Here is a 59,814-nt window from a genome sequence, read left to right on the forward strand (position 1 = left end):
TTGAATTAAAAAATTTGCACCAGCTCGAATAATAACGAGCTTGCGATACCAAGTCCTGCGAGGAAAAGCCAAACCGATCCTTCCATCCGTCCAATTGTATATGTACCGAAGAAAGAGGAAAAAAACAACAACAACAACAACAACAACAACAACATGCGTGTATGGATATACAGTGCGGAGTCAGCGAAAAGCCGGCATCAAAGGATCCGAGCTTGCAGCAGGCACACCTATACCTACACCAACCCATAGGCAATATATATATGTATGTATAAAGAGAGAAAGCTCCTCGTCGAGCCGGCACTGCTGCTCGTAGCAGCGCATTAAAAAAGTGCCAGGCGCACGCGGATCTCGCGAAACGCACCGGCTATATATACATAACGCGGGAGCATAAAGCTGTCGGTGCTGCTTTTTATTCTATCGTGTGCTTGCACACACATAAAGAGAGAGAGAGAGAGAGAGGCAAAGAGCCGCGGGACCATCTGCGAGCGAGCGAGTTGTCGGAAGTGACGTTCGGCCCCTGGAGGCTTGTGTATGTACAACTACACGTACACACTCAAATATCCACCCCCAAACTCGTACGTATGGACACGTACACACGTGTACGTAGCATGACTAGTAGGTACGGAAGAGCTTTGGAGGCGGAGAGCGTGTCGATACCAAAAGCGAAGGAGTGGATATGTCAATTGCACGGCTGTCGGGTGATGGTGTGCGCGCGAGATTTCCCTCTCTCTCTCTCTCTCTCTCTCGCGCGCGCTTTCGCGTATACCTTGGGTGCGCGTGTATACACATCGTCCGCAATTCGTAATGAGTACGCGCTTGTGTTTGCGTATACATACTGTACACGCGAGGGCTTCATCCACATATATCATACATATATATATACGCGGACGCGAGGGATTTTGCATTTAGAAAGGGGAGAGCTTTGGTTTTCGACGACCGCGTTTGATGAGCTTTGGTCTGTTGTGTCTCTCTCTCTCTGCGCTTGTAATTGGAAATCCACTGTGGATTCTCCACTGGAGCTTTATTGTGATGGGTTTGATTATTGTGACGCGAGAGCACGAACCGCGGGATTTCCGGAGCTTTCGTTGGAAAACAAAAGGAGCTTTTTTCCGAGTCAACAGCGTACATATGGGTTGTGTGCTGATTGGAAACGAGAGCTTTTTCTTTTCTAGAAATAACCTACTTATATATTTACCGTAGTTTGTCCATAAAAAACAACAGTAAACGGTATGTTTGACCCTTATACCCTCAAAAAGTGATGTTGTATAGTCTTACCGATCGCTCCTCCATGAGCAACAAACAAATTTCAGAACCAATTGAAGGTAGTTTAGCTCTTGCAGGGAAAAAAGGGGAGGAAAAAAAAGGGCAGCGTACCTTTTCGGTAGCAAGGCTTAGGCGCGCTTTCCAAATGTATATACATCATATGATACACGGAGGAGGTATCGGATGGACGAACAGGTGCAGAGGAGCTGCATCGGGACACATAGCTCCCGAGAACAGCTGTTTCCGCGTTCTGTCGGCCGAAGCTTCCTTTTCTCCCTCCCTCTCTCTGGCGCGCACCGTGTGTGTGTGTGTTCTTCCTCCTCCTCCTCCTCCTCCTCCTCCTCTGCGATTATCCGCAATAAAAGCCCGGCACATATACAAGGGCCTTTTATATACGGGAGAGCTCGGTCTGCACGTGTATATGTACCGGGGCGCCACGTGTGCCGCACGTGTGCCACCACTACTGCAGGGCACAGCTTGCCGATGTGTATTGCGCACATGTGCACGTTGGACAGAGAGGCTGCGCGGATTTTCTCGCACCGCGAGCCCAAGAAACCGCGACATCGCGCTATACGTATGTATATTATATTATATATTATACCTACGTATTTAATGACATATAAACTATACTGTGTGTTTACCCATTTGTTAAATACGCTTGACGCGATTCTTTACATCCAGCCTAGGTGTCTTTATTGCCCAGAGAAATCGGTCCAAGGGTGTTTTTGAGCGAAATTTCATTTTTTTTTTTTCTTGCTTTCGTGGTATAACTATACTTTTTTTTAATTATTGTACGTATTTTGTTGCAGTCGGACTCGGTGGAGTGGATAATCCGGGTCAAGATCCTCGTGACACTCGATCATTGGATACTATGAGTGAAGCCTTGAATAAAAGGTCGGTGCAAACGAGCAAACGAAAACTTTACTTCATTTGATTGTTAGATATTACTGGAACAATTGTGTCACCCAACATTAAATGTTACATGTTACGATGTTGGTTCAATTGACAAAGGGTGAGAGCACAAAAAGTAAGCACATTTTTAAATTCATCATGAGAATTATCAGTGGTAGTTTGTGAGGAATTAACAATTTCATTTTTTAATAAAACATTTTTTTTTTTTTTTCTCGATAACACAAGTATTAAATAAATATTACAAATGAATAAAAAGGTTAAACAATAGCGGTAAACAAAAGCAAGAAGAAGCTTTCGGTTGATTAATTGGCAGAGATTTTTTTACAATAAAAAAAATGCGTTAAAGTAGTAACAATATTTATTTTTGTATATTTTGTTTGAAAAAAAAAATAAAAAATTTCTTTCGTTTACGTATCGCTTCGTTTTCTTAAATTCCTACGTCGTCTTGTGAATTTTCGTCCTAAGACAAAAAGTTCAAATATTTGTATTAAATGCAACGTATGAAAAAAAAAAAAAAAACTTATTCATAAAATTACGGTGTACACTTATTCTATATTTTTTAACCGCGTAAATTAACTATTTTGGCCTTCTAAACCGGCAAGAAGGCAGCCTTTTTTTTTGTTCCGATGCAGCTCAGTTGTGCTCTTGAAGAGCTCTTTTTCAATATCTCTCGATGTTCGGCGGCTCTTTAACTGGTGATTTTTTAAGTAAAAAGAAAGTCACCACGTAACAAACTGAAAAATAAAATTAAACTGAAAATTCAATCGTCAGCAATAACTTTTGCTGGTGAAAAATTATAGTATTACACAACGTCAAGCATCCGATTCCGGTGAATATTGTAGGACAGTTGAGCCCGAGGACAATGGAAAACGCTATGGACCCCACAGCCGCGCCAATGTTGCCGACGAAATTTAAACTATTGGTGGAAGCCGATCTGCATGCAAAGTTTGTCTATTACTCGATATGTTACACGTACTCGTGCAGCTATTCGTGTCTTTATCTCTTTTGTTTTTTCTTTTTTTAATTTTGTTATCAGCATCTTATCGTTTTATATTTCAGGATGAAAGAAAAATAGGATGAATCTCTTTACCTCAATATTTGAGGCGTCACTTCGTCGTTGTACTTTTGAATGACGTTGCCCGCCGTTCTCGTCGATACTATAATTATGGTGCACAACAGGAGCATGTAAGGCGTGTTCATCGACGCGTGGAGTCCCAAGCTTCCAACTGTTGCGATGAGAAACGCCAGGACTACAAAGTATTCGTTGATCGAGTAAAATTGAGTAAACAAATAATTGTTGTTTTTTTTTTGCGGTGGTTTTGAAAATAAATCGATCGTAAATCTTACTTATCGCCACGACTTTTTTTAACTCTGTATCCGAGATTGCGGTGAAAATGAAACTTAAAAAAACTGCCAATGACGAAATGACTATTGAATTAACGTACACGGCAGACTCGACTTCGGGCTGTAAATCAAAAGTGCGTTATCTTTAAATCACCGTATAGTGCGATTTCTTTTTTCTTCTCTCTCTCTCTTTTTTTTTTTTTTTTTTTTCATACCATCGTACAATCCTTGAAATCATTTTAAGAGTTGGTAAGTATTCCGAATTGCATGTGATTATTGCACGATTGTATTTAATTGTACATAGGATATTATGCGTATAATAAAATTTGTAAAACTTCACATTTACCAATACGTAATCGCAACTCGAGTCAACGTTTTTGATACGTGTGAGAAGTTCGCACATCGTCGTCGTTTTTTCGGGATAAAATGGCTTGATGAAGGCTCGAAAGTTATTGAGAGCTATAAAAATTTGTGGCACCCACAGTCTGAATGTGTTGAATCTGAAAAGTGTACGTTTTTTTTCTTTTTTTTTTTTTTCTTTTTTTAACAACTATCTTATACTAATAATAAATAAAATTATACGTTGTAAGAGTAGATGAAAAGCTATGTCTCTATTTTTATAAACTAATCAGGTATCGAATAATTTTTTGTTTCGTTCAATGACGATGGTAAAGAGTTTAATATTCTTTTTTTTTTTTTTTTACACTCGAGCATCACAGTTTTAGTTTCTCTTCGACCACCGACGGACTCGAGTCGTAAAAACAAAAGCCCCTCCTTTGACGCAATCACCCCCAAGATATAAACTTACCCCAACATGCTGATAAATTGCAACGAGAGAATAATGGAAAACGTCTTGATGTGGGCCTTTGAGAACAGAGCCTTTAGCTTTAACACGCTGTCGCGTATCTTGTCCTTGCAAAGGCTCTTTATGTTGCGCTTCATGTTTTTTTGCGAGGTCAGCGTTGTAATCTGCGACGATCCAGCGATTGAGAATGTTTTTTATTTTTTCTCAATAGCATTGAAATAGCAATTTCGAAATTAAATTACCTTAAATTGACTGGATGGCTCAAAGTAATTCATACTGTACATGGTTTTGAAGACCCGCAGAGCCTCGTGCGGCTGGCCCTGCGTCAGGAGGAACTTGGGACTCTTGGGCATGAGGCACACGGTAAACACCCCCAAAGCCGGTGGTATCGTGCAGATCAGCATGTAAACTCGCCACGTTTCGTAAAAACGATTGAAAACCGTAAAGTTGAACCAGGAAGTGTTTAAAATGAGTACGGATGCCAGCGCTGAAAATCAACCATTCACTCGACACTTTTTTTTATTTTTTTTATTTTTTTTTTTTTTTTATTTACTTATAAAGAACGGAAATAAATGTGCGTGTATCGTTATAGGGAAAACGATGATGTTCAGTCAATTAATTTTCGATTCGGCGTGTAAATTAACGCGTTTTGTTGTTGGCAACCTTCACATTGACGTTTGCAGGTTCTGCAAGGTACATGTGCCCGAGCGAGCGCTAAATTACCGCTGATTTTCCAAAACGTCAATCCGACATTAGCGAAATTACACATCACTTGCACGTTCGCGTATACTAAACTAACAAAACAGTAAAATTGACGGGCGAATATTAACTTTTGAAAACAAATGCGTACTTTTTAAATAAAATTAAACTTTGGATAAAAAGTTATGCAACACGACGTGTGTTATTATACATTTCATTGAATAATCGCCAGATTCGGTAATCGATTGCTTTTATCATACCTTGAAACGGCGAATACATACTTAAGCACAATTACTTAATGAATTTTTAAATACTTTGAATAAAAACTTTGATCAATGTTAACGATACAATGGTAATGGTGTTTAATCATACAATAGAGTTTGAACATTAAAGTTTATTGTAAAGCATTTAAAATCAAATACGAACTTTTTGTTTCCTCTTTAAAATAGTAATGCTGGATTGTTTCAGCTGGATCCAACATTGTTAAGCAGTGCATCATTGGTGATGAAAAAAAATTAATGTACCGAAAAAACACCCGCGCCGAAGACTGATCATTCGCAGGTTTTGGCACTGTAAATTGTATTTATTTTGTATAAACTCTATAGCAAGAAAAACTCACCCGGGGGAAAAATACTGGATACAACGAAGAGCAAACTCGTCCATTTGGCGAAGGTCGGCTGGTACGTGGGTGCGTGGAATTCCGAGAGATAGGGCACGAGCACCGACAGCGGACCGGCAATTCTACATATCGGGACGTGCATGAATTATTTCTCGGGGGTGGGGGGTTGCCAAATAATCGTACTTTACTCACAAAATGCCATTGAGAAACTTGAAAAGTACAAAAGTGTAAAACGAGGTCGCGTGGGCCCAAAGGACGTTGCAGAGGCAGTCGAGGATCAGGCCGATGATGATGACGTTGCGCTTGCCCAGCCGACTGATCACGCAGTCCTGGAAAACAAAGTCCCAGAGCGGACCGGCCACTACCATGCCTGCGATCATTGGATATTTACATTTTCTTTGAATGCACTTCAAGGAAAGTAATATTTTACGGAACCTATGTAAACAATGCCCACGGCGATGCCTTTGCGGAACAGAGTGAGCTCAAAGTCGCATTCCGTCGACTGTATGAAGAAGGTCGTCACGGTCGTGTCCAAGACGCAGGTCCAGCCTACCGGCAGAGCAGCTACCAGCATGAGTATGTTGAACAGTCCGTACCCTCGTCAGAAATTGAAAAGTGCTATGCTCAGTATTTTTTTCTTTCTTTTTTTTTTTTTTTTTTTATCTATTAGTTTAGAGAAACTACGAGTTGGCCTGTCTGGGGTTTTTGACGCGACGACTGCACGCTAATTACGTTTTTGTATCTATACGTTCCATTTGTTGGAAAAAAAAAAGAAATGGAATTTTATATTAATATACATTATCTTTCCTTTGTGTTTGATTCCCGTATTTTATTTTTTAATTTAATATACTTTTTATACGTCCACCTGACAATTGATAGAACTGGTTCATTGTACTTCATACAATTAATTCAACAGTTGACGAAAAAGGTATTAAGAGTGTACGAAATTAACAATGAAAAAATATTATGATTGCAATTTTATCGGTATACATCGAGTCAATTGTTGTTGTAACAAATTATTTTCAAGTACGGACAACGTGTCTGTCCAACGAGGAATTATTAAAGAAAACTGACGATGATGAGAAAAAAAATAAAAAATAAAATCACACAAAGTGCACAACTTTTTAAAGGCATGATTCAACCTTTTTGTTTATTTAGAGATGAGCACGATAAACAGCAAAAATTTTTGTTACAAGCGCCTCATTTACGCAAAGAAGAAAATCTCTGCATATAAGACACGACAGCTATTTATTTATTTATCGTCAGAGTTAAAAATACAATTACATCACGCTTAAAGCAGTTCGTTTTCTTTAATTAATCAAAGAATTTTCGTATTTAAAAAGAAAAATATTTTTTCCACTAGTTAGCAAAATGCTGCGTCGTATACGTTGTATCGCGTAAAAATTTGCACAGAGCTTTCAATCTTTGTATTTGCAGTGAACTAATTATTCTCAATGGTAAAAAAATATCGCCTCTATAAGTCGGTTGGAGTTGGTCCGGTTATACGCGTGCAAGTGCGGCTTCAAACTGCCACGACCGATTGTAAAGCACGAGGTTATCATGCATGGGAAAATGAAGCAGAGGGCAACTTTGTAATGTAACCGTATACACGTGAATAATAAAATTTCAACGTTCAATGAGTAAATGCCATTTCCAATTATTTTTTCCGCATCTTTGAAAGCGTGTGAAAAAGTGTTGAGATCTTTCAAAAATTAATGATCTTCAATCAAGTTCTCAGACACGCGTGCTTTCTCCCATCCTGAAAGTTGCAGTTATAGAGCGCATTTTGAAAAATGGCACTTTGAAAAGGATCTCGACCTTTTTCACGTATACCTCAACGTTTTCAACCCTTGAGTAAATAAAATGCACGGCTTCGTATACGCATTGTTTTGCCGTATAGCGAACAATAGTATACACCCGAGGGAGGAGTAAGAACAACTTCCGAGGAAGACAATCACTGCAAACCAATTAACTTACCTGTCGTAGCTATCGCCTTCTCGTAATCCGCCGAGTCGGTGTTCTTGGTCCTCTCTTCTGTCGGACGAATAAAAAAACAAAAAAACAAAAATTAGCCGGCCTCCCTTTTTGTTCCACCATCACAGGTGTACACGTAATATTCCCCACAGCCCCGATATCTCACCGATGATCCATGGGCCATGTTGACTAGCGAAGCCTCGAAATTCCGTGAGCATGTCTCGAATATAAACGAGAACGGCGATCCTGAGGGGGACGCCCCCACGCTTCGGAAGATGATCCTGCACCCGCACCCCCGAACACGAAGCACAACTCTCAATTGCGACAGCACCGGTGCCGACAACATAGGCGCGTCGAGATGCCCCACATCTGATGCAGAACGAGAGTACGGCAAGCGATGTGACGAGGTATACTTCATGAAAACAAAAAAAAATGAGATGAAGAAGAAGAGGAGCGGAAATGGGATGGAGGAGATACTCAACAGTGGCGAGGTCGGTGTCGCACTGCCGGTGTCTTTCGGCTCGCTCTCGAACCGCGAGGTGTTACTCTCCCTCCCTCTCACTTGCGATACAAAACGTGCATTACTTATCACATGACTTTTGCCAAAGATATACATTGCGTCTTGTCTCCTTCTATTTCCGGCTGTTTGTGAGTATGTATATATTTTGGGGGAGGGGGGTGCGAACAAAATTAAATTTGGAGGGATGGCTGCAGGTAGATCGAGAGTCTTGAGGCCGAGTATGCGGAGGAGGTCGAGATTTCCTTCCCCTGACTGCATTGTGTCCAACGGAAGCATGAATTACTTTTTTTTTTTTTTTTTTACCTCTTCGTTTTTGCACCTTTTCTTCACCTATTACCTGCAAAAAGTGCGTTTGGCCAACCGTTACGAAACGAAATTTGAAAATCAGGGTGTAATTTCCGTCCGGTTGTACACAATTACGATGATAAGGCGAGCTTTGGGAGTCGAAAGAGCGAGCGCGAAATACCTTGTCGTTTGCACAGGTGTCTGACCAAACTCGGCTTTTTTTACTTTGACGATATACGCACACGCGCATGACAAAAAAAAAAAAAAAAAAAAAAAAAATGTGTGTATATAAATGCCTTCGACGCGTTTTATCTATTATGTAGGTATCTTGGTTAATTGGATTTTCACAGCTGCGCTGCGTTTGAGCTGCGCTATCTTTTGCACTGCTCCGTGCACTCGAAGTTATTGAAAGTTCATTATTGAATGTATAAAGAGAGCTCTTTTGTGTACGTACGGGTTGGGCGATTGGAAATTTCGTGGGGGAAAAAAAAAATTTTTTAATTTAGTTATCGACTATTGATCAACACCCCTCTGCATTGCATGCAGGTAGCTTATGTTTCTCTACAGTCCTTCTGTATTTATATGTTTTTTTACATTTTTTTTTTTTTACTCTCATCTTAATTTCATTTTGTTTTTTCATATGTAACTGATAAAAATACTTTTCTTACGCGCCCTTTCAATCAATTTTTTTTTACCATCGTACAAAATGATACGAAACGATACGGTTGGTCTACAATTGTGTACTGCTTGTTGCTAAGAGGTCGACTTGTTACGGCGTTTTTCTTCGTTAATTTTTTATCATTAAAAAACTTTTAATTACATTTACTTATTTTAATTAAACTCACTTAATTATACTTGCTTTGGGAACACAAGTTTTTACTTAAATAATGTTGCACGTACCACCTTCGGTAATTAATTTCACGACTATCAAGAAATATGACGTACCCCAATCACATGTGATACCCTGAGTGACGTTAATCGTTATATTTGACACTTGACAGTTATGAAAATTTCTAACTTTTAACAGCTGCTATGGATTTTCAGGAATATCATGCAGGTAACAGAAAATAATACATACACAAATGACGCTAGGGCGCACACCTAGGTGGTTTCAATTTCCCACGTGCGGTGTGACGCGCGTCCCTTCATTGCCTCCCTCCATGTGGCTCGTTTGAAACTCTAACTATTTTTAATCATTTGTTTCAATTGAAAAATAAATAAATCAATTGTCAAAACAATTGCACATACTCACAAATGTTTCATACAGAGACTTATATAAAGTATTGGTAAAACTTTGTCAATGGAAGCTAATGCGTTACTAATCCTTTTATTTTTTTCAATCACTTTGCTATGTCTTCATTTACAAATGAAACACACAATTTTTAATCCCTAGGAGTATTGAATGAAATAAATTATTATAAGTTAAGATTTTTTAATTTTGTTTGTAATTTTTCGGTCAGCCACACGATCACACTTCCAGATAAGAATCCGCTCATGTAGAAGGACAAATACAGTTTACCTATGTATGTACTCTTTCGCGAATCCCCAAAATCGATACCCGGAAAAGATTATTTAAACTCGCGTTTTGACCACCTTGACGATCAAACTGCGCGAGTCATTATCACGCCGACACAAATTGTACGACTAACTCAAGTTCCACGGATATCCGGAGCGTTTGCTCTTCGTACAATTATCTTGCATCGAAATAAATTACCTCGATTTTTCCACATTCACGTCTTACTCATCGTGACTCATAGATACAAGTTCAGCAAACATCACCAAAAAAGCACTTTAAACCGGAACGAGTCTATTAGAGACAAAAAAAAAAAAAAAAAAAGAAAACTATACGTAAAGCCATAAACTCAGTTTAAATCCAAGTGCGAGCTAAAACGTCACACGTGCGCGCAAATAGAGTAAAAAAAAAAAAAAAAAAAAAACCGAAGCATGTGACAGCCGTTCTTCCTTTCCTTCAGCCCCCTCTATATATAGGAAAACCCATCGAGCATAATAGGGGGATGACATCGGGCTAGCGAGCAGCGCAAGAAAACAGCTGAGACGCAGCTGGGCTCCCGGTACGTGTATGTAGGGTATATACACCACATTGTACTTATAATACACGCGTATTATATCGCGCGCGCGTGCGACGTCTGTCGTACCGTCCTATTATTTATATATACATATATATATATATATATACGTGTGCACGCCACACGTGTGCAGCTCCTGACGTGCCTGCTGGCGAACTCTAAAAGCGCATATTGCCCACCCCCCCCTTTTTTTTACCTACCCCTCTTTCTTTTCCGCTTCCTCGTTGGGTATATGTGACGATGTCCTGTATCTACGCTTTCTCGCTCTCGCGGACCTTTTTACGAGCGGCAATCTAACGACCTCCGCGTGTGCGCTGTCTTCCTCGTTGCTTTCTATTTTCTTACGCTTTCCTGATGCGGGACCTTCTATTATTTTTCCTTTTTCTCCCCCACCCACCCCTTTTCCGTTTTAATTCGGAAGAGGAAATTTTAGAGGTGTAAGGACTTTTTCCGCCACCCCCTCCCTCTTTGCGGATGAAACTTTTCAGTTAGGCTTGAATACGCCCCCCCTGGACATGTTTTTTTTTTTTTATAATCGATATTACTCCCCTGTAAATGTTACTAGGGGTCGTTTTTAGATACCGTCTCAGTTGTTTCGATGTTAAATAAGTGCAAAGAATAGGAGGAAATGGTACCTATGTTGTAAGGTCAGAAGCAGGACCGCCTTTAAACGTGTATCGAGGTGAGGAGAAAAATTAATTTCGCTTCTGAATATATTACTGCTTTTTTCGGCCGACTACCACGATTTTTGGAATAAAAGTCGGTATAATCGGTCATGGTGTCGAACGACATTCTTATTTGCGACCGATTTTTTACTATTACATTTTTTTTTTTTTTTTTTTGCCCGACCTAAGTTTGAGAATCATTGTACATACATGGTTTTTCTTATCAACATTTACATAATTTTATAAAGCAAATGAAAAATGAAAAACTTTTTAGACAAGAATTTGAAATTTTTCTGCAGAACTCAAAGTATTTAGTTTGAATGAAAAAAGATTTTTTTTCCGTAATCAGTAAAGAAAAAGTATGAAAACAATTTTTCAGACAAAGTATTATTAATTTTATTATTTGAAAAAATACCTAACGAGGTCACATATCGAACTAGAAACAGCTAGCACGGCTTATTACATTTTTTCCATAGACTAATCGACTTCAATTTGTCTGTGAGGTGTCCGTTGAACTCATTGATTTTAACACCAAGAAAAGGACTCACCATCATTTTCTCCAGTACAGCTCAACTAAGTATTTACCCAAGTAATGAAATAATGGGCTCGCTACTGTCGACATCCGGTACTTGGAACCGACTTTGGCTAGGCTCACTCTATCAAGGATTAATGGTAGCTCTGACATGCAACAATGATACACTCGTGTGATAACAAAAAATTACTTTGATAAATTAATCACTTAAATCGATCAAATAATTTATACGCGATTTTGCAAAATTATATGTAAAATTGTGAAAATCTGAAAAAATTAATACTTTATTTCGTGAATGTTAATTTTTATAAATCCACGACAAAAGTGTTAACATGACAACAATTGTAAAGTAAATAATAATAAATGTCAATGGTAAAAATATAAATAATTTTATTAAATCGATCATTATTTTCAATTACATAACATATAATACACGTATACACGCCAGTTTTTAAATATACCTTAACTTTAACGGTAGATCTGTTTTCTCGATAAAAATTCGATGTACATGGACTAGCTAATGTCAGAAGAACCTGACGATGTACCTGGTTTCGTTAGATCAATTTCTGTTTCAGTTGATGAACTATCTTTTCTCATAATCAGACGCTCGTTGATGACAGCGAATTGAGCCTCTTTGTTTGCATCTGTATAATAATTGAATGCCAACAGAGTATGATTTGATTAAATGAAAGAAAATAATAATTTTTAATTTTGACAATGAAAGTTGGCTGCCAAAACATTAAATAAGATCAATCCAACAATTTAAATGTCATTGTTTTGCCACAATGATATTAATGTGTTTTATCAATCTCATATAGCACCTGCTTTCTATTAAGTTTTACCATCAAATTCAGGCATCACATCTGTTTTATCTTCAGCTGCAACTGAACTGCTACTTTGTGGCTGGGGGGGAACTTCTGATTCTGCAGATTTAGGTCTTTGCTCAACCTCATCAACGATAACTTCTTCTGCTAGGCTACTTCTGACAGCTTCTAAAATGTATGATGAAAAATAAAATCGGCCATGATCAATGAATAGGTAAAGATATTGTAAACAAAAGCATCTCATTACCATTGTAAGCTTGTGGATGCTGTTGACTCAATTTAGTTTTAAGGACTCTGATTTTTTTAAAGATGAAATCCAAATCTTTTTTCATATCGGTCAAAAGTGCTGTGTGCTTCTTGATTTCTGCACCAGAAGTTTTTAATCGATTAATAGACAGCTGATTGCAGTTTGTCAACATTTCATTGGTTTTTTCAAATCTCTGCAACCTGCAAGCATAAAATATACATATATTTGTATGAAATACACAACAAGAACTGAGATACACACTCGTTCGAACAATAAATTCACATTGAAACGTCAAAAAGACAATTTAACACAAAAAACAAACATAAGCTAATTCCTGTTCTCAAAAGTCTGCAGGTCATTGGCAACTTATTGTCTCAATCACTTAACTAACCATTCAATGTCCAAACGAACTGTAAACTCCACGAACAAACATAAACTACCAAAAACAAAATTAAACAGAGAGATAAGTAGGTATATAAGAGAATGGAAAGAAAACTCACATTTCTTTCTGGGCACGTATCATAGACTCAACGTCTTGTTGGTCGACAATCCCCGCCAGACCTTGTACAAAGACCTCGGGTGCAGTGTAATTCTGAAAACACTCGAAACTCCCAGCCTCAGACTCTGGAGTCACTTGATTTCCTGCAGCCATACTCTCGTTCTTTTTTTCCTGGTTCTCTTTACCTATCAGATGTTTGCAATATTCTACGCTAGTGTCATATGGCTCCTTTGTCAGGACATGCGATGTCCACGAAAAATTGCTCCAAAAATCTGATCCCTGACTTATCGCCAAGACGTTCGATTTTCACATTTAGACGCCGGTAGCTAGCTCCTGTTTTCCTGGTTTCGTAGGGACGCCCCTTTATTGATATCCGATGGGCTCAATTTCAACGACTCCGGTTTGCTTATGATATATGTATGCAAACATGGCTATGAATGCGCGCAACGTTTTTTCTTCTCTTCACTTTTTCATCCTCACACAGGCTCCAATTTATCTGGCGGTGCACTTGCGTTGTTTCACGAGGACGTACATGCATATATATTTTTTTTAAAGTTCCGTCAATGACCTCATAGGAGGTATATGAATAAATAAGTGTTAAGGGTTATTATTTCTTCAAGGAATGTATGCATATGTCTACGTATTCGTATTTTTCGTATTCATGTTATTAGGTTGGGTTGGTATTGGGTTGTCGAGTATCTACACTATCTATAGCTATCTACTTCAAAACGCAGAAGGGAGCGCAATAACAATTATGAGTGCATGAAAACACGTACGAGGTACGAGTGCACAAAATTACGTGGTGTGGTAACGCCACATGGTAAAAGATAAATTGTAAACTTGCCGCAAATAGCACAAATAATGTCAACTTTTTATTTTATGGGTACTAAATTAGTTGCGGCTGGTTTATAAATTATTAAATGGCTCTACTGTAAATAGTAATAATTATTTGGATCAGCGCCATCTAGCGTTGGGGATTTCTGAACTAAAAAGTGGCCCTAAACTTTTGACCCACAGCATTAGCGCTAAGAGCCATTTAGCCAATTATAAACCAGCCGCAACTTATCTTAAAGCTATAAAATCAAAAAATAACGATACATGTGTTTTTGGCGGCAGGTTAACAATTTATCTTTTACTCGAAAATTTATCTTCAAAAGTATAAATACATAGAAGGTCAATTTTTTGTAAAAAATAGATTGTTAACCTGCCGCCAAAAAAACATATACTGTTATTTTTTCATTTTATAGCTATAAGATAAGTTGCGGCTAGTTTATAACTGACTAAATGGCTCCAAACGCTTATGCTCGGTTTCAGAATTTTAGAGGCCACTTTTGGCCAAAAAAAAAATACCGCTAGATGGCGCTGATCGAAATGATTATTACTATAACTTATAGTAAAGCCATTTAGTCAATTATAAACCAGCCGCAACTAATTAAATAGATAGAAAATAAAAAGTTAACGTGATAAATGCTGTTTGCGGCAAGTTTACAATCTAATTTTTACCTGCGAATCTTCCTCCAAAACCATAAATGTTCTACTTATCTTATTCGGCTTATAAAATCAACTACTTAGTAGTGATTACTACAAGTACTACTATTTTACTATTACTACTATTAATGATTTTTGTTTATACAAGGGTGTCTTATGTAGGGGGGGGGGAGCAAGGATCAAGATGACAATTGGATTGCACACACGTTTAATTGATTGACAAGAGATATCTTACGTTGTATTTAACCTGTTGTTATTATCTATAAGTAACGTGTTTGAATAAAGCAAATATAATATATAATGGTTTTGCGTAGCTCTGAGAAAAATTATTTTGATGGGTATGTTTGGATACCATAGCAAACGTTTACTTCAAACTAAACATACTTATTCAAGCACTACTGTTGTGATGATATTTTGGAAACGAAAAATATCACGAGGCACCACACGAATTAATGTACTTTAAAAGAATGCAATGAAATTATATTTATAAAATTCAAGAATGTTTTTTTTCCGAAAAGTTCATGATTTCAAGTAGTATATCTTAAGGAAGTTACTAAGTTTTAGTCGTATAAATGTGTGTCGAGGGCAATTACTGCTACTTAAGAAGCTATATATTTACTATAAATATAAAAATTATCTTCCGATATTAGTAAGAATTACATTTATGACATGTACGTGTGTACACTTGTTACCAAAAAAAAAAAACTGCAAGAAACTTATACGAGTTTTGGATCATCATCCCTCAATATGTTTTCTTTGATTTTTTTCTAGAATATGAAAAATCGTGCGTGTTATCATCGGGTATATTTAACTTTAGTGAGTTGAACTTTTTTCCTTGTATTAATTCATGCTAATATACCAACGATTACATGGCTCTACTGTAATTATTACAATTGACAGTAGAGCCATGTAATCGATTATAAACAAGCCGCAACTAATTGTATAAGTATTAAATAAAAAATTAACATTGTCTGTGCTGTTTGCGTTAAGTTTACAATTTGTCTTTCACCTAAAATGTACTTCCAAAAGTATAAATATATAGGTCAATTTTTGGGTAAAAGATATATTGTAAACTTGCCGCAAACAGCATTAATCATGTCAACTTTTTATTTTTCATCTATTACATTAGTTGCGGCTGGTTTATAAGTAATGATATGGCTCCATTTACTTTAAGTAGTAATAATTATTTTGATCAGCGCCATCTAGCGGTATTTTTTTTTTCGCCAAAAGTGGCCTCTAAAATTCTGAAACCGAGCATAAGCGTTTGGAGCCATTTAGCCAATTGTAAACCAGCCGCAACTTATTTTATATCTATAAAATGAAAAAATAACAGTATATGTGTTTTTGGCGGCAGGTTAACAATCTATTTTTTACCAAAAATTGACCTTCTATGTATTTATACTTTTGAAGATGAATTTTCGAGTATAAGATAAATTGTTAATTTGCCGCCAAAAACACATGTATCGTTATTTTTTTATTTTATAACTACCGTATGAGTTGCGGCTGGTTTATAACTGGCTAAATGGCTCTAAGCGCTAATGCTCGGTTTCAGAATTTTAGAGGCCACTTTTGGCGAAAAAAAAATACCGCTAGATGGCGCTGATCGAAATAATTATTACTATAACTTATAGTAGAGCCATTTAGTCAATTATAAACCAGCCGCAACTGATCGCATAGTCATAAAATTTAAAACAAACGTTGTTTGTGCTATTTGCGGCAAGTTTTTAATATATATTTTACACAAAAATTGACCTATATATTTATACTTTTGGAAGTACATTTTAGGTGAAAGACAAATTGTAAACTTAACGCAAACAGCACAGACAATGTTAATTTTTTATTTAATACTTATACAATTAGTTGCGGCTTGTTTATAATCGATTACATGGCTCTACTGTCAATTGTAATAATTACAGTAGAGCCATGTAATCGTTGGTATATTAGCATGAATTAATACAAGGAAAAAAGTTCAACTCACTAAAGTTAAATATACCCGATGATAACACGCACGATTTTTCATATTCTAGAAAAAAATCAAAGAAAACATATTGAGGGATGATGATCCAAAACTCGTATAAGTTTCTTGCAGTTTTTTTTTTTTGGTAACAAGTGTACACACGTACATGTCATAAATGTAATTCTTACTAATATCGGAAGATAATTTTTATATTTATAGTAAATATATAGCTTCTTAAGTAGCAGTAATTGCCCTCGACACACATTTATACGACTAAAACTTAGTAACTTCCTTAAGATATACTACTTGAAATCATGAACTTTTCGGAAAAAAAACATTCTTGAATTTTATAAATATAATTTCATTGCATTCTTTTAAAGTACATTAATTCGTGTGGTGCCTCGTGATATTTTTCGTTTCCAAAATATCATCACAACAGTAGTGCTTGAATAAGTATGTTTAGTTTGAAGTAAACGTTTGCTATGGTATCCAAACATACCCATCAAAATAATTTTTCTCAGAGCTACGCAAAACCATTATATATTATATTTGCTTTATTCAAACACGTTACTTATAGATAATAACAACAGGTTAAATACAACGTAAGATATCTCTTGTCAATCAATTAAACGTGTGTGCAATCCAATTGTCATCTTGATCCTTGCTCCCCCCCCCCTACATAAGACACCCTTGTATAAACAAAAATCATTAATAGTAGTAATAGTAAAATAGTAGTACTTGTAGTAATCACTACTAAGTAGTTGATTTTATAAGCCGAATAAGATAAGTAGAACATTTATGGTTTTGGAGGAAGATTCGCAGGTAAAAATTAGATTGTAAACTTGCCGCAAACAGCATTTATCACGTTAACTTTTTATTTTCTATCTATTTAATTAGTTGCGGCTGGTTTATAATTGACTAAATGGCTTTACTATAAGTTATAGTAATAATCATTTCGATCAGCGCCATCTAGCGGTATTTTTTTTTTGGCCAAAAGTGGCCTCTAAAATTCTGAAACCGAGCATAAGCGTTTGGAGCCATTTAGTCAGTTATAAACTAGCCGCAACTTATCTTATAGCTATAAAATGAAAAAATAACAGTATATGTTTTTTTGGCGGCAGGTTAACAATCTATTTTTTACAAAAAATTGACCTTCTATGTATTTATACTTTTGAAGATAAATTTTCGAGTAAAAGATAAATTGTTAACCTGCCGCCAAAAACACATGTATCGTTATTTTTTGATTTTATAGCTTTAAGATAAGTTGCGGCTGGTTTATAATTGGCTAAATGGCTCTTAGCGCTAATGCTGTGGGTCAAAAGTTTAGGGCCACTTTTTAGTTCAGAAATCCCCAACGCTAGATGGCGCTGATCCAAATAATTATTACTATTTACAGTAGAGCCATTTAATAATTTATAAACCAGCCGCAACTAATTTAGTACCCATAAAATAAAAAGTTGACATTATTTGTGCTATTTGCGGCAAGTTTACAATGTATCTCTAATCGAAGATTGACCTCTAAAGTGTAGACATTCTACTTATCTCATATGGATTATGAAATCAACCATATTTACAAAATGACTGTACTTTAGACCTTTTATCATACTCATGCAAGCACAGCCCTTTAATTTTATAGTTCCCATACACAGTTAACTTATATAATATGTACATGGCAAAATTTGTGTTACAGAAATCTTGAATAACGATCAAACGTGTACGAATGATCATGGTTTTGGAGGTCGATTTTTAGGTGAAAATTCGATTGTAAACTTGTCGCAAACAGCTCAGAAAATGTCAACCTATTAGATCATTTATAACTGATTTCAGGATTACTTTTTAACTCAAAAGCAGCAACGTGAGATGGCGCTGATTGTAAGTTGAAAGATTATTAATTATTTTGCATGATTATGTTTTACAACTTGTATAGTATATTATTTGTTATGCATGTGCAATTATGCATGCATTGCGTATATGTGTAAGTATGCTGAGTGGTGGCACTGGTGGCTGAAAATAATAATGCTGTTTAATTATGTATTATATTGTTTTTTAGTCCAGTCCTGCACACATGACTGACATGACATATCTGCAGCCTCCAATCTGAACCCTAAACTCCTCTATTCCCCGACAGCGTTAATTATCTCACCCGTTCAGGACAACAAATAAAAACACGTAGATGACCGCAAACTCATATTACGTTTTTATAAGATAAATTCACATTTCACAGTCACACCGTATGACCGCACTAAGACCACAGAGTAGACAAACAGTAAACAGTGCGCTGGCGCGTGACGCGCGTTTTCTTGTCTCGTTGACGATGTCCATGTTTCGTGGTGCGTAAATAAGATGCACTACCGTTCTACGAGGTTTTTTCCCTCGATGACGATGTCGACTGCTCATAGTAAAAGAGTATTTCAATAGATAGTGCTGTACACCTGCAAGGCTGCTGTTGTGTTTTGTCCAAAGGGTGCGAGGGACAGCAGGATGCTGTCCCGTAAGAACAAAGACTTGAGGACCATCAAGGAGGGCGTCGTTGGAAAGTATGTCAAAAAGGACACACCACCCGAGATGCCCAGTGAGTAGCGCCTAGCTCGTCATTGATTGGTTTTTAGATTTTTTTTTTGTTACAAAATTTTTTGGTAGATCTTTTGCCACCACAGCAGGCTTTAGATTCCCTCTTTGTCAATTTGTCATATTTTTCGTTGAAATTAGACTGTCAAAACTGAACAATTTCATTTTCTTTATACTCTAGTTATCAATGTTTGGACAACAGAGCCAAACAGAAGAGGTCGTAGATTGAATCAACCTACAATGCCTCCGTCCATGCATATGAATTCACAGCAGCCAATGATGGTACAAAAATTTGGCAATACTAAGTCCACTCTGAGTGCTGTTGGCTTGGGAAGCCACGAAGGGAAGTACACACCTAATAGTTCAGTTCCTGACTTAGCTCAGAGGTAAGAACTACCATAGTATGTAAGAAAACATCTAATCTTACCTACCATCTCAAGAAATAAAAATTTTAGATTTGCCAGTCTTTCGTTGAACTCTGCCTCGAGTGATGGAATGCCGTCACGTACAGCCACACCACTGTATCAGCCTAGTCTGTCACCCGCCATGTCTCATACTTATGTCAATCAGTATGCAGGTTCAGAGTATCATTTAGATAGAGATCAACACACACCGCAAATGCCTTATACCTACGAAGTGGATGGTTATGAAGATTACAATCCTCAAACACAGTACAGGCAAAATACTGGGTATAGTCACACAGTATCTGAAAGACCCAGCTCGAGAAATGAGCAGTCCGAAGAGCTGCCCTTACCACTAGGTTGGTCTGTTTATTTTACTCTCAGAGGAAGAAAATATTATGTTGATCACAACACCAGAACCACTCATTGGTCTCATCCTCTGGAAAAAGAAGGGTTGCCCACTGGGTGGGAAAGAATAGATTCGCAAGAATACGGGATATATTATGTCAAGTGAGTAGTATATGCTCAGACTGCATGTAAACTTGAACAAATACATTTTTTGTTTTGTCAAACATATTTAAATATTACACGAATTTTTCAGTCACATTACAAGGCAGGCTCAATATCAACATCCATGCTATCCAACAGAAATGCAAACTGTCAGAGTTGTGCCTCCACCACAGCACACAAATTTTCATCCACATAGTGTCTTAGTACCTGCTAATCCATACATTAATGAGGAGATTCCTCACTGGCTGTATGTTTATAGTCGCGCTTCCGTAGATTTTGATCGCAAATTGAAATGGGAACTATTTCGTTTGCCTGAACTTGATTGTTTCAATGCAATGTTAATAAGACTGTTTACCCAAGAAGTAAGAGAAATCGTTATGAGATATGAAAAATATAGGTGAGGTTTTTACCTTGACAGTAAAATTTACTCGTTATTTAGCAACGGAATTAAAACATTTATTTTTTCAGGAATGCTTTAAGGTATGAAATTGAACGAAGGTCAAAGGAAGAAGATGACGAATCTTCTAATTCAAATCCTCGAGCAGTTATCACAGATTTGTTTTGAGCTTGTATGACTGGCATACTGTTTTAGATGTGTGCATAAATTATAATAAATAGCAAAATGATATTTTTTGTATAAACTATTGTTAATATATTTACAATGACATTTTTATCTTGTAATATTATACATGATTTTAAATTGACTAAATTGATTTTTCGTATTTATTCTTTTTCCACAACTCCATAAGTCTCTTCAAAAATGTTCAAAATGCGATGATCTTCTGGTGCGATTTCGACCTCGTAATCTTCCACTTTGGAGAAGTCTTTGTATTTTATAATATTGGCTTGTGTGACGCCCAAAAATTTTGCGTACTCAGCAGCTAAAAGAGGTTGAAGGTAAATTAATGGCAACAAAACTAAATTTAATGAATGTCAACGAAATTATACTAACCACTATTTTCTTTGGGAAAGGATTCTTTTGCCAAATAATATACAAGGTACCCAAACAAATTCCAAGAAGCTAAAGCATAAACAAGCGACAAATTTAATTTATGTTTTCTAGCGTCGTCTTCAGGAAATGGTTTGTAGTTTCGGCGAATGTACCTCCTCAGTCTCCATAACATTTTGTATCTGTATTGACAAGTCACATAAAAATGAAGTCATTATATTCACATAATGGTTCACTAGCACAAAAACTTGTATAAAGAAGTATCAGTGTATAGCTGCGTATAAAATCAGAAGGTTTCCGTCCCTGATTGCTTTTGTACATACAAAAACTTGTGAATAAAACGTACTTACTCTTAAATTTAAAGTCAATGTTGGAAAAGTCCACATACAATATAAAATATCATAATTCGTTCATATAAATTCTAGTTTAACGTCTGTTGTCGCAGATTCAACACCAACTCCAAACGTTGACAACAATCCTTCTTAAAACAATACAGTATTCAGTAATACTGATTATCCATCAATCAATTAGTATAGAAAAACGTTATGACAACAAAAATATATACCAATTTGCGTAGTCTGCTATAGTGGTCGTATATACATGATTTCTGTTGGTAGCAATGGTGACCTTTACACTAGCCAAATGTTACCAACTACCATGAAATTGGCGGCCATTTGAAATTCTTACGTCTACAAGTTCAAATTATCGCGGATAGAATCTATAATAACGAAAGCACTTGAATTTAAAGGGGAGAAATTCGAATAACATGATATATTTAATGTAATTTAAAAAAACGTCTTTAAGGACTTAATATAGCGATCGACATACATTACACGATGTATTGATCGTTCGATTTTTCAAAACACCGAAATCGAGGAATTGTCTATCTTCCAAATGAATAAATGCATGTTTTTAACACTTATTTTTCAAAAAGTACGTAAAATCATATGAAAATTATTGCATCGTCGATGCACATTACACCTTTCACCCCCAAATGCTTATCAATTCTGTTCCCTACCCCACTACCAAATGGTGGGAGGCTGAGAGCAACACACGATAGGTATTATATGGATTTCAATCCTTGTCCCGTGCATATGCGTGGATTTACCCCATCTTCCTTCCCTTTCTCGCGCACATCAATACACACACACACACACACACACACACTGCACTTACGCGAGCGTGCAAGAATAGAGAGTCGAATAAGCCAGGGGGTAGAGGCAAGTGTGGAGCAGAGAGAGAGATAGGGAGGCGCGTATACAACATACGCTCCGGCACCGGCCTTCTATAATTTGTACCACCTTTTTTTTTTTTACATTTCTCTTTAAGTGAAACCGACTGCGATTAAAAATAAAAAAATTCACGAACGCGCATACGTTAACATAGTGTAGGAGAAGGTGGAGGCCTTTTGGAGCCGGGCGGTGGCGGCAGATCGTGCGTGCACTTCTTCGGAGCAGCCTCGTCTCTCTCTCTCGTGCTGTCCGGGCGTTTACATAGAGCGCCGTGCGGGAGCCCTGCGAAAAATGTCCGTCATGGGGAAGGTAAGGACAGATACATCCTTGTTCTGTTGTTTCTTAATTTTGCTTTATTATTATTATTATTTTATTTTGTTTTTTTCATCGCAAATCTCGATTTTTTGTGCGTCGACAATCCACCGATTCTCGGTGGCTTCGGTCTTATGCGAGTACGGTTTGCTTAGCTACTTTACGTGGATGTGCGAATTTTTCGCGAAAGTGTGTGTATGTGTGTTTACACTCGACGCGAATGTGGGCTTGCGTACATACTCACAACGCGACTCGGTGATATTTTTGCGGGTACACGTTTGTGGTGAGATTTTTTATTTTCCTTCAAAGAGACGCTGGAATATTTTCTGTAGTTTTATCGAAGAGGTGCAGCATCGGATTATCTCGGGCCGGCATTCCGGTTTTTCCTGTCGGCCTCGAGAGACTCTCACCTCTACGGGGAACACGCCGTTAACTTTTTTTTTTTTTTTTTCCGTTTCATCATCACCAACAGCCGGGATACTGACGGATATTCGTTCATTAGAATTTCAAATTTTTTCTGTGATCGTATCATAGTGCGCAGGTTTGAAAAAAATTGTTTGATTCTCCTTCGTTTTATCAATTTCTACGAACAATTGCGATAAAATTCTCGATAGAACACGTGCATCCACACCTCACCTTATTTTACAACTAATAGTACGATTAGAACTTTTAAGTACGATCTTTCTTATTCTGTTTTGATATTTTCTTTGCAAAATTATTAATTGTAAAGCCGGTAACGAAAGATTATTTATTATTCGCTTTACAATTGCTAATAGCAATGATTTTCTTTTGCAGCCAGTGCTTTACTCTTATTGGAGGAGTTCCTGCTCGTGGAGAGTGAGAATAGGTATGTAGAGGATATGTGTATGAAAATAAAAATCTTGTAAGAATTTATTGCAAAATATATATTTTTACTTTTCTCTTTTGGAGTAAACTTTTTTTTTTTTTTTTTTTTTTATCATCATAAAATATATGCATTATCTTTGAAACTTGTACAGCTTTGAACCTCAAGGAGATCCCGTACGACATAAAACCTATAAGTTTGGTAAAGAGCGGTGGTGAACAGCACAGCAATGAGTTTCGGGAGATTAATCCCATGGAACAGGTGCCGGCACTCCATATTGATAATCATACATTAATTGAATCTGTAAGAAAAACCATTTATTATTATTGAATAACGTTTTATTTCAATCGCTTTTTGTGGTTGCTTTACATATGCGTGAATGCTTTTGCAAAAATTAAAAAAAAAAATTAATAGAAATCAATAGAGAAATAAATAAGAATGAACATTGAGCATGAAATGTAATGAGTCGTGATGGTAACGTGAATAATGTATATCTTGTTTTGAATAATTATATGTGACATTCCATTTTTATAAAAAAATGCGAAATCATAAATAATGTCTACTTAATGATAAATGGGAACAAATTAATCAAATGCTTAGTGAGGATGCTCATTAGTTTCGAGACACAAATGCTTTTTAAATGTGCTTGTAATTAGAAAAAAAAAAAAAAAAAGCAACATAAATAAATACAAAAATACAGTACGTAAAAAAAATTAAATGAGCAAAAACTATTTTTCAGCTAAATATATTACTTTACTTGGAGGAAACGAGACCGCATCGTCCATTAATGCCAGCAGATCCAGTAAAAAGAGCCAGAGTCAGGGAAATTTGTGAAGTTATCGCATCTGGTATCCAACCTTTACAAAATCTTATTGTACTTATTTATGTTGGAGAGGATCGTAAGAAAGAGTGGGCGCAACACTGGATAACTCGAGGCTTTACGGGTTAGTACCATTTTTTCTAATTTTTTTTTTATTTTCAACGAAAATGCAGATCATTTCAAGCAGTACCAACCATAAGGCTGATTTCTACTGAATTTTAATTTTTTTCCAAGTTTCTCTTTTGACTTATGAATAAAAATTACTGAGTAACTTGACTGATTTGCATGTAAACGCATTTACGACAGTTACGACATATCTATACGAATGAAAAACAAATCACTAATGCTAATGAGTTAATGTTCATACTGAATACACTATAAAAAAACTATAAATTTTGTTAAAGTCAATACAATTATTAAAACAATTTTCATGTACCTAAAATTTGGAAAAAAATGTATATTAATTTAATTGCATTTATAAGTTGTCAATCGATTAGAATATACTATAATTCTAGCTAATTTTTCATGAGTAAAAAGGGAACAGAGATAATTGTATGAAATACGATGAAAAGAAAAAATGCATGTAATTTCAGCCGTGGAAAAACTATTGTCCTCGAGCGCCGGCAAATACTGCGTTGGCGACGAGATCACACTAGCCGATTGCTGTCTGGTGCCGCAGATATTCAACGCGCGAAGGTTTCACGTCGACCTGAGACCATTTCCCACGATCTTAAGGGTCGACCGCCATCTGGAAAATCATCCCGCCTTCCAGGCCGCTCACCCCAATAATCAGCCCGACTGCCCCCCCGAGGCGACAAAATAGCAAGCGAGACAGACCACCTGGTTTCTCTTTTAAATTTTATATTTTAAGGAAATAACCTGGTGGTCTGTTCTTCGCTGTGATCGTGGTTTCATAATTTTAATAACAAAAAAAAAAAAAACAAAAAAAAAAATTAAATTAAATTAGAAACTTGCACTTTTTTTTACCATTTCGTCGATCATCTAATTTATATCTAGGTGCTTTCATAAAAAGTAAAATTTTATGTTATTTTTTTACTCGGGACCACGATCACGCCTCGAAATTAGATTTTGACCAGCTAACCCACTACTCTGATACATTCCTCCATTTTTTCTCAACTAACATTGCTGGTCAAGTCATTTCGAAGTTCACTTCCAAATAAAAAATGCTTTATTTTAGGTTATTGTTTTTCATAAAAATCAACGTTTTGAAATAAAAGAGAATTGTGCAAAATTTATCGACCTATTGGAGATAGGTTCTGTTATTTGAAAATTAAAAGTTTAATTTCTTTACACTTGCTTTATTTTTTTTTTTGTCAAAAAAACACAACAAAATGAAAACATCCGAATGCTATGATTATCGTCACAGGATATTAACTTTAACAATAAATAAGTAATAAGTCGCCTGAGAAGGCAATCGAGTGTAAGGATAAAAATGTGCAGTACGAAAATCATGCCATGATATCCAGTAAATAATCAAGAGTACAAAAAACTTTTTTCCATAATTTGTTCTAAGTAATTTGGTTTCTCTATACCTAATAGTTACACAAAAACTCCGAATAAACAATGCAAAATATTTTTATGATAAATTCAAAGTGTATATGTTTTAATTAAAGTACGAGCTTTTCATGAAGTAAACGCGCAACTTGCGCATTTAAAAATATTTTTTTCATGACGATTATTAAAAAAATTTTTTGTAATTATTAATAATATACAATAATAAATCAGCAATATAAAACTACTGTATAGTCGTACTGTCAGCTTTGATAGTATAAAGTTCAGATATCGTATGAAGTCGTCGTCTTCATCATAAAAATTAAAGTCAATGTAAACACTAATGCTATTATTTTAAGCCAAGAATCTGCAAGATTTCTCAAATCTTGTGTAATTAAGCCGACAACGTTGTGAGTTACGCAATAGTCTTGTGCGATAGTTGTTAAGCTAATTACGAATGCACATTTTCCTATACTATTAATAAGTTTACGTGCTGCTTGTGAACGCAGTGTTTCGATCACAGCAGCTTATTATTTTTGCAAGAGTTATTATTCCAAGTGTAATTGAAGGATGATAAATTTTTCGTACTGATATTTTGTAATATTAGAGTAAGGTGAAGAATCTGCCATAACGATTTCGAGTACTTCCACGGGATTGCAAGGCTCAACTTGACGTATTTTTGAAAAAAAAAAAACAAAAAAATATGAAGAAAATAAGCTCGCGTAGAAAAACATTATTTTTTGCAGCTTTTTTGTACGAGTAAAAAATGTATAAGAGACGCATCGGTGCGTCTTGTAACTCTTAGAAGTCAACTATGGACTCTGACGATGAAAAAAAAAAGACAATTGTTGAGTGACGATATGTATAAAACACAAGAAAACAAAGCCACGTTTTTAGATAATCGAAGCGATGCCCATAGCATAAGTAGATTTTATATTTAGAAATTAAACTGTACGATAAATATGTAAGGGTGCGTGAGATAATACTTTTGAAGAAGACGAAAAAAGTGAGCCTGTACGATAGAAAAAAAAAAAAAAAAAAAAAAAAACTATGTATAATTGTATATTGTTCAGCTACACATACTTATGAAAACTCAAATACAGTACTTTTAAGCGTAAACAGGCGTAAATTATATATATATATTTTTTTGTTAGTGAAAGTGATTGTGTATATTTAATGCTTACAGGAAATAAATTTTGTGTCATACTACAGTGCCAATTCATTAAAATTGTCTTTTTAATTATAACATTCTATTTTCATTGATATTTATACATATTACTCTCCAAAATAATAAGTTTTTATATCATTATTATTTAGGTTTTTTCCTTATTATACATAGTATTCTTACAAGATTACTAGTTTAGTTCAATTAGTTAGTATCTACTTAACATACATTTTAAAAAAAAGGTTTTTTTCTACAAGTGTATTGACGTCACTTTATTACAAAAAATATACTCACCGAACGATATTTTCTTCGATTATTTCATCAAAGAATTTTTTTTTTTTTTTCGTTTATTCAAAAAAAATATGGTCACTGATAAAAATCACTTGAAACATTGAAAAATGATACAGAAATCATTTTCAAATCTCTTATTTGGACACTATCAGTCATTTATTTTTAATCACATCTCTTTGTTTATTAAATAATAAGTCTTTATTTTTTTAAAGCTTTTTTATGACTTTTCTTTATAAAAAATACATTCACTTAACTATATTGACTAGTCGTAAGACAGCACCTTTTGTGAAACATTTGTCAATTTGAATACCGACAGAACGCAAGCTCGAACCTCACGAACTTTCTATAATTGTTTCTTATTAATTATTATTAATTTTTTTTTCTAATATCACTTTTTTCAACTCTGCATACTCGGATGTCAATAACAACAACGTATAAACAATTCACGAAACTACTAAGTGATAATCGAAGATTCACCTGATTAAAATTTTTTATTTTCCTTACAACGCAATAATTTTCAAGAATATCATCACTATAGCGATAAATTGAAGAAAAAAAGAAAAAAATTGTAGTCGAGCTACGCCATCGCCATCCTTTTAAAATTAAGTTTAATGATTATCTTTGAAGATATCTTATGAGATTTCTAAAGTCACCGAAGTGCAACGTGTAGCGGGAAGAAAAAACGATCTATAAATAATCAGTACAACAGTATTTTCTTTGTATATGTAGTTACATGCAATATGTTCAATCCACGCGATTTCTTCCTCTTTTTTATGTTTTGCTTACATGAATAGCACAAAACAGAGTATACTTATACTTTTTAATCGTCGAACTTAACTTTTTTTTGTTTTATTTTGTACTCGCAGTTTTATTTGATTTTTTTTTTTTTTTTTTTCATTTAGTCGGTATTTAGCCTTGTCTCGTCGAAATAGGAAATGATTAAATAACAATCAACTTTTGGCTTTTTTTGTCGCACGCGAGATGGAATTTAATGGAAGATTTTATAATATAGGCCGTTTGTTTTCTTCGTTTTTTTCCCAATTTTGACGAAAATTGACGCTTATACATGACTACAAAGAAAAAAAATACCTTCATTCGTGCAAGTTTTCGGTATAACGATGTAACAATGGTAACATTAACACTGTTTCTTTTTCTTTAATATTTTTCATCTTCGTGCCAAGTGAGTAATAAAATAATAGAAGTAAATGGGTCGATTTGATATTTGCATATATTATTATGCTCTCTGGTAGATAATGTAATATTTACAAAATGAACCGGATCTTCGCGGGTGTCATTTACAATGAGCAATAAAAAATATACAAGTAAGACAACTGTAGCGAACAAGTAAAGAGTTAAAAATATTAAAATCTTATGTAAAAAAAATATATAAAAATATACATCTTTTGTACAACAATTATAGTTTAATACGGGGTAATTTAGTACATACAATGATATGTATATCATATAGCTGATGGCAGCACTTGGAAGTAAAATTAAACACTAAAACGGTATAACTCCGACAAACTAAATGTCGTATATGGATTACGCGATTGGATAAGATAACTATATTTATACTGTTCTCATTATAAATTAGGCGAAAAAAGTTTTAAAATATCTTTCCTTATCGATTCATTATTTTCCTTAACATGGCTGCTGATGTTCTATACCTCAATTTTCACATTAAGACGATACAAGAATGAAAACTTTTGATTTTTAAGGTAATGCGCAATTTTATAAAAATAAAAATAATAAAATTACGATCGAATGGATAACCTAATTAGATGAACGTTACTGTCTATGAAAATTAGTGTTTTTCAAGAGATGGTATATTCCAATCAAATAATAGTAAATGTACGGAATCTGCAAAATTTTCACTGCAAAAAAAAGTACCATTAAATTTGAAGTGCGATTTTATTACTAGCCTAAAAAAAATATTTACATTTAAAAAATAATATACTAAGATACTTATTTAAGATAAGTAAAAATTCTAAAAAATGTATGCATCAACAACGACGAAATACTTTGGGTAATTTCATATTAGTATCGTCTTACATTATTTTTAACAAATCAACAACTGTGAAAGTTGTAGAACGCGAAGAGCAAAAAGACTGGAAAAATTTCAATTAAATGTGAACAATTTTTTTTTGTCAATGGAGAAATTATTAGTAAAAGATTTTAAAAATGTGTTATCATTCACATCGGGTAACAAGAGGCGACGACACGCGAGAATACTTTTCCGGGAGCGCATTTTTACAGGTGTGCGCGAGACACGGCAGACTTTTCAGACAGAGACGTGTTTTCTCTTATTTTTATCTCTCGATATTATCATTCATCAAATAAAATATATACAAATGAGGCGCGACCAGTGAAGTTGATGTGTAAATTTACGATGAAAGAGTAAACGAGTACTGATGAATTTGATCAAATTAAAATGAGTAGAGTATATGGTTAGATAAGAATAAAAATAAAAAAAAATAAAACAAAAGCAATATAGATATATACAGGCGCGGCGAAAGTAAGATGGTGAATAGAGTAAAATAGAAAAATATAATGCACCCTGTAATATTGATAAGAACCAACGTTAGTACATATATATATCAGATAGATATTTTGAATTTATGGCATTTGGATGGCATCTGGATGGATGGACACGTTGTTGGTGTTGTGGCCAAGGTTGTGAAATGAAGAAACAACAGAATGCATTTAATGAGCGATTGTTTATTATGCTCTTATGATCACTTGTCATACAGGTAACGATGCTTTTATCATGAATGAAAATAGTTAATATATTATGTTTTATATTTTTGTTGTTTACCTATAATTATTTAACATTGAGATGGAATAAAACGAATGATGAAATAATAACAATCTGTGAATGCAAATAAATATGGTTAGAATAAGTGTCGAACCAATCAGTTGATTCATCAAAGAGTCGTTCTCATTAGTTTTTTTTTCTTTTCATGAATTCATAAACCTCTTTTTGAGACTTTTTTAACAAACTTTTTCCCTTAAAACGACGATAGTACGTATAATTTGCACAACTATTTTTTCCCTTTCTTACTATATCAATGCAATTTTTTTAAAATTCATTTAATATTATTTCCTCTTTTTAATACATCAGTGCAACGCATCTCATATATTTTACTTTTGCCTTTAACTGTTTTTGTTCATCTTTGAAATTACCTCACTCTCGTAAAAGCCTACAATAACGGTACTTTGGACTGAGTTGTCATTAAATATATATTTTTTTTTTGTATTTCTATATATTTATCTAATATATATATATTTAATATCTCGATTTCTGTCCTTTTTTTTCGTAATGACTGGCAAAAATTAATAAAATTAAAACAACAGCGATGTTAATGTAGCGTCCCTCATCTCGTGTATATATATATATATATTTGTTTATTTATATAATAATAATATGATAATGGTAATATTACAACAAACGAGTAACCTTTATTTCATTTAAATATTCATTTCTCTATTTCTCGCTCGCTATCTTTCTTTCTTTCGCTCTTATCACTTTTTTTTGTATTACGCGAATCAAATAGTATGTATATGTAATTTATTAATGTTTTTATGTACGTGTATGGCATTTGGCAGATGAAACTAACAAATATAGAGATTTTTCCACGTTGTCTTATATTTATTATTTCAACACTTCTTAAACAATTATCTATTTTTCGCTACTCGTGTGCTTGCAAACTCCTAAATATTTATAGTTTTTTTCCTGTTTTTTTACTTTTTTCCACGATCTCTTTTCTTTTTTGGTATCATCAAAATATTTCGAGCTCTAGAATGTATTTTTTTCTTTTCTCAGCCTTAAAGTACTTTATAATTTTTTTTCATGCCTTTCTGGGTTACTTAGATGCATGTTGGTAAAAAAGAATAACAAAGCTCCTTCCTCGACGAGTACATGCCTTTGAAAAAAGATAAGGACAAAGAATAAGAGGAAAAATGAGTCTCTAAAATAACGAGCTTCCCGACAGTATAAACGACGCACAAGCGCAAATATACCAAGTATACAGGTTTTCTCCCATAAAAACGTGACTTTAGCGCGCTACACAAAGTATGTCACGAACACTTGCAATTACTTTTTGCTCCATCTTTTCCGCCTCGCGAGAGAAGCGAACAATAGCTCGATAAAAAGTGTATTTTTATTTCAACTGTCACTTTTTCCTGTAAATAACAGATTACGATTTTAAGAAGAGGAAAAAAGCTATGGCTACCGATATTGCTCAGTCAGAGCGGCAACGAGTAAATAAGCTTTTTTTTAAAGAGCTTTCAAAGCTACAATAAAAAAAAGAAAAAAAATTTAAGATTTTGTTGACGATCATAGACGTCAATCGTCGCGACGAAAAAAACTAGAGCGCGAGCCTTACATGTCGAGGAGTGAAAGACGTAGAGAAGAAAGGCTGAGAGCAGAGAAATGTCTTGACGAAAGAAAAAAGATGGGAGAGGAAAAAAAAATCCACGTGTATGCACGCGCGTAAGGGTTTCTGACCTACATGTTGCGTCACACTCTCCTAATCCAAAGAGAAGAAAAATCGTGTGCCCGTGTGTGTAAATGACGTGACGGTGGCTTTTTATAGTACTATTTTTTTCTGTTTTTATGTGTTTCATTTCTTTCGGGGGTCCTCTTAAAAATTACATTTATAGCCAAAGGAATGTATGGTACAATACTTTATCATCGTACTCCACCAGCGAAGAAAGACTCAAAATTGATTAATTAAATCTGCTTTTTTGTATGTTTGTCATTACCATTATTTCGTTTATTTTTTTATATAATCCATTTCTCTTTGCAGCCAGCTGCTCGCACTTATTTGTTTATTTATCTTAAATTAACGTGGAAGTAGTGTCCCTCTCTCTTGTCTTTAATTTTAATTATTACTTTCTCTAGATTCGAAGGAGCGGGAAGTCACGCGCTTAGATGGATTGGCACTGAGTGCGATATTTCGGTAACACACGACCGTGAGCCCAAAAAGTCAAGGTTTTTGGCTATTTGTCAAGTTTGTGCAAGATAATTTCGACTCCTTCGAAACTAGAAAACTTATCCCTAAAGTTTTTGTGTGTGTGTCTAGCTGACTCGATGATTATTTCAACAAACAATTATGCCAATCTCTGGCCGATGGAATTTTGCTTTCAGTGTCCATTTTTCTAAATAGCATTGCACGCCGAGGCCGAACTTTCAACGAGCACAGAACGAAACAGTGCTTTTCTATCTTTATATTTTATCATGAATAAAAATCTGCATTTCCACCCCATAAAGTTTTAATGTTTAATTAATGAATTTTTCTTAATTTGAACACACAGATGAGGTATGAGGTAAATACTACACAAATGTATTTTTTTCTTTGTTTTCTTTTTTTTTTTTTTTTTTTTTTTTTTTTTTTTTTTTTTATACATGTGTTTTTTATTTGTGAATAACGACTACGCAAAAGAAGACGCTCGGAAATTTTTGACAACTCTCCAAGCCCAAGGTTAATGTTTGAATTTTTTTCTCGCTGTAGTTTTATTTTCAAACTACTTTAAAGACTCGAGAATAATATCCGGAGAATTCAAGGACAATTTCCCTCTATGACAACATTTTTGAGGCCTTTCAAACTTGTTGCGAGCTTCGTATATTTTCCGAGCGTTGACTTTTTTTTAACTCATTACGTTTACTTATGTTACTCCACTTAGTTTTCCCTCACTATTATTTAGTAGCACTGAACGCGAGTAATGGACGCGAACGCTATTCGCGCGCAACGATTCGACGATAAGGTTTACTTATGCTCAACAAGGTACTTGTAATTTCTTTCATTAGTTTTTTTCCCTCTCCTCTTTACACTTTCAGTGTTTCCCTTTTTCCTTATCTATGCTTCTCAAATATCAACATAACTTTTTTTTTTTTTTTTTTTTTTTTTTATCAAAGGGGGAGAGGTGGTACTTGAAGTTTTACTTTTGTTGCAATCATATACATCCCAGAGCTTCTCTGAAAGAGCCTACGTTTTAGTGCTACCGTTTAATAGCAACGACTAAAAATTCTCTTTTTTTTATTTTCACTCTGACTTATGCGCCTTTGAGACACAATAATTATATTTGGATTGAGATGAAAGAAAGTTGAATAACAAAAACCAATTCTCGGTTTCCGGCAATAATAGCATTCGAGGAAAATACGCGCTTTTCTGTAACCCCGTTTCGCGTGTTTCTTTTTCTCCCAGTTAAAGTAACTAGATACGTCAATTTTATTTATTATTCTCAACATACGTTTGATGAAAATTCAAGCCTGCCAAACCAAATTTCATTGATTTGCAAATGAGATGTAGCAAAGTGTCGAGATGACGAATTTAATTACAATGTTATTATTGAAAAAATACTCGAGCAATGATCGAACCGAATGAGATGGAATTGAAAAATCATCTACTTACATAGAGGATGTTTGCAATTTTTATGTTTTATTTTCATCAACCGTAACATTAATAAAAATTGGCAAACAATCAAATATGCTAAGGCACTTGAACCTTCTTTCTTTTCATGGTTTTTTTTTAATAATGAAGCCAAATGTTTTTTTTTTTTTTTTTTTTTTTTTTTTATGTTCCGATGTGAAATGAAATGAAGACGCACATATGTATTCCAGACCCACAAACACGTCGAACGTTCATTTTTTTCTCACTTTTTATGATGACGGACAACCGCATCTTACAACAATCGTTTAATACTAAAAAAACAATTTTATTTTTATCTTTATCATCAATAAATTTAATAAATGATTGATGGAAGTATGTATACAAATGTGGTAACGAATGATAAAAAAAAAAAAAAAAAAAAAAAAAAAAAAAAAAATGTATATTCACCGACTAATGTAAATTTATGTAAACGTAACCGAGCACCATATCGATAAACCTAATTTTATAGTTACAATAAGATTTTTTGTTACCTCTTATCTACAACGACGTAACATTGGCTTTATATTTACGCATACCCAAACTTAATCGATATACGATTCCTTAAAATCCTACAGCTTCAGTTGGAGCGAACACTTCATCAGTACGTATATTGTGTATATGTTTGTAACTCCGAAATATAATGAAAAAATCAACTCGCACGATAACGTTAAAAAGTATTAATATAACATGAGATCGCGACTATGGAATACAGTTTAATTCCCGTAGCGATGAAAATGGTACTTTGAAAACTTGGATAAAATAGAAAAACAAAAAAAAATAATAATAAAAAATAACAATTAAAATATAAATTTGTAACGTTTCTCGATTTGACGATTGGCGATTAAACACACACGGTGGTTCGAACCTGAGCCAGCCCATATTTTTTTTTGTCAGAACACACCAGAACAACAACAACAACTTTGTCCCCTGTATCGCGCTATTGTCGATCAATACTTAATATTAAATATATATATAATATATACGTATATTTAAATACCTATTTTGTATATTCTTTGATATCTCACAATAATATATCTATGCACGTATAATTTTTAGTGACGATAAATTACTTTTTCGTTTTTTTTTTCCCCCTTAAAGTCGTAAAACATATTTCTTTTCTTTCTCTACGTAGGACCGACTTTAATTTATTTGTATATATTTATGTATAATATAATCTATACTCAACAATTTGATTATTATGAATGTTGAAATGGATACAAGTGAGATGCGAAGATAAACGGTGAAAATAAAACGCAAGCTCTTTATGAGAATGAAGGGCGAGTTTGATGGTATATCGAGAATTTGTCATTGATGTTGTGGGTTTTGATTTCGTCGCAAGGTTCAAACTTGCCTCTAGTCGCGAGGTTTTTTTGCCTCTTAAGGTACTTTTGATTTGTCTTTGCTAGTTGCACGTATATATATTACATATTTCATTTGGATCCTGAGAAAAAGTTTGAACCTCGGGATCAGTTTTTAGGGCATTAATCGCAGGGAGGAATGAGTGACACTATGACTTGATTTTTTTTATTTTTTTTTTTATTTATTGACTATTGATTCTTTATGTGATGCTTACCGTTTTTATGGCACTGTTACTGATGAAATGAGGTGAGTTGATGATGAAGATGATGATGAAGATGGTAGTGATGATGATTATGATGGTGACGGTGATGAGATGATCCGGGGACACGAGATGTGCGTGTGGTTCTTCCTGCGATCTGCTTGATATTTTTTTTCTCTCTCTCTCTCTCTTTTTTCGAGTAACAATAATGCACGATCCGTGTTGTAAACTCGAGTATAGTAAGTTAACGTGCAATATGTGCAATAATATTGAAATGTTATTCGCTGTGAATTATTTATTGTAAATAAATAGGTGTGAATCAATTTTCTCGATTGCAAGAAAAAATCGTTGATTCGAAAATTCAACGAAAAATATTAGGTGATTATAGATAAAAGATACATAAAAATGTGAACAAAAGTAAATTTATTTATTTTGTTTATTTAGTGATGGTTTCAATGTGTATAAAAATTAAAAAGTTATTTCATAGTCTGACAAACGCAAGACAACTTTCATGATCGCAAATGCGCAAGAAAGAGTCTAGTGTAAAATAAAAAATAAATAAATAAATAAAAAAAAAAAAAAAACAAGAAAACGATCTCGCGAAGAACACAACGAATTATATTTGATTTTTTTTTTTAATGATCGCTATGACAAACGCAGATGGCATTATCAGGGAAGAGAAAAAGAAATTTTCTTTTTCCCTTATCCTGTATCTGGTGTCCTAATCACGCACACGTGTAATCAAAGTTTTTTTTATGGTCGTTCGAATGCTTTGATATATGGCGCGTGAAAAGTGAAAAATCGTTGAGATGAATGAGCTGTAACTTAAATTGCAAATAAAAATAACATGATTTAACAATGAAGATGGCGTGGGATGTTGATTTCGTGCGATATATATTTTTAGCCTATAACAGCACACACAGCCAAGTTTCCATGCGCCCGTCAAGCGCATCTTTAATTCAAATATATTTATATATAGATATACTCTTGTTTTTAAAATAATTCTAGTTTGTTTAGTCATTGGTAATGTTAAATAATATTTATAATAATCATCTTTTTCCTTCATATCCACGATATTTTTCACATGGTTGTTTTTCAACGCGCCTCATTTTATCCATCGACGACGAGCCAGAGCAATTCCCTACGCTTCCTTAATAAACTTCTATGATGAAATGAACAATGAAAATATCACGTTTAATGGTCAACTATACATGTTAATTTATTTTGTATGATCGCTCGTCATAATGATTGGTAAAAGTATGAAAATGAAATGATTGATTGTGTATTTTTCAAAAGTATTTCAGTAGATAGGTTTACAATTAATGCATGTTTTATTGACGTCGATTTCGAAATTTTGAAAAAATCGTTAAATAAATAATTGCAAACGAACGAAGTTACACGGGCGCTCTCGTGGTATAAGAATTCCATCTTTTTTTTTTTTTTCTACACTTTGACGGCTTCTGTACGGTACATAATTGATCGAACTCGTTTGCATGAAAACAATCGACTGTACTTTAGAAAATTACACTCAACGTTGTTGTTAGTACATGTGTGCAATCGCTCTGGTTATATATCATTTCACTTTGATGAATGTATTTGTAATGATCATATCTTTTTTTTTATTCGATGATACTCGTCAAAGTCGCATAAAATGTACGTAATGGAATATTCGTTAGTGTGATGAATAATGAATCATCGGCCGAATAGGTGATAATAAGTAAAAACTCTGAATATACAACAATCATGAAATAGTATGAAAGCCGATGTGGGTTATTGCACTTTCTTATGCGACTTTTTTTTTTCTAATCAAGAACGAGTATCACGAACGAAGGACGAAAATCGTACTTAGTTGTTGCGGTCAGATGCTACTTTGCTACTTTTCTAAATGCATATATATTTATGTTTGTAAGAAATACAAATAAAAGTTGATGATTATATGATGAAGGAAAAAAAAAAAAAAAAGAAATTTAATAAAACAATTCTTAGTTGGTATAATGTGTGTATGAAAGGGGTACGCTTTGGCAGACACAAAGAAGCTCTCGCCTCGCTATTATTCCCTCTCTAATCCACCCCTCGTGATTACTCCTTGCTTCTGCTCGTCGAGGCTTTCCGGGCGTCATTTTTCTTTTTGTCCTGCACAAAATAACAACAACAACAATTCCTACATATTTTTCTTTCCGTTACTTTTTTTTTCTTTTTTAACTTTTTTTAAATTTTAGTTAACTTTTCACTACGTTTTCTTTTATTAATATTTAAATCTTAGTAAGCCCCAATTATCTATATAATAATATATGTATATTATGTTTAATATTCACTAAAGAAATGGCATAAAAGAACTGCGACATTTTGACAAGAGTCAATGTTATTTATGAATTTTCATTTATATTCGCGTTCTTTTGCCGTTAATCAGTTAATCACTTCCATTCTTTAATTCCATCACAGCTGGCGTTAAGGCTCGATTTCGCAGCAGAAACGAAAGACCGCAGATTCGATAGTCCAATTGAATATATGGAGCTGCATTTGAAAATCCAAAGTCCCGAGTCACGACTGCGAAACCGAGGCCAAGGTACGTTATTCATATTTACGTTTCATAACAATTAATTACTCTTTACTTAATTATTATTTTTTTCTGTGTACTCTTAGGGGAATGTACGTACAGTCGGGCACTCGATGCCGATCACAGCATCTTATTTACGCGCGCGACTGTGTTTGGTTTTTTTTATTTTTTTTATTTATTTATTTATTTATTTTTTTTATTTTAGATAAACTCTTTAATTTTCATTATCGGCAAAACGAGTCCTACGTGTAAAAAACGAGCGTCCCGCGTCTTCATTTGGTTTTGCAACACACAATGCTAAGTTCATGATAACAGCAAAGTGAGCCAAGTAAAAAATAAATCCTCCGAGTAATGTAAAATTTCATTTTTAACAAAAAGACTTGATGAAATGTACAAATAGTGATGTATTGCGGCGATTCGTGAAGATGATGAAACGAGTGACTATTGCACGCGGTAAAAATGTACCATGTTTTTTTTATGAAGCTATCCAAATGTGCGAAATTGATGATAAAGTGAAAAACGACATTATTCCATTGAGCGCATCAATTAGATCGAACGCGACCTCAATTCGCAATACGAACGAAAAAGTTATATTTACACCCACATGATGTTTCCTCATCGCTGGGCTGATCTTCGCGCCACGCGACTGATACCTCATACGCGATATTAATAATAATGTACGCGAGCGCCGCTGACTCGCTCCAAATTCAATGACAATGTTCGAGATTTTTTTTTCCCAGCCTCACGTCTCATTGACGCCAATTGCGCTCAAAGGTCGAGCCATCTCTCTGTCTGACAGGCTTAAGTGAATATGTATGTACTACGTGTATGTGAACAATGTAACGAAACCAATGAGAGGAGAAAAAAAAGAAGTTACCACAACAGATGAAAGAATGAAAAAAAAAAAAAAAAAAAAAAAAAAAGTACGCATGTTTATATGTATTTATCAATTTACACATCGTGTGTATGTAAATGGGTGAAATTTATTTGCAAAATGGCCTACGAGATGTAAGTATGACAGGTGATGACGGATGATGGCGCGATGAGAATTGCAATGCCCCGTATGTTTGTAAAGTTGCACGTTAATAATTTTTTCATCTCACCGCCTAGTTTCTCAAATATATACAAATATATACGTCCTTTGTGGAACTAAATAATTATAACATTTGTATAATGGTAACAAAAATGATTAGTTGACTATACTATCACATGGTAAACAATTTCATCGACTCGACTTATCTCTCGCTCGTCCACCTTGAAAGAAACTTCTCTAATATTTGTTTGATTTTTTTTTTCTCGAGCTACAAGCGGATATGGCACGTCTCTGTGCTCGCGTCCACCGAAACGTCAAAAAATCAACCCCCTTTGCCGCCTTTGTATATTCATATACGCGCATATTTCTTATGTTTAAAAACCGTTTTGTAAATATATTTTTGTCGTTTTTTTATCAATAGAATCGAACCTATCTACCTCCCACGCCTAACACTGTGACAGTTAACCCGAATAAAACTTGACCTGGAATTTGCGTGTCAATTGTGTTTGTACTACATCAAGGTTTTATGAGATGTCAAATATTAGCTGTCCGCTGACGAACACGCTGTGCTAGAGTTGTTCAAGCGTTAAATTTTCATTCACGGGAAATTATTGCGCTTGTCCTCGTGTTAAGTAATATATGCATTATCATCGATTTATCCCATAAAATTTTTTGTAGGTAACTATGCGTTTTCATTAATATCTCAGTAATCTATAAGCTTATTTTTTCTCACTTAACGAACTTCTTTTTCTCCTTCTCTCGACTTCAAATTTACCTACATTAAGGAGGCTAGTGTCCCTAACAAATGGCTTTAATTTTATCCGACTAAAATTTTTTCCATCTTTTGTGTACGTGACTTGTGGAACAATGATTACATCAGACAAGTGTATCTTTTTTCTCTACATTAAACCTTTAAGCGCTTAGATGGTAACGAACGAAGAGATAAAGCCCAAGACCTCTCGTAATCGAACCATTTGGAACTCGATAACAATAGCGGTAAAATACGCGAGGCACTTGTACCCTCGGAAACAGGTACCCTCAAATTTTGGTTTTTCTTCCAATAATGTCGTCATCCGCAATATAACTGTTTAAAATTCTGTACATTAAATATAATAGTTAAACTCAACATGAAACAAACAATATGGCGTGACTAATGTGGAACAACAATGCTCGAATCAACGTAAAAAATATATAATAAACGGAAAAAACAAACTGGTTGTACAACGGGATAACTCTATCAATATATTCGTACGTGTATATAAAATACAACTGTTTACCCTCAAACGATGTTTGTTAGAAAATGAAAAATATATACATCATTTTCAAACGAACCTGAATGTCCTTCGCAGTTACTATTTGTCATCGTCATTTTTAATGATATATAATATATTTTTTTTTTTTTTTCAACATCACGTGAATTATAATTATTCCTAATCTTTTACGCTTGGTTTTATTCATAATCTTACGTGCAAACGTTAATTCGAAAAAATGTGCGTGCCATACGCTCCTTTGGAGAAGAAGTAAAAGTACGACATTTTTTTCACTCATTGTTGTGTTTGTCTTTGATCGGATAGTATGGTTTTATACAAGTAAACGCAAGTAACACCGGGACCTCTGCAATACAAGTTCGATTGTACGAAACGGAAATGCGAAAAACGATTATTATTTACGGTATGCGTCCGAGTTATGACACAGGCAGATCGAAGGATAAAGAGTAGACGAACAACAAGGATGAATCTTTGGAGCCAGTTGTAAGTAATGAGCTAGATATTGGGTGATGGTTATACGTGGAAGAGGGGCAGGAACGATTCGCTTAATATCGTGTGTCTGGGCACCGGACCAGCCAGCACCTTATAAATATAATGTTACAATGGATTTTATCAACAAAGGCTTTCTTCGATCTGTCTGTCAACTTTTCTGTATCTTTGGTATAGACAACGACCCAGACTGGTAACATTAAGGTTTTTACATCTTTCTGATTTCACGGTTTCGTCAAACAGTCAAACGCTGATTGCACAGGCCCATGTCGCTTGTATTTTAACGAATGAACTCTCCCTTTCGATGATTCACTACGGCATGTGTAAAACATGTTTCAAACAAAGCCGATTTACCTTTGAATCGGCGAATCAACTAAAAAACGAGAAACGTCAGATAAAGCACTGCGTGCTTTTTTTTGCCTTTTGTTTAAACTGATTGAAAGACTCTTAAGATTTTTTCACCAAAAAAAGCGAGTTTGCCGTTCAAGGAGTTGGAAATTTTATTGGATCATTTTCTTCGTCTTAAGTAAATTTAAAAGAACTTCTTAATATTTGATTTTATCCTTTGCTTTCGTAACAAAACGTCCAAATTTGATGATCAACATGAAAAATATCAAATAAAATTTATCAAGCCCTCGAATAGCTGTATTCAACTGTCTCGATGACTGTCAAGAGTTTTTTTTGCTTCCATGATCGATTGAATATGAATGCTTTGATCTTTTGAAATAAATCCATACAACATGGAAATGTATAGTGCATTTGTAATGTTTTTTGATGTTTCAATGAATAAATGTGTTTTACTCATTCTTTGTTAACGTGAGTGTGTAATTTGCATTTATATATAGAGTTATTTTTAATACATACGTATGGCGTGTGTTCTCTCATGTGAATGTCATATTTCATGTGTATGTAAAGCCCCATAACATGGTGTATCACAGAACAATTGTTTTAATAGCTTATACTTTTATTTTTCTCTATATAACATGTAATACTTATATATATATACATTTATATATATATTTGTATTTATATATGAATTTTTTAAAAGTAGAATCAATTGTTTTAACGAGCCGTGATGGATGATAATGAATGGTGATGATGTTGATAGTAGTAGTAGTTTCAATAGTAGTAGTAGTAGTAGTAGTAAGTAGTAGCAATGCAGGCGCTATAGTGATGCTGCGATAAGGTGACAACGGGTGTCGGGATTCTTTTGCTTATACTCTCATTCAACTTTTTGTTTTTCCTTTTTAAATTTTTCCCCTGCGTTTTTCTTTGCGTTTGTTTAAACTCTGACTACCAAAGAAAACCTTCAAAGCGAACTTTGGGTATATGCGAGCGAAGAGAAGTGCATGGACAAGCTGAAAAGCTCATACCCATTGGATTCAAATAATATTCCTACAACATATTATTTATGTAACATTTGTACATACAAGTTGTGTTGCGTATTTCTGCATGATTATTTTTGAAATGTCAGCATTGTTTATTTGAATCCAAGAGTGCGTCTTTTCTACCATCGTGATGGTAAAATAATTGGACTCTCCCAAGACTCGAAACAAGTCGTGAGAGACTCTAGCAAGTTCTCTTTGGAAAGCAATGGTCACCCTAGCGATGCGTTAATTCATTACACGAATAACCCACTGGGTGTACAATGACAATAGTTATAACGAGGGTAAAAGGGGGCGGGGTATAAGGGGGCAATTAACGAAGCTACTTGTAAGAACAAAAAAATTGGTAGTGGTCAAATGTTCGCTTATATTGTGGTGAGACAAAAAATCATGGCATGGGGGAAGTTTCTTTTTTTGCCTTTCGCTTTAGTCTCGTCAAGGAGGCTGACCGCTCGTTCGAAAGTACTCGCACGCGCGCTAAATCTACATACGTATGTTTCATACATATGCATTGCAACGATCAAAGTATTTTTGTGCATGCAAAGAAGAATACGTTGTCGCGTGCGCGTTGTCGAGGCGACGAGCTCAGCGGTTGGATGCAACTGAGGAAAAAAGCAACTTTCCAACAAAAACACGGTACATAAAACATATGTAAAAAAAAAAAAAAAAAAAAAAAAAAAAAACAGACTATAATGTTTCCCAACGATGGGTTGCAACAAATGTCAAGTAAGACTAATGATGCAAAAAAAGCGTACATCCAATTGGTGAGCTCGTATCCGGTAAGAATGATGAAAGAGAGTAAGCGCGTACTACTAAGTTTTGGATTTTATGTTTGGAATAAACGACTATGACGACAACTACGACAACGACTACGACAAGCTTTCAAACGAGCAGCCAGGCCAACCGATCGTGGATAGCAGCGGAGACGGCGGCGGCGGCTGTGGCGGCAGCGACTTCGTTGTTAGTCGGCTCAACGAGGGATGATGCCGATCAATGAATCATGCCGGTAATGGTATTGTGGCGCGCTCGCTTAGCCTCCTCCTCGCTGATCCTGTGCTCAATCAGGTAGTGAGCCGTTCTGATCGCATCGGGGAAGCCCGTGATCGTGACAATGCGATTTCTGGTACCGGGGGAGAAGATGCCCTTCTTCGATATCTGTATATTCGCGCCGCTGAGGTGCTGTATCTCAATGAGATTCCGACCGCCGGGTCCCAATATTGCTCCCACTATAACCTCTGCAATCTCAACGTCTTTCTTGCCCTCCTTGATCCCGGCGGCGGCTGCGGCTGCGTTGGCCGCGTCCACCTGGCCGGCGGGGCTCTTACTTACGAGTGACAATTGATTTGTGCCCAGGCCAAACGAATTGTTGTTCATGTTCATGGCCGCGGCTGCTGCTGCTGCTGCTGCGGCGTTGCTGTTCTGCCGGAACGGATCGACGAAGGTCTCGAACCGATCGAGGGTTGCTCGCGGAGTGGGCGAGGTGGAGCCGAGGGTTGGCACCGTGCCAATGGCACCGTACACGCCACCGTTGTTGTTGGATCCGTTGGCCACAGCGGCGGCCGTTGTCTGCGAGTCCATGGCGTTGCCCAGGTAGGATATGCCCGAGGGCATGCCCACGCCCATGCCGAGGACGTTGTACTTGACGAGGGTGGCGATTGCCGTGAGGATCTCAGAGGCAGCGGGCTCGCCGTAGCCGGTGGTCCGCAAGCTCAACTTAATGTGCTCGAGGAGCTGGGACGTGGAGCTAGGGTTCGAACTGGCGGCGGACAGTGCCGCGCCGAGGTTCAGGTTCAGATTCAGACCAGCACCATTGAGCAGGCCCACTGCTTGGGGCATAAGAACTAAACATTAGTTTATTTTAATTAACTAAGAAAACAGTACTTTTGAAGCGATAGTCATACTAGTTTGGGTTTATTCTGAAAAAGGAGAAGTGAACATGCTCTTTTGCGTGAGAGGAGGGTTTTCGAGAGCCAACGCAACGTCATTTCAATGAATGATAAAGAAAAACTCGGATAATCTTCGATATAAACGACGTCAGCGAGATTCAAAGTTTCATCAAAAGCTGTGTGCCCGCAACATTAGAAATAATCAACGCGACGATCAAGTTATTCTTGCCTAGTTATTCCTCATTGCAGATTCAATGCATAAATTATGACCGTTCGACTAGGCGCAGCGCTGCACTTGAGATTCTTGAGGAGAGCCGACAATCGATGTGCGTGTTATTTGATATAAATTCAACGCCAGATTACCAGGGATCCGCGTCGCTCCAAATAGGAGAGTAAATTTTAAACATTGTATGAGTGCTCGGAGCTGCAAGTCTTCCGTGTAATGGAAATCGACAAAGATCTTAGACGAGAACAACGGAAGAATGGAGATGAGCGTGTACATACCTGTGTTGAGACCAGCGGTGTTTTGGAAGGCAGGCGTGGCTGCGGGTGCATTGGCGTAAGGACTGCCGGTGGGGTTGAAGTTGGCCACGGGTCCGGTGATGTCGGCGTAGCTCACGTTCAAGCAAGTGCCGCTCTGCGGATCGTCGGCCACCTTAGCCAGGATCATCATGATGGCGTTGCGATTGTTCTCCCTGTCGCCGATGACGGTGATGCAGCGCTCCTGGAGCGACACGTCCTTGGCCTTCTGCGAGATCTGCACGTACGAGCCTGTCTCTTCTTTTATTTGCTTGATGTAGTTACCGGCCTTGCCTATTATCATGCCGGCCGTGCTGTTTGGCACTAGGATTTTCACCTGACACACCAAAACCGGAGAAACATGTTGTTTTTTTTCCTTTATTATTCATGATGCGTATGATTGGCGAAGTGGTGTTACATTTATACATATTAACGTGATTATACGATTATTCTTATTATTGATTATTGGGTAGTGTGCACGGGTTAATTACATTTTTTTTTTTCAAGCTTATGATACATGTGCGATGTGATGATGATGATAAGTACAAAAAACAACAATTGACATTGACTCGAACACAGGAATAGTAGTTCCAAGCGATGTTAGTGGGGGGGAACTTGCAAACTGTAGTATATAAAAATAGCGTGCCTAATAAAAATCTTTGAATGTCTTTGAACTAAAAATAAAACTCCTGAGCTTGTGCAGACCAAGCTCGTGTTATTCTCTAATATCGAGCCATCTATGTGAAGGATAAAATTTGTTGTACGCGATCAATAATATTATTGAAAAGCCTTCGAGACATCTTGCTCTAGATAATTAAACTAGGTATACAATGAAATGCTCCGAAAACTAGTAACTGAATTATCCCAAATCTGCCCTGATTTCAATTTGACTTGTATATTGAAGAAGAAAAACCGACGCGAGTCCTAATATACATTGCTAAAGACCAAAAATGGGGGAGGGGAAAAAAGCTCGGGCTTGCGCCTGAAAAAGCGCTTTTCCGCGGCAGTGGCATCGGCAGTCCTGCTAAAAATAGGAGCAAGCGAAAGCCTCCAAGCGCTCTCGTGACCGGCGCAGCTACACGCGCAGGCAAGACACCATCATTGCAGGCCATCAGCTATTCAAGGAAATTACTGGCGTATACATGTACACGAGTGACTCTAAGAGGCTTTGACAATTAAATACCGCTTCTCATCGATGTGCGCGCGGGTGTAAATATAAAAGCATTCTCGACCGACCGCGCAGAGCGGCTGTGGATGCAATTGCGACCGATTGGCAATGAAACTGCCAATGTCGGGCTTAGGCTGCTCCTAATGCGACTTGGAAGAGGCCGACCTCGGGGGAGCACGCGCGAGCCAAAATAAGCGAGTATATGTTTGCACGTATATACACCTGTAAGCACCTGCGATAGAAGGCCGAAAAAAAATGCGTGACAGTCGTGGAGGATACCCTGCACCCAACAACAACGTAGCCTAGAGCCGAGGCTCTGCCGCGCGCAACCATAAAGGCGTGAACAGCGTTTCTCTAACTGGGTCATTGCTAACGAGAGAGAGAACGCTTAGTGTGCAATATACGTGTGTGTTTGCCTTACGTGTATATACATATATAAACGTTGTCACAGCCAGTGCAGGCTAATGCGAGGATCTATCTGGTAATGAATGTACACTGTCGCGCCTCGTCAGCTAAAAGCGGAGCTTAATCTTTTATGACTTTTCGGAGGAAAAACTAACTTCTTCTACTCGACTCTGTTTGGTTTGTCCGATGAAAAAATGAGTTTTTTTTAGGACTCGCGAGGTTTATCGATTATTTCTGGCTGATATTTCACGTGAATGCGCGTTCAATTAGTGCCTTTTGTAATTATGGATGTTCTTTTTTTTTCTTGATTCGTGAATTTCAACTAATTAGCTCCATACTTGTAAAATGTCGATTTACAACGTGTTGTCAACATTATGTAGAGTTTTAACGTTAGTCAAAAAAAAAAAAAAAAAACACTGAGCAATTTTACTATCACATCATCATAATAAAATAAGCTGTTCAAAGCAGGGGGAGAAGGAAAAAATGTTAAAACATTCTATAATCAACCGTTTACGTAACGTCTACTGAGATTTCACAGTATTTATTAAAATTGCATTGCATCAAATCGATGAAACGTGATTACGTATGCGTACATTAATAAAATTTATGTATTTCGTTGAATACAATATCAATAAATAAACCGAGTAAGAATGGCTTACACGTGTAAATAAAGTAACAAAAGTACTGCTTTGGCACGTCGCGTCACTCGTCTTTTTTAGAAATCAAGTGTGCTTCAACATCAGTCCTTGGATTATCAATAGTTGAGAGCAGAGTTGGAAATAAAAGGCTGTTGATTTAAAGAATTGCTTCATTAACCTACTTGAGGGAATGATCGCGTCGAGTTTTACTATTCGCAATATCATGCACTCTCGGGGCAGAGTAACACTTTATTGTACAATAAACTTGCTCTCATTTGAATGTAGAACGCGAAATGAACTATAAATTTGGCTATCGCTCTTTAGCAACTGGGACGTTGTAAGAAAAACCAGATTTTACCATTATTAATAGTGTTGGTTAATATTAAGTCGCGAAAAAATTTGTTTTAATCGAGCGTGCCAATGGGAACGCGCAGATGTTGCCAAACAAGCGTCGATTCCATACAACATGAACTCGTAGTTTAATATTTATTACATCGAAATAGCGCGTTTCTGCATCAGCAGCACGAATTACGCCATGACCCCCGTGAGGTGTAAAAAAAAAACGCGTCCGAGGTATCGCGCGATTTTTCTCTCATAAAAATAATGGCACCGAAACAAGCGTTACCCGTTGACAAACCAGGCATGATAGAAAAAAAAAAAAAAAAAAAAAAAAAAAAAAAAATCAAGTGTGCAAGTATTGTTACTCAGTGTTGTCTTGCCTGCGCGCTCAGAAACGACAGCGAGGCACGTATTATGAATCGTTAGGAAGACCAAGACGAGGAAAAAGCAAAAGTGTAAAAGCAGAAGACGACGACTACGACGACGATGTCGACCATATGCAGGAGAAGAGAACGAAGTGCACAAAAAATTCTCGAGATACCTGTTTTTCCCTCTCGGAGGCTGATTTGGTAGACTCGAATTCGACCGCGACCTTGGACATTAGGTCCGGCTTCTCATGGATTTTCTCCATGATGAAGTCCATTACCGCCATTATTGACTCCACACTGCCAGTTATGAGACAGACGCGCTCGGCTGTCCCTGTAAACGAACACAACACAAAGAAAAACATACATTTAGCGGATGATGATGGCACTGCGTGACACGAGTCAAATATACAAAAAATAAAAAAAATAAAAAAAAATAAAAAAATTTCAACCGATAGAAAGAGCCACCGATACGAGTAAGGCTTTTGCCGCGCAAGTAACTTTATATACGTGTATAAAATATACGTACGAAAAACAAACGTAACAACAATGGGAAGATCCGAGTGTGCATCAATCGCGGTTATTATATGCAAGGTCGCGTGGTCGGTTGCTGTAAAATGACCGGTCGGTATGCGCGTGAAGGTCGATCGAAAGATAAAATTACGCCAGACGTAGGCGTCCGTGTTTTTTCTTGTCCGAGCAAGTTATAGTGTTACGTTCAGTACGAAAAACAAAAAGAGGATTATGTACGCGAGTATGGCTGAATCGGCGAAAATGTTGGCGTTTGATGAAACGGAGGTACACCAACCTGGATAAAAATCATGGGACTTGGACATTTTGAGCCTTGCCCCGGTGTCCTTTTGCAGCTGGGCGATGGTCTCGCCGCCTTTTCCGATAATGGCACCGGCTGCGACTCCTGGCACCAGTACCTTGAGGTGGTAGGTACCCTCTCCATTCGATCCTGTAACATCAAATATCAAAAAAGAAATTGGTTAATTTTCTTTTTTAATCAATCGCAACGATTTCAGAAGTTCATTTTTCAACAAAAACTACCCCCATTATTATTTTTAACGATAAAATTGGCACGTGTGGTAATAATAAATGTAAATGGTTACACCTGACACAAGACTGCAGGAGACACGATTAGGTAAGCTACGAACAAAGAAAAATGACGACTCTGTTCTCGGGTGCAAGTGCACGCGTATGTAAAAAAAAAGGCGATGAGTATATTTTTGTGTTCTTACCGCGCTTCGTGGTATTTTCATTGACGGCATACCGAACTCTGTTACTCATCTTTGTGAATCCTGTCAGGTGTACGCTGAGAACCGTAACCTATAAATTGTTTTTGTTTCTCTTCTGAACGTGCGCGCGATGCTCGATTGTTTGTTTGTTCAGGTATTGATACAAATTTTCATCCTATCTGTGAGAGTTTTTCAATGATTCATGTCCAGTCCAACATTTGAACAAAACACTAATCTCGGACGGACACGTACGACACAACAGCCTCGTTTTAATCGGTGCGAGTTATCGGGCGATTGCTCCCACAAATTAATAACGCCGAGAAAAAAATTTCACCATCCACGTTACATTTTGTTGTGGATAAAACGCTCGCCTCTATGTACAAGCAGAAATACACTCAATGATAATAAAGGCGCGCGTATTTCGTGGGTTTCGTCCATCTCGTTAATGAGTAATTAGGTGCAGTCGCTGCTGGCAATCAATATTTGCGAGACAACATATTCGCAGAATTCGTGATTTACAACTATAAAAGAGTGCTACCCCCCCCCCCTTCTGGTAATTATGACTCGTGACATTGAAGTTTCATTGTGTTGTTTTTAATTAAAAGCAATACTATATATGTACAGGCGGTCTTAATCTGGCTATTGTTTTTCCCCCTTTTTTCCTTATTATTTGCACGAACATCTGGAATAATAATTCAAAACGACCAAACGCAAGTTGTGAATCGAGTTTCCTTTTTCATAATCTTTATTACAGAAGCAACAATTGAGTATATCAGACGGGGGGGAGGGGGACTTTTGCTAGCGAAATCACAATCATTCTATAAAAAAAAAAAAAAAACATCGCACTGGCCGCGCGATTGAAGCTATAGGTACAGTCTTTCGATAAGTGGACGCAAGGCGTACAGAAATAGCCACGCGCGCGGTAGCAGCCTATATACCCTCCGCTGCAGCCGTGCAGATAAGATGCAAAAATTCGATACGAAAAAACAGCCAACACGAAAAAGCCGCGCTATCACACAATATTAACTTTGGCTTGAACCCAAGTGATGTAGGTGGTACAGCTTCGAAAAATAAACCCGACTTTTCTCGGGAGGGACTGCGGCAAACAAATTTTTTGATTTTTTCGAAAGACTCGAAAATTCGTTTTTCTTTTCGACCGAGCTGCCCAAGTGATAAAAATGTGGATGAGTTCAAAGAAGTTAATTAAAAAAAAAAAAAAAAAGACATTTAGCTGTCACCGGTCAAGTTTGTAAATAAAGCATCTGCCTACCAAGAGCAACAGAATCGTTTTATCTTGGCTTCATTAAAAAACGTGCTTCATTTTTCAAATTTGGATGATCAAAGAAATTATTTTTCCTTCAATTAAGCTCGGTGATTCACGATTTTAGTTTAAATATTTAATTAGGTTAAACTATGGTATGAAATTTTTTTCGTACAAATTAAGATTTTCAATCGGTATGAGATTATGGTAAAACACGACTTTCCTTCCACCTCATTCAACACCAAGCATCAGCAGGCAAAAGCAACAAATGACAATCGTACAGAAGCCTCGCAAAACAGATGCATCTTGAAGCGTTTGTTTATTCATCAAAGTATAATGTGAAAATATAAGCGTCGAGTGTTATTTTTACGTCTCGTTTTGTTTCGGAACGGATTCTCGATAGGCTCGCGAAGACGAAGGACGCGATCACGTAAGGCGTGTAATGTATTCGCTGATTGATCAATCCTCGTACGACTAAGGAAAATATATAGATGAAAAAAAAAAAAAAAGTTGTCATCAAACGGACACTCGAATCGCGGGCAATTGGTACACACAATAACAACGATAAAAACAAATTAGAGGCCTCGGATAACTTTTGGCCTACTTTGACATAGTAACGCTACAATAAATTTCGCACGTTCTCAATAACATGTGTGCGTGGGGAGGAGGGGGGACACGACCGTGAGAGAGAGAGAGAGAGAGAGAGAGTGTTCGGCCTATTCTATTCATCGGCTCATATAGAATCAGCCCACAAGTAGGTCATCGACGAAGAAGAAGCCGTTCTCTGGGAGAAGCGCCACCGACGAGTAGTGCACCGCAGAACCCGAAAAAAGAAAAAAGCCGCTGGTCAAATGTACCGGCGCAGGTGGTGGTCCATGGACACGCGTGTGCAAGCAAAAGATACACGGCTGGCGCGACATTGCGCTAAATTCCAAAATCCAAGCGGAGGAGGAAGACAACTCCCGCGCGCGTAGGTGCTTCGTCGCTGTTTTGGGACTCGAGAGACAGAAGGCGACTCGGAAGAGATCCGGTGTCGGCCAAAAATGCCCCCTCCGCCTCGGCGCGTCCCGTCACTCGGCACTCCTCCCTCCCACCCTCTTTCTAACGACTGCGACTGGCAACCTTGACCCACGACCTAGTCTTTAAAATCGCTGTCGCCCGAGTCGTAGACGGAGAAAAAGAGATAGTGGGTGGAGCAGAGAGTTATACACAAACACAACCACCTCCCGACGACGATGGAGCGAACAAGTATGTACAGATGATCAAAGGAGAGAGAGACACGTAAAAATACACCCGGGATGATCCGAGGATTTACGGAAAAGGGGGACTTACCGACTTGCCACATATCTTCGTTGCGATGTCACGTTGAAGGGTATAATAATATGAGCATGTGCGCAGTATCGAGAGGTCACACGCACGACTTTGATAAAGTAGACCGGAGAGAAGGGATATGACTCGCGGTGGTGCGAGAGAGAGAGAGTTCGCGTGACCCGAGAGACTCGTGCGCCGGTTCACTGCTTGGATGACATTACAACACTCGAGAGGAGGCTTCTCTTTTGCCTTTCCCCACATACATGCAACATCTCGGCGAGCTATCGCGCGACTGCGGTACTCAACGCGGCGGACGAGGAAAGAGAGACATAGGAAGGATTCCGACTTTTTTTACGAGATACTTATATATAGATACTTTTAGCTCGACGCGCTCACCTACAATGCAAGGATCGCTGGGTCGCGCGCGGCTTACCACCCACCCTCCCCATCTTTCTATACACGCTGCAGCCGGATGGAGAAGACGCAGGGAAAAAAATTCTGCATTACCAACTTGAAGGAGAATTATTCAAGCTGCCTCGGAGCGCGAGAATCTTTTTTTTCTTTTCCCCCTTCTCTCGCGCAGGCCGCAGGTTCGAGTAGTTTGTTTGTTCCGTCGAAGAACGCAAACATTATCAAGCGTTTGATCGATAATTGCAAAGTTACGGCTCGGTATAGCTGCAGCATAGGCAGTGGTATATTGTAAAAATGTTACGCGGTGGTGCAGCCAAGTCGCCGAAAAACAACTTTTATCGGGCGACATCACTACGAGGGAGAGCGAGATGGGCTCTGCTGTTTACTTTATACCAGATAAAACACTGCATTATGATTGTCAGTTACTACGGGTTTTTTGTTTATTGGTGTGGACTTGATGTTCCTGGCATTGTCTTTCAAGGGACTTGTATTAATAAAGTGATGTATATCTACAACGAAGCATCACGATGAGCATCACAATCTACCCTCGTTGAGTCTAGTTACCACCACCAGGAAGCAACCTTTTTTTTTTTTTTTTTTTTTTTTTTTTGATCGGAGAGAGAGAGCGGGAGAGCTGATAACGCTCAGGCCCGCCGCCGAAAGGTGATCATCATACTCTGTATCCGCTGCTCATGCGCCGTGAGAGGTGAGTCTTGGGCGCGAACTTACAAAGGTTCTAGATACTGTACGTCACAGAATGAACTAATACTTATTAGGAAAAATTTTCTGCTATCGTCCATCGTCCCAGTCATTAACCTGAGTTGTTGTTGTTAATGTGCTCCACAAGAGTTGTCACACAAAAACAAAGTAACAATAGCCATTATCCAACAATCAAGCGATCAATTGGCTCAAGTGGCACGAATTTCAAAGGAAAAGGGTGCGTATGGTTCATTCGGTTCGTAAACGAGATGATAATTAATTTAAAGCCTCCGTGGTTAATGTTTTTAATCAGATGTACTTATAGTTCCGGGACATCACTTTCAACCGCGATCTTTTCTAATGTTATATATATTATTTTATCCCACACCCGTACAATTAAATATGAAATTTATGATGCTGTTCGAGGCTACCGGATTTTGCTAATGCGATTCAACTCTATTTAAATTCTCTTTTAAAATTTTTTGCGTACACGCGATCCGTTCATCTTTAGCGTAGAATCGAGTTTTTGCAATCAAAGAGAAATGATCCAAGTACAATGAAACGGTACCCAAAGAGCCGTGACATGAAGCGAAAATAAATACGTAGCCCGCGATGACCGTCGTTCGTTTTGAATCTTGCCTTAAGCGTGAAACTTCAATAATACGATATACTTATTTCGAATGAAATCCCAACAAAAACAACAGCAAAAAAGCGGTATATACGCTCGAGGAGACCATCGCTTCGGTACGTCGGTGAATCTTTGAAAGAGAAACGAAGTGTTTAGATGGAAAAGGGATAGTGGGTCGTGCATTGTTAGACTCGAGAGCTGCAGGAAAAAGCTGGACCCTTTGCCCGGAGAAAAGGAAGAGTCGAGTTTAATACCGTACAGGTGCTTTGGAAAGTAGATTTAATTGCTTCGAAGCCTCGACCGCACGGGCAGAGGGTATTTGAATCTACGTTGACTGTAAATACACAAGCAGATCCGAGATTTAGTCTTGAAAAATTTGCTTCGCTGTACTGTTTTCGTAAAATTTAAAATGAGCTCGGCTTGAGAAGTCGAAGAAATAAAATAAAACCAGGGGCCCTGAAAACGTTTTGTCGAGACGCCTATCCTAATAGGGTTATTACACAAGGACTCCTTTGTAAAAGTCGCGGTGACATTGACGTTTGTATCCATTTAAAAGATCCGGAGCTTTACTCGGGCTAAGGAAAGGCAGGAATAACTAAGAACAAAACAACAACAAAAATTATTGTAAAGGCATGGTAAATCTTGATTTGCTATATCAAACTTGGAGCATGATAAACCTTACTCAAGTACGTAGTCTGATTATTCAGATTTTGGAACCATGAGTGCGGGCACAAATACAATTTTCATCGCGTTATTGTAATTAACAATGAATGAAAAAAATAAATAAATAAAATTTTTGAACCCATGGTCGCATGCTTGTTTTTAATGATTATTAAACAGCTGGAGAGTGAATTTTTAAAATTCCAAACCGTATGTGCACGCTATGCTACCTCCCACGTGATGAGCGCCAAGTGCCAAGTCAAAGATACTTTAGTTTTAACAAGCGTGAACTTTCACTAATGCACCTATAATAACAACCGAGCATCAATCAAGCCGACGTATATATGTATATTGTGTAATACACGTGAATCACGTTCATACCGTGTAAGCACGTACGGAGAATATTGATCTTAATTTTCTCGAGCGAGAATATTTTTACGGATCCGTTGGATGCAAGGACTAATGTGTGCACACGGTGCGATGCGACTTGCTGTTTTATTTCACCGCCGAGCGAAGTAGTTGTTGAAGTAAATTCAATTTCACTCACCGGCGGAAGGGAAGCGAAAACAAAAAGTTTGAGTACACAAGTTCTAAAAGCGGCGGAGCTGTGCGCATAATTCGAGCTAATGGACTGGCCCGGTTTAAAGAGGCGCGATCTATCGAGGACGATTGATTGCTATATGGACAGCCGCGATGTTGGTGCAGATTTTTTACCATTCGACGACTGAAATAGAACAAATGCTTGGAGAGCCGAAATTCATGAAATTTTACGGAAAACAATTAATACCATTTTTCAACCGATTTTTTTTAAGCGCTTTTAATCGGACGAGTATAGTATTTTAACACGCGTTAAATAATTGATATATTAAATGTAGCTTCTACTTTAGCTGGTAAATACTTTTTTTACACGTAGATTTTTATTTCGGACGGATGCTCGTGTCATTTCGCGGGTTAAACTCTCGAGCGACCTTTTACTTTGAATTTAGAAAGTATCGATTTCAGATACATCAAACAAAAAGCTTTTGTTCAAGCCACTGCAACTTTTTTATTATTATTGAAAATCAGCGACGACGCAGTGGTTAGACAGCGAAAAATCACTGACCGCAAAAGAAACAATTGTTAGCGAGGCATCGGGTATTGCCTGCTCAAATAATACTTGCACTGCAACAACGGTTGCAATGCATCAACGCGAAACGAAAAAAAGAAATCTATTGGAAAGCAAGAACAAAACCGCCCAACGGTGCTTGTGTGTGTGTAATCATTGAAGGAAAGTCGAGCGCGCGAGTGACAATTTCTGTGTGGACGAATAAATTTTGTCAACCATACCTGGCCGGTGAAAGCACTTTGGGAAATAGAATTTTCGCGGGTAACAACTACATGGTCGCCCATCGCCAGCGAGTGTATACTCAACTGAGGCTTCGTACGTGCAATTATCTTTGCTTACGCAACCCCGCACGGTAATGGAAGCCACTCTGTCGCCCGAAGAAGCCATCTTTCGCCTACTATGCTGGGCTTCTAGAAGAAAAGACACGGAGTCTTGCAACGTTTAATTGTTTCGACAATGGTAAGACTTTAAACGTCGAGTGAAACGCTGTTTTCCTGCTGCCACTGTATTGTCGGGACTTTTTTTAGGGAAATTTGATTGGCAGTTTAATAAATACAAAAGTTTGCCGGAAATAAATTTAAAAAACTATTTGTTTTTTTAATGTTGAAAGAAATTGTGAGTGTTGGTAAATTTAACTTTAATTCAAAGTGTTTTGGTCGTTGCATCATCATACACCTGGGAAAACCAAAGATAAAAATATTCATTCGGAAAATCCATCATGAACATAATTATGTTTAATATTAGGGTAAATGTTCAGATAATGTAGGCACAACTGTGTTGGTAATGTTTTATTGTCCAGAAATTTTTTCATACAACTGCTTGCAAACAAAATAAAATGTACCTTCGTGCTGTAGATCTTTCTTCGGCGCTTTTACTTTTAATTTACAAAATCTGAGTCCATCGTACCGATTGAATACCTTGAGCTTCATTAAACGTAGTTTAGCTAACTTGTAAAACAATATTAGTCAATGCTGAGGCTGATCTTTAAAATTTTGAGCAATCACTAGGAAGAAAAATAAGTCAATTCGTGTTATTATACATTTTGAAGACGATTTTGTCGTCCGTACATGTTGAATTGAAAAGGAATGTTTTAACGAGGAAAAAAAAAAATCAAACAAAGTATAACTTGATTTCTGGATTCTTTAAATATTACTTCGACCTGGAATTTTAATAATATCACATGCACTCAAGTCTCTGCAGTGCATACAAATGAAACGACACGAATAGCAAATATAACTCGGTAAAAGTAAAACAGGAGCGCATGTGAAAAAAAGAAGAAAAGTTCAACACGCAAACGACCAAAAATTAAGAACGGGAGCGCACAAGTTTTTTTCGGTATGGTTTTGCCCACGACAAACACAAGTAACATTACGCTTTAAAGCTCGACTATACCCTGTATGGACTTGAGCAGTAACTCTTCACACGTACAACATGTATATGTGTACAAGATAAAGCTATACTGGACTACAGTACTCCACTGCACAATCATCAGATGTATACACACTTACTTTTCATCTCCTTGTATAGGTATTACATTTGTTCATCAAGACTACGATTATCATACGGTCTTTAGAAAAGCTTGTAAACATCAAGCCATCTGCTGGAAATGGGACAGTACCTCGAGTGGTGTCACGATACGGTGATGCGCAAAAATGTTTTTTCGTAAACGAGGAACAAATTTTCGAGGCTAGTGGGTGCATCCAGCATCGAGCATTAAAATAATTACCTCTCGACTAGTATACGAGTAAAAGGGGGCCAACCAGCCGACTCGAACAATACAGGGGAGCGAGAAAGTGTCCGGGAAAAGGGAGAAAAGATCTCGCGCCCCGTTTCTCGCCTCTTTTGAGATCGTGCCCCAAGAAGCCCCAAAGAGGACCAGACACCCCGGAACAACGTACAGCTGATTGCACCGTGTATACGTGCTTTTTAAAAGGAGCACAAAAAAGTCACAACAGAGAGAACAAGTGAACCGGAGAGACAAACACGTCGAGAACCTACGCAGGGGGAGGTAAAAAATAAGAAGACACGGTAAGGAAGAGCAGCTCGAATGCTGGCATTAGATATACTTACCCTGCATGTGAGGGGGTGTAATCTTGTGCCAACGAAAAAAAAAAAGTAATCGATAAGAGCCGCTTCGAGAGAGGGGGAAGAAACGTGTGCAGGCATTATATCTACTTTTCTCTCCGTTTCACCGTCTCTGCTACCATAAGTATTAGATAGAGCAAGAGAAGAAGGGATATTCGGATTTCTCTTAGGAAAGCCCACCGCATAGTAATAAATGCGATGACTCGACTGACTCTCGGCACGCGCGCATGCTCGGCTGTTACTATACGCTTGCTAACATTGCAGTTTGCATGTGTATACATGTGTGTACGTTAGATAAGGATCAGCTGGTGATGCTAGGGGCGTTGAAGGACGTCATCTCCGAGAGCAGCGGCTGCACGTTAAAGGGGCGGTGATGTAGAGAGAGGCGATGACGACAACGTCGATGAAATATCGCGCAAGGCTGTGTACATCGATAGAGGATAGGCGGGGAGTGGAGAGGATCTACGTTGACGAGGTTGCCATGCCATGTCGACTTACTTGTGTACCGCAAACAAACAAGAGCTCGCGCTTCTCACTTAACTGCAGCTGTGGGCCTTTTTTACGTTACACACGTTATACAAAATTACATAACCACACGATACGACACGTAGGTAACATAAATTAATAAAAAAAAAAAAATTGCTGTACGACATCAAAATGGGGGCATTCATCTAACGCCACGATGGAACAGTTTTTCCCCCTACAGCAGAATCATGAACGCTCGAGTGGTTTGTAGGTCACGTCAGGGGCAAAACAATGAGCGAAACGCGCAACGTATACGTTCATACAATCGTTGGACAGTTTTACCTATTGATGGAATTCAGTTATCGGTTGTTTTCTAATAGTGTTAACAATCATCGAGTACTGTACGAACCTAAAATCGATGAATTAGCACAGTCACCGGCGTTGCTAAACACAATCAAATCTTTCGCTAAACGTAAGTCGATTAAATCAATGTATAGCTTGTGTCTTCTGTTCGCCCCGGGCGAGTATACATATAGGTGCCCTAGTTTTGCCGGACTAACCATGTTTACCATTGATGTACATGGTCGCTACATGTATGTGTGAGCGTTATCGCATGTTACATTACGCATTGAAGGAATGCCACGGGGTTTTCCCGGATTAAACACCATTGATAAAACCACCACTACCAACAGTCAAACGAAAAAAATTTGAGCCAAACGAGAGATAAACGGTTAATCAGAAGCACTGATGCATAAAAGTGTTGCAGACGTAATTAAATGCGTAGTTATTGCTAGTCACGCTCAGAAATTGCAACAATCCGATAATCCGCAGGTCAATTACACAACGTATTAATAAACGTGACGATCGCAATGATCACTAACGGATAAATTATTGAACTGTCAAAATGAAGTAGAACGGTGCATTGCCGTAACGTAAACAAGTGCCCTCAAAACATCAACGAGGCCTTGATGCTGAGAATCGCGCAATAGTTTAAAGAACGCGGCAAGAGAGAAGCTTGCAAGTTCAGCCTTTTAAAGACCCCTCCCTTAACTTGGGGGGGCTGCCACGAATATTCTGCAGCCATGCAACGATAGCTTGGAATAGAAAAAGCTGATCAAAAAGAAAAAAAAAGCCAAGCGGTCCCCCCCCCACGCTACGATAGCGCATTGATTACAGTGGTTGTCAACCAAACCCAGAAGCACGCGTACACACGCAGTGAGGAGAGTGAGCTTTACGGTCGACGGAAGATAAGGGTCGAACATGTTCAAATATAGACACAAAATTGGTATATTCCTACAGACGCGTATTCAAGAGGTGATCCATATTGCACATACCCGCGCGAGGTATTAAGACTAAAATGGCTGAAGCTCAGCCTCCAACTGTAATTGGCTCTTGGCCGGTGTGACGTGCAACAACACACCTTGTTTTTCTTTTCAACCATGTGTGTGAATATATATGGACTCGACTGTTGGCAGTTGAAGAAAAAAAAAAAAAAAAAAAAAAAAGAAAAAAAAATCATTTATCGAGTACGAAGGGAAACGAAAAGTGAATAAAGTTTACGGTACATCGGATATGTCAACTGTTTGTGGGGATGACGCCTACATTGGCAAGAAGAACACGCACGCAAACAAATGGGCACTGGTGATGTTGACAATGTTGACAGTGACGGGGGAAAAAAAAATGATCGACCTACCTGTGCCATAGTGGGAGCGCTTCGTCGAGCCGTTCTCGACGTCGCTGTCGAGGGGCCGCTTCCTCGAGTCAGCTATTTCCGGCGAGGGACACGTCTCCATACCCGAGTCAGCCGCCATATTTGATTCTATTGCCACGACGAACAAGAACTGCTCTGGCTAGCTGAATGTACGCGCGGATCGGGGCTTGTCGGCCCTCTGTAAACTTCTGGCTTTGCCGCAACTCCTGGCAACTCTGATGCTTGCTCGTTCGCTTTCGGATTTGTCGGAGACGAAGCTTGGCTTGGCTTGGCAGATACGTTCCGTCTTGCTTGCACGCGCTCGATACTGCAACACCGTTTCGAACGAGTTGGAAAGAGAGAGGTTTAATAACGACGGGAGCGCGCGCGCGGCGCAATGTAAACTCGAGACTCGAGTAAACTGCGCGGACCACTGCTATAGTCAGCTATGGTGGAATTTACAACACAACTACACTGTACTGTAACAACACTGTTACTGTACTGGGGGAGTCCCAGGGGGAGGGAGTGAGTACGTGCGTAGTACTATAGTAGTAAGACTCACTATTAGTATAACTATAGCTTACACTGGGACTCTGTCCACTGCTGTTACAGCAGTGCTGTATAGCTCGTGGCCCGTACGAGGGTGCAGTTACGGAAGTGCAGTATACACAAAATACGATGATTCGCTGCACCGTTCGCATTTGCATTTCCACTCTAGAACAAGAGCTGGGGCCTGAGGGTGGTCAAAAATTTAAACCAGCCGCCACCCTCACCAGAATTGAAAAATCTTATGTTTCGTCAGGAGCCAAAATAATTTTGTCATATTTCATTCTGGTAAAGAGTTGTGTGGTAATTTAAGTAGTGCTATGCAGTTAGTTTTATAAACCTGCCAC

At 37.1% G+C, this 59,814-nt stretch overlaps 6 protein-coding genes across 12 annotated transcripts; 2 read left to right on the forward strand and 4 right to left on the reverse strand.

Annotated features, from left to right (window-relative positions):
- Window positions 1-2,521: 2,521 nt before the first annotated feature.
- Window positions 2,522-7,892, reverse strand: LOC106641920 (uncharacterized). The gene is made up of 12 exons (XM_014356501.2): window positions 7,783-7,892; window positions 7,620-7,676; window positions 6,078-6,239; window positions 5,835-6,012; window positions 5,643-5,764; window positions 4,567-4,811; window positions 4,328-4,488; window positions 3,866-4,019; window positions 3,523-3,640; window positions 3,266-3,425; window positions 2,982-3,109; window positions 2,522-2,909 (listed from the first exon to the last, which is right to left on the reverse strand). The coding sequence occupies exons 1-12, from the start codon at window positions 7,832-7,834 to the stop codon at window positions 2,836-2,838; spliced, it is 1,611 nt and encodes a 536-aa protein (XP_014211987.2). The 5' UTR covers window positions 7,835-7,892; the 3' UTR covers window positions 2,522-2,835.
- A 4,182-nt stretch (window positions 7,893-12,074) lies between these two features.
- Window positions 12,075-13,952, reverse strand: LOC106641962 (kxDL motif-containing protein CG10681). 2 transcript variants are annotated; one of them, XM_023391184.2, is made up of 4 exons: window positions 13,277-13,952; window positions 12,777-12,976; window positions 12,548-12,697; window positions 12,075-12,337 (listed from the first exon to the last, which is right to left on the reverse strand). In XM_023391184.2, the coding sequence occupies exons 1-4, from the start codon at window positions 13,426-13,428 to the stop codon at window positions 12,219-12,221; spliced, it is 621 nt and encodes a 206-aa protein (XP_023246952.2). In that variant the 5' UTR covers window positions 13,429-13,952; the 3' UTR covers window positions 12,075-12,218. The 2 variants fall into 2 exon arrangements, with proteins under 2 accessions (XP_023246952.2, XP_014212047.2); XM_014356561.2 differs by having other exon boundaries at window positions 12,075-12,349; window positions 13,277-13,950.
- A 4,569-nt stretch (window positions 13,953-18,521) lies between these two features.
- On the forward strand, window positions 18,522-20,927 carry LOC106641960 (protein salvador homolog 1). 4 transcript variants are annotated; one of them, XM_089591128.1, is made up of 7 exons: window positions 18,577-18,592; window positions 18,771-19,050; window positions 19,139-19,292; window positions 19,470-19,674; window positions 19,744-20,199; window positions 20,291-20,596; window positions 20,668-20,927. In XM_089591128.1, the coding sequence occupies exons 3-7, from the start codon at window positions 19,202-19,204 to the stop codon at window positions 20,762-20,764; spliced, it is 1,155 nt and encodes a 384-aa protein (XP_089447254.1). In that variant the 5' UTR covers window positions 18,577-18,592; window positions 18,771-19,050; window positions 19,139-19,201; the 3' UTR covers window positions 20,765-20,927. The 4 variants fall into 4 exon arrangements, with proteins under 4 accessions (XP_089447253.1, XP_089447251.1, XP_089447254.1 ...); XM_089591127.1 differs by having other exon boundaries at window positions 18,522-18,592; window positions 18,945-19,292; XM_089591125.1 differs by lacking the exon at window positions 18,771-19,050 and having other exon boundaries at window positions 18,539-18,592.
- On the reverse strand, window positions 20,826-21,685 carry LOC106641963 (uncharacterized). Its single transcript, XM_014356562.2, has 3 exons — window positions 21,499-21,685; window positions 21,152-21,330; window positions 20,826-21,080 (listed from the first exon to the last, which is right to left on the reverse strand). Exons 2-3 carry the CDS (start codon window positions 21,321-21,323, stop codon window positions 20,923-20,925), a joined length of 330 nt encoding a protein of 109 aa, XP_014212048.2. The 5' UTR covers window positions 21,324-21,330; window positions 21,499-21,685; the 3' UTR covers window positions 20,826-20,922.
- A 750-nt stretch (window positions 21,686-22,435) lies between these two features.
- Window positions 22,436-26,884, forward strand: LOC106641961 (putative maleylacetoacetate isomerase 2). Its single transcript, XM_014356559.3, has 5 exons — window positions 22,436-22,689; window positions 23,488-23,539; window positions 23,691-23,839; window positions 24,276-24,480; window positions 24,950-26,884. Exons 1-5 carry the CDS (start codon window positions 22,672-22,674, stop codon window positions 25,177-25,179), a joined length of 654 nt encoding a protein of 217 aa, XP_014212045.1. The 5' UTR covers window positions 22,436-22,671; the 3' UTR covers window positions 25,180-26,884.
- A 13,421-nt stretch (window positions 26,885-40,305) lies between these two features.
- On the reverse strand, window positions 40,306-59,339 carry pasilla (RNA-binding protein Nova-1-like protein passilla). Of its 3 annotated transcripts, XM_089590990.1 has the most exons (6): window positions 58,908-59,339; window positions 52,157-52,184; window positions 48,174-48,314; window positions 47,542-47,699; window positions 44,337-44,787; window positions 40,306-43,886 (listed from the first exon to the last, which is right to left on the reverse strand). In XM_089590990.1, the coding sequence occupies exons 1-6, from the start codon at window positions 59,040-59,042 to the stop codon at window positions 43,036-43,038; spliced, it is 1,764 nt and encodes a 587-aa protein (XP_089447116.1). In that variant the 5' UTR covers window positions 59,043-59,339; the 3' UTR covers window positions 40,306-43,035. The 3 variants fall into 3 exon arrangements, with proteins under 3 accessions (XP_089447116.1, XP_089447117.1, XP_014212043.2); XM_089590991.1 differs by lacking the exon at window positions 52,157-52,184 and having other exon boundaries at window positions 40,306-43,868; window positions 44,436-44,787; window positions 48,174-48,326; window positions 58,931-59,337; XM_014356557.2 differs by lacking the exon at window positions 52,157-52,184 and having other exon boundaries at window positions 40,306-43,868; window positions 44,436-44,787; window positions 48,174-48,326; window positions 58,925-59,336.
- Between the last annotated feature and the right edge of the window lie 475 nt (window positions 59,340-59,814).

Source organism: Copidosoma floridanum, unplaced genomic scaffold (genome assembly GCF_036245765.1).
Source record: "Copidosoma floridanum isolate Cflo_tuat_1 unplaced genomic scaffold, Cflo_Japanese_pri ptg000013l, whole genome shotgun sequence".
Taxonomy (NCBI): domain Eukaryota; kingdom Metazoa; phylum Arthropoda; class Insecta; order Hymenoptera; family Encyrtidae; genus Copidosoma; species Copidosoma floridanum.

Excerpts from the sequence above, each read along its gene's own strand:
- pasilla (XM_089590990.1), bottom strand. The coding sequence starts at position 59,042 with ATGGCGGCTGACTCGGGTATGGAGACGTGTCCCTCGCCGGAAATAGCT. Across the intron at positions 52,185-58,907 it reads CAGGTAGGTCGATCATTTTT|AAAAAAAAAAAAAGGTTGCT; the intron begins TTTTCCCCCGTC and ends AAAAAAAAAAAA. Across the intron at positions 44,788-47,541 it reads CCTCCGAGAGGGAAAAACAG|GTGAAAATCCTAGTGCCAAA; the intron begins GTATCTCGAGAA and ends TTGGTGTGTCAG.
- LOC106641960 (XM_089591125.1), top strand. Across the intron at positions 19,293-19,469 it reads CACACCACCCGAGATGCCCA|TTATCAATGTTTGGACAACA; the intron begins GTGAGTAGCGCC and ends TTTATACTCTAG. Across the intron at positions 19,675-19,743 it reads GTTCCTGACTTAGCTCAGAG|ATTTGCCAGTCTTTCGTTGA; the intron begins GTAAGAACTACC and ends TAAAAATTTTAG.
- LOC106641961 (XM_014356559.3), top strand. Across the intron at positions 23,840-24,275 it reads ATCATACATTAATTGAATCT|CTAAATATATTACTTTACTT; the intron begins GTAAGAAAAACC and ends ACTATTTTTCAG. Across the intron at positions 24,481-24,949 it reads GATAACTCGAGGCTTTACGG|CCGTGGAAAAACTATTGTCC; the intron begins GTTAGTACCATT and ends ATGTAATTTCAG.
- LOC106641920 (XM_014356501.2), bottom strand. The coding sequence starts at position 7,834 with ATGCTCACGGAATTTCGAGGCTTCGCTAGTCAACATGGCCCATGGATC. Across the intron at positions 6,240-7,619 it reads GAAGGCGATAGCTACGACAG|GGTACGGACTGTTCAACATA; the intron begins GTAAGTTAATTG and ends ATTTCTGACGAG. Across the intron at positions 3,426-3,522 it reads AAAAAAAGTCGTGGCGATAA|TCCTGGCGTTTCTCATCGCA; the intron begins GTAAGATTTACG and ends AATACTTTGTAG.
- LOC106641963 (XM_014356562.2), bottom strand. The coding sequence starts at position 21,323 with ATGTTATGGAGACTGAGGAGGTACATTCGCCGAAACTACAAACCATTT. Across the intron at positions 21,081-21,151 it reads CTTTCCCAAAGAAAATAGTG|CTGCTGAGTACGCAAAATTT; the intron begins GTTAGTATAATT and ends AACCTCTTTTAG.
- LOC106641962 (XM_014356561.2), bottom strand. The coding sequence starts at position 13,428 with ATGGCTGCAGGAAATCAAGTGACTCCAGAGTCTGAGGCTGGGAGTTTC. Across the intron at positions 12,977-13,276 it reads ATACGTGCCCAGAAAGAAAT|GTTGCAGAGATTTGAAAAAA; the intron begins GTGAGTTTTCTT and ends TTATGCTTGCAG. Across the intron at positions 12,698-12,776 it reads GCATCCACAAGCTTACAATG|AAGCTGTCAGAAGTAGCCTA; the intron begins GTAATGAGATGC and ends CATACATTTTAG.